Raw genomic sequence first — 72,089 nt, 5'->3', positions numbered from 1 at the left:
CAGCTTCACCCATGAAGCTGTTTTGAAAATAAGTGTTTGACAAAAGAAAAAAAAACCAAACAGGCCATATATATGCATGAGATAATATATGGCCACATTCTGCTGGTTCGCCTTTTCTTTGGGTTGTTGCTTATTATACGCAGGAGGTGTATCATTCATTCCTATCCAAGGTTCGGATCGATGTCAGCTAATTGGTGGCTTCAGTTATATCTGATCGTCCATGCATCGCTTTAACTTATCAGTCGAATCTGCTAGTTATTTATCACGAACAAGACATTATTTAGACCTTTCATAGTTTTCCATGCAAAAATGTTAGGCCTTATTTAGTTCCACCTAAAAACCCATAATTTTTTAAGATTCCTCGTTACATCGAATCTTTAAACGCATGCATATTGTATTAAATATAGACGAAAATAAAAACTAATTGTACAGTTTGGTCGGAATTTACGAGACGAATCTTTGAACCTAGTTAATCTATAGTTGGACAATAATTATCACAAACAAACGAAAGTGCTACAGTGTCGCGAAATTTTTTTGCGGACTTGTTTAGTTCACCCAAAAAACAAAATTTTTTTCAAAATTTCTCGTCACATTGAATCTTGCGGCACATGCATGAAGCACTAAATATAAACAAAAATAAAAACTAATTGCACAGTTTACCTGTAAATCACGAGATGAATCTTTTAAGCCTAGTTACTCTATGATTGGATAATATTTGTCAAATAAAAACGAAAGTGCTACAGTTCCGAAAATCAAAAAGTTTTCGGAACTAAACAAGGCCTATAAGGGCACTCCCAATGTTAGAAACTACGTATAGTTTCTATACCCATTATAAATTTTATAGACACTATATATAGAAACTATGGTTCCAATGGATAGTTTCTATAGAATATTTTTATATCCAATCACATTCATTCTCTCTCCATTCTTAGCCAATCATATCACTTCATGTCTTGGATTTTGTGTAGACATGGTTTCTAACTTAGACCTAGTTTGTTTGATTTTTACTCTCTCTCTTCAATAACTACATTGTCACATCAGCAAAATGCTTAGGTGACACTGTAATTAATGTCTATAGAAACCATGATAGTTTCTGCATTTGCTAAAAACTATATATAGTTTCTATACCTATTAATTTTTATAGACACTATATATAAAAACTATGGTTCCAATGGGTAGTTTCTATAAAATATTTTTTATCCAATCACATTCATTCTCTCTCTATTCTCAGCCAATCATATCACTTCATGTCTTGGATTTCATGTAGACATGGTTTCTAACTTAGACCTAGTTTCTATGATTTTTACTCTATCTCTTCAATAACTATCTTGCCACATCAGCAAAATGCTTAGGTGACACTACAATTAGAGCTTGTTTAGATTGGGGATGAAAATTTTTTGGGTGTCACATCGAATGTGTCGGAAGGATGCCGGGAGGGTTTTTTTAGAAACTAATAGAAAAACAAATTACATAACTCGTCAGGAAACTGCAAGACAAATTTATTAAGCATAATTAATCTGTCATTAGCATATGTGGGTTACTGTAGCACTTAAGGCTAATCATAGAGTAACTAGGCTTAAAAGATTCATCTCGCGATTCTCAACTTAACTGTGTAATTAGTTTATTTTTTTATCTACATTTAATGTTCTATGCATGTGTCCAAAGATTTGATGGGATGAATTAAAAAATTTTGGGTGTGAAACTAAACAGGGCCTTAATATGTATAGATGGTTTCTGTATTGGAAGCGCTTCTGAGTAAGTTGTAGGGGGTCTAGAACACCCAGGCTAGGACGCGCTACTCGGGCTTGTAACGCCGCCGCCGCATAGCATCATAGCATGGCAGGGAAAATGATTGGCTGCTGTGTGCAGCACCAGCTGCAGCTACAGCCCTACGCGCTGGTGATTTGATGGAAAATTTGCAACAATAATCGCGTTGCCAACAGTAAACTTCTCTTTTATTGTCAAACAACTAGATTAACTAGTTTGTTTGTTTTTTTTTAAAAAAAAACATCTGCTGGTGGTTTACACACATTTGGTGGGATGCAGTTTTTTTTTTTTTTTGAAGAAAGCATATACTAGTTCCTAGTATCTTTATGGATAGCTGTAAAAAAGAGAGTATATATGTTTCTGCGGTTAGCTATGCGCCAGCTGTGTTTGCCATTTCTGAATTTTAAACAAGAACTGTAGTATACTGTTTTATTTTCCCCTTATATTTAGATAATTTTCAGGTTTTCTTTACCTATTGCTTGCACTGAAGAAGCATATATATGTGTCCATACATGATACATAGAATTCAAGTTTAGAAAATCTTCACAAGGCTAGTAATTACTTACTGTATTACCGAGCTGATGAGTATGATATAATATCGATCCTATCCTATCATCTCTAGCTAGGAAAGATAAAAGGCAAGCAGAGGCAACAATTACGGCACACGCAGGCACGACTTATAATCCCTGATTACGCCTATCCATAACACATTATCATCATGCATCTCTCTCCATCCAATAATACAATTTTGAACACCATGCGAATCAATCAAAATAAAAACGAAAAATAAATAAAAGCCAACAAATGAAAAAAAGCAGAGAAATGCCTCTGACTGACTGACTGACTGACTGACGAACACAACAGAAACAAAGACAACAATGCAGGGAAAAATTAAAAAGGATCGATTTCACACGAAAACTCTGTCGTCGTCGTCTCCATGCCTCCCTCCCTCCCAATCATCATAGCATGGAATGGAAGGCAGTAACAGAACGGCAATGCAGCAGCTACGGCCGGCGTCTCATCCACATCTGCCCTCCGATCGATCCGGCCGTCTCAGCTCAGATCGTCCCCATCATGACCGCGCCAACCTCCACGCCGCCTCTCCGGCCGCCGGCGGCCGCGGCCACCTGGCACAGCTCCCCCGCTCCTCCTCCTCCTCCTCCTCCGCCGTGCTGTACAGCTAACGCATCAGCCACCCCACCAGCGCCGGCGCCAGCGCCAGCGCTACCACCACCACCTTCCTCGGGCCCGCCGCCGCCGCCGCCGTCCGGGGCTGCAGCGTCAGCGTCGTCGTTGGCGAAGCGCAGGCGGAGGCGTCCGCCGTCGCGGTCGGCGCGGAACACGACGCGGCGCTCGTGCTCGTTGGCGCGCACCTCGGTGAGGATGAGCCGCCCCCCGCGGCGCTCCGCGCGCAGGACCAGTGACCCCGTCGCCCGCGGCATCGCCGGGGGAAAGCCCCCGCGCCGCCTCTTCTCCGGTGCCACCGCCGCCGCCGCATCCTGAAGTCGACGGTGCTCTTCTCGCGCCTCCTCCACCGCTCGGGCACCGGCATCGGCATCGGCGTTGGCTTCGCCGCCGTCGGGACCACCACCACCACCAGCAGCCGGAGCCGGAGCCGGAACCGGCGGCGGGAAGAAGCGGTCGATCTCGGCGGCGTCGCAGCCGACGTCGCCGCTGTCGGAGCCGAGGCTCTCAGTGCACGCGCCGGCGGCCTCCCCGCCGACCCACCATCGGTACCCGGCTCCAACCGACGTCGCTCGCCGAAGCATCGCAATCGCACCCTCCTCCTCCTCCACCACCACCACCACCGTCCACCGGCACGGCCCTGTACTGTGTGTGTGTGTGAACGCAGTGGGAAAGGTGCAATCTGCAATGGAACAGGGCCACTGCCCGAGGAGGCGCTTTATATACACGCCGAGGAGGAGAGCCACGGTAAGGCTTTGTTTAGTTCCAAAATTTTTTGCAAAATCGACACCGTAGCATTTTCGTTTGTATTTGACAAAAATTATCCAATCATAGACTAGCTAGGCTCAAAAGATTCGTCTCGTCAATTTCGACCAAACTGTGCAATTAGTTTTTATTTTCATCTATATTTAATACTTCATGCATGTGTCAAAAATTCGATGTGACGGAGAATCTGAAAAAATTTTGCAAAATTTTTTAAAACTAAACAAGGCCTAATTATCTCCGGAGAAGCGGGGCCACTTCAATCTACCGCCACCCCGCCCCCGCCGGGCGCCGATGCCTATCTATCTCTCCGGCTGACGTGCGGGGCCCTGCCCTGCCGTGACGTGTACCGGCACCGTCAGTTTCCCAAACCGGCCGGCGGGCGGGCGGGCGAGCCAGGCCGTTTCCGAGCTGGCGGGACGGAGAAGCGATCGATCGAACGGACGCCACGCACCCGCGCCTATCGCGTCCGTGTCACTGACGTGCGGGGCAGCGAGAGGGTGCGGGGCCCGCGCGGCGCGGTTGGGTGGGTCGGGAGATGCGTGAGAAGGATTGGATGGGAAAGACGGCTGCTGAGCTGGAGCGCAACGGGGGCGGGGTGGGGCACGGGCCTCCAGGGGTCTCGAGGAATTGAAGGCTGGGACGCGGCGAAATGCCGCTGGCAGCTTGTTGTCCACAAGGAATATTTTTTTATTTTTAGCCTATTTTTAAAACAAATTTCAAATTTAGGCCGTTTAGGAAAAAAATTTCAAAACTAGGCCGTTTGGCCCCGCCACCATGCATGGCGGGGCAAATACACATGACCCCGCCATGCATGGCGGCGGGGTGCACTGGTGACGTGGCGCATGGCTGGCAGAGTACGCTGACGTGTACCCCGCCGTGACTGATGGCGGGTTTGCGCACCCCGCCGTGGATCATGGCGGGGCACGCCCAGAACCACCAAAAGCTCTTTCTCTCCCTCTGTCCTACCCTACCCGCGCCCGCATCTTGTTTAGTTTAAAAAAATTTGGAAAATCGGTACTGTATCACTTTCGTTTGTATTTGACAAATATTGTCCAATTATGGACTAACTAGGGTCAAAAGATTTGTCTCGTCAATTTCGATCAAACTGTACAATTAGTTTTTATTTTTGTTTATATTTAATACTTTATACATATGTCTAAAGATTCGATGTGACGAAAAATCTAAAAAATTTTGCAAAATTTTTTGGAACTAAACAAGGCTGACAAGACTTGGTGGTGTGGTCACGTGAACATGCACGACCGACTCGGGAAAAGTGGCCGAACTGACCACTCAGGCCTTGTTTAGTTATGAAAAAATTTCGGATTTTGCTACTGTAGCACTTTCGTTTTTATTTGACAAATATTATCTAATTATGAACTAACTAGTATCAAAAGATTCATCTCGCGATTTACAAATAAATTGTATAATTAGTTTTTATTTTTGTCTATATTTAATGTATTATGCATATGCCACTATACTCAATGTGACGGGAAATCTAAAAAGTTTTGGGAACTAAACAATGCCTGAACTATGGGCGCAGCTTTATGGACATGACGATGACTACGGCTGCTGCTAGAGCTAGGCTTTGTCCAAAGCGACATGATGACCTTAAAACTCAAAAACTTTTCAAGATTTTTTATAACATTAAATTTTGCAGCACATATATGGAATATTAAATATAGATAAAAACAAAAACTAATTACACAGTTTGCCAGTAAATTGCGAGATGAATCTTTTGAGTCTAGTTACTCTATGATTGGACAATATTTGTCAAATAAAAACGAAAATGTTACAATACCAAAACCAAAAAAATTTGGCAACTTAAACAAGACCCTAGACTAGACTCCATGATGTGCTCAATTCGTACGAGAGGACAAACATGTCCTGTCAGCCTTGTTTAATTTCCAAAAAAATTTGCAAAATTTTTCAGATTCCCCGTCACATCGAATCTTAGACGTATGTATGAAGTATTAAATATAGATAAAAATAAAAACTAATTATACAGTTTAGTCGAAATTAACGAGACGAATCTTTTGACCCTAGTTAGTCCATAATTGGATAATATTTTTCAAATACAAACGAAAGTACTACAGTATCGACTTTTCCAAAATTTTTTGGAACTAAACAAGTCCAGCTCTCTGCCTCGTGTGCATTGCATTGCTTGGTACGTACCCCGCCATGATCCATGGCGGGGTCGCCCTAACCCGCCAGCGATCATGACGGGGTCCAGGTCAGCCACCTCGGCCATGCAGCGCCACGTGGCAGGGTCTACCCCGCCACCATGCATGGCGGGGTGCAGTGTTTTTGCCCCGCCATGCATGGTGGCGGGGCCAAACGGCCTAGATTTGAAAATTTTTTAAGAAGCGGTCTAAATTTGAAATTTGTTTTAAAAATGGACTAAAAATAAAAAAAAATTCTCCACAAGTGGCAGCGTGAGCACGCGCATAGCTCGTGCCCAGCACACGAGTATAGTAAACCCAAGGCTAAAATAGCTTGCTTCAAATTTGAATTACCTTCTTTTTTTTTTATTTTATTACTATGTAGCTGTTTTTCTAGAGCATTACTATATATATAGTTGTTGTGCGTGTTGGCCGCTTTTTTTTTTTACATAGAAAATGGAGATTTGGACAAGATCATCGTTCTAACCAACCATTTGCACGTTGTGTTGATTCCAAAAAAAAAAGAAAAAAAAATACAGGTTGTGTTGGGGTTGTCTACATTGTTGTGTTATATGTCAAGGAACTCGAGATTATTATTGACCAGCTCAGACAAACGGCATTTGGACTCGAGTATACACGTACACACGTTTACATCGAGTGATCCAGCTAATAAATTCAGACGGTTGATGTTAGCCGTCGTAGAATTCAAGTTTTAATGTAGCTAGCCCACGTACAACCAAACAAGCTTTTTCTTAGCTTGTGCTGAACTGATTTTGGTAGTGTACGGAGCGAACGGAATTTGGACTATGTTCTTTCTATTGGTTGTATGGGGGTACGCGTATTACGGAATATATATTGTGCTCTATGAATCGGAAACGTTATACGTATGGAAGGTTCGCCCTTTTAACTACACATCCTTTTTAGCTCATGATATATTCTTTACAGAATATATTGCACGTGAGGTATATGTCTAGACAACATGCAACTAGGTAATATGCTTACAGTATATATATGGTGCTTGCTTAACTTGAAAAGAATGAGATCTCTAGACTCTAGCATAAACGTGCACATAGTGTCATACGTCTAACCAAACCACACAGTTATTATTAACTGTTACGAAAAGATCAGTAGAAACGGAAGTGAAGTTGTAACGGGTAGCTAACAGTATGTCATGAGCTCTTTTTAGCTTGTGCTGAGTTGATCTAGTAGTAACTGGAGAAAAAAAATATCTAGACACGCATGAAGTATATGTCTAGGCAGTTTCTCAACTTGGAAAGAACGGCATCTAGACTCTAGCACAGTGCGAGGATTCTAATGAAACCACACGGTTATTAACTGCTATGAAAAGACTAGCAGAAACGGAAGTAAAGTGGCAACGTGTAGCTAACGACAATCACGAGCTCTTTTTTAGTTTGTGCTGAGTTGATCTGGTAGCAACTGAAGAAAAAATATCTAGGTACGCATGAAGTATATATGTCTAGGCAGTTTCTCAACTTGGAAAGAACGACACCTAGACTCTAGCACAAACGTTCACATAGTGCATGCAAGGATATATACTAATAATGAAATCACACACTTATTAGAAAACGTCATTTGGACTCCAGTACATATATACACGTTTACACCAGGCGATCCAGCTAATAAATTCAGACAATTGTTAGCCATCATAGAATTCAAGTTTGAATGTAGCCATGTATAGTCAAACACGGGTTTCTTTAGCTTGTGCTAAGCTTATTGGTAGTGTGTGGGTGAACGGAATTTGGATCATATGTTCTCTTTATTGGTTGTATGTATGAATACCATAGGATATGTATTGTCCTCTATGAATTGGAAAGAATATAAATATGAAAGATTCATCCGTTTAGCTATGCATCCTTTTAGTTCATGATATATTCCTTATAGAATATGTTGAATGTGAGGTATATGCCTAGATAGAATATGGCTAGGTACACATGAAGTACACATCTAGGAAGTTGCTCAACTCAAAAAGATTGTCATCTAGACTCCAACATAAACGTTCACATAGTGCGAGGCAACTGATGAATTAAACCATACGGTTGTTATCCACTATGAAAATTAAGACTAGTCGAAACGTAAGCGAAGTGGCAACGGTTAGCTAATAGCATATCATGGGCTCTTTTTTAGCTTGTGTCGATTTTATTTGGTAGTAACCGAAGAAATAATATTTAGATACGCATGAAGTATATGTCTCGATGGTTTCATTCTCAACTTAGAAGAATGACATCTAGACTCTAGCACAAATGTTCACATGGTGCGAGGAAGCTAATGAAACCATTTCATACACTTATTAGCTTCTATGAAAAGCTTAGTAGAGACGGAAGTAAAGTGGCAACGACAGGTAAGTAGCATATCATGAGCTCTTTCTTAGCTTGTCTTTAGTTGATTTGGTAGAACCCAAAGGAAAATATTTATGTACAGATGAAGTATAAGTCTAGATAGTTGTTTAGCTTAGAAAGAGTGGCATCTAGACTAGCATAAATGCTCACGCAATGCAAGGTGGCTAATGAAACAATGCCATTGGCCAGTACGAAAAGGACAATAGAAACAGAAGTGAAGTGGCAAACAAGTAGTTAGTGTAACAGAACCGACCAAATTATAAGAGATTAAGCCTAATAGTGACCATTTGCATAGTCGAACTATCACGCTTAAGCCCATATAATCCCGGTAGTCCGTGAAATCTCGAAGGATTTCAAACCACGCCTCGCATAGACAGCCAAGATCGTAATAAGTTTAGCGGTCGCCATCCACAAGCACATCCAGATTACAACATTCATAGAATACATCGGAGTGATTAAAGTTATTACAAACCAAGTTCTTCAAGTAGCGGAAGTTTCATAGTTTGAAATTACAACACACACGATAAGTCTGATACAGTGCCATAGTTCGGTCATTCCCACAAAAGCAAAGGAAGAGGCGGAGTGACCATTGCCCTTGGTCTAGTCATCCCCCATAGCTGGGTACAGACAGAGGATGCAATAACCATAATACATTTGACCATCTGCAAAACAACATGGGAATAGAACCCTGAGTACAAGAAGGTACTCAGCTAGACTTACCCGTCATAAACTTAAAATAAAGACTCATCAAGGATCATGAAGGCTATTTAGTGGGGTAGCTGACAACCATTTTGCAAAGACCGCAAGATTTTATTACCCGAACCTACATAAATCTTTTCTTCTTTTAATATGCTCAAGTTGGAAGTATCATTATCTATTATCTAGGTTTGCTCCTGTGCTATTACAAGCAAGTATGAGACTATGATAGTACCTCATCACAGCAGTCATAAACCCGTTTCATTATAACCCAAGTGTTCCATAGTCCTTACTACGAGGACAGGGCTCATGTCAAGTGCTCACTATCCAGGAGCGATGGCGATTCGAATCGATTTCTGACCAGCTGGCGAGGTATTCCCCACACAAACCACACTCACTGATCAAGTGAGCTACAGATCACCGTATTACACTATCCAGGACCAATTCGCGGGTTCGGCAGGCACCGCCAGTACCCGAGGACCGTTCCGGCGACCGAGGTATCCAAGGTATACCAAGGTTGCGCGCCGCGCCCTCGTCGTTCTCCTCAACCACCACCAATACAGCGCATGGCGGCTCGATTCCCGGCCCGGATAGTGTTCAGGCTTCGCGGTCGGAACGACTTATCCTTCCAGCTAAGTGTGGGGCATGCGTTCAACATGACAAGAGGGCCGTCAACGATCGGTCCTTAATCGACACGGGCAGGGGCACTATGGGCAACCCACCATAAGACCCTGCCCGGTCTCCAATTACATTCCACACTTGGTTATTTCTTTCCCCAAGCAACCACTGCTTAATCAAGCTAGTATCCACCTATATCTCGCAGGTGACAGGACATCACCCGGCTTCTACCGGACTAAGCAAGCTAAGCATAGACTCCGCGCCTACCTACATAGGACAAGGTAGATAACGAGTAGGGATAACAAGGAGTACATATGCAGCAACGGTATCAGGCAACTCCTATCACTTAATATGCAATACAGTAGAATAAGTATAGTACTTTATATAAGTTAGCGAGAATAGGGAGACTTAGAATGCTCCGGGGCTTGCCTTTCTCAAACGTGCTGGGTCGGTGATCCGGACACTCCTGCAGTTCCTCTTCGGGCTCTTGTGTTTCCGGAGGTTCCTGCTCCTGAAGCTCCTCGGGTTCCTCGGTTCCCACCTCGTTCTCCTGTGAGCCTGTATGATGCATATATGCTCATGAGTGGAGTGCGGGATGCCCGAGTGGATGCTTATATGAGAGAGTACCAAAGGAGTCATGTTATGATGCATAGGTAATGCACTTGGTCATGCTTATTACAAGGTAGTCAACATCATCCAAGAATAAACAATTGAATCAAACATCTATTACATTCTCTTCTATAAATATTTTTTTCAAATGACATCAGCAACCTACATGATGCTTCAAAGATACACCCAACCCAACTTAATCCATTCAACCCATATACACAACCATTCACAATTTTCTTTATTCATTTCTAAGCCCATTAAAAATCACATGCAATTCTGTTCATCAATAAATTCCAGAAAAATTACAGGAGACTACTAGTTAATCACAAAGTCCACTGTAAATTTTTCATAATTTTTGGTTACTTATTTTGAACCACAAAAATCACAAGATTAAGTAATGAAGTAAGTATAATCACCCTACTGAGGTATAAGTGTCAAACAACAGATTTCATATTTTTACAATTTGTCTAATATCATAAGAAACATCCACAAAATTTTCCAGATTTATTGCATGACTCAATTAATTATTAAAAATCATAAAGTACTGCCATGCAAGCATTTAAATTACCATAAATTCATTTATACACCAAATAACATGTAACAATATTTTCTCAGTGAGTAAACACACATGCAGAGCCAGCAAAACAAGTTTCACATTTTTCTGAGCCATATTTCATTTACTATGCATTTTCCAAGTTTAACAAAATCATGGATAAAATATATTCACACAGAAAAGTTGCTCCAACATGACATGCAATTACATCAAACTGTAGATCTGGAAATATAGAGCACACCAAAATTTATTTCATTCAATTTGGAGCTGTAGAACTCAAGATATAGATTTTACAAACTTTAAATCAATTTCTGGAAAACACTTTTTCAAGAAAACCGACGAAAAACGCTACGCTCACCCAGATCTACACCCACCGGGGTACCCCTGCGACTGACAGTGGGTCCCCGACCCCACCAGTCAGCGAGACCGAGAGGGAGCTCACCTCCGACGAGCGGATCTCGCCGGCGGTGAGGTCTCCGGCCACGGGGTGAGCACCAACGTGCTCCCCGCAGCAAGACGCACCCAGCGGTACCCTTGGATCGACCAGAGGACGGCCGGAACACCTCCGGCGAGCATGCATGGCGGCACGGCGGCGCTGCTCGCCGTGGCCAGGCTGCTCCGGCGCGGTAGAGCGTGCGCAAACGCCTCTCCGAGCTTCCTCACCTTCCTATCGACCTAGCGCAACAGAGAACGAGCGAAAAGACGCAGGGAAACGCTAGATCCGCCGCGGCGGAGTACTCCAGCGAGCTCGGGGTAACTCCGGCGAGCGATTCATGGCGCTCGATGGACTCTCACCTCGGTAGAACGTTCGCACGAGCTTACCCTAGCGACGGCGAGTGCCCTGGTGCTCTCGGCGTCGAGCTTGATGCTCTGGTGTGGCCGGCGACGAGCGGCGGAGCTCTCTCCGGCAATGGCGCGCGGAGGAGCGGCTGCTGCGGCGCGGTTCGAGCGGAGGAGGAAGGAGAAGGAGGGCGCGGGGGAGGCAGGATGGAGGGAGTGGCCTGGGAGCCTGCGCCGGCGTCCCGACCAGGGGGGGTTGGAGGCCGGCCGCGGCGCGTCCAACGCCGGCGTACGGCCGCCACGTGGCCGGCGCCGGGTGGAGCAAGGCGGGCGCCGCGCGCGCGGGAGAGAGGGGAGGGGGAGCGGGCCGCGCTGCCCAGCTGGGCCAGAAGGGAGGCGGGTCGGCCCAGCAGCGCCTGCCCCCTTTTCCTTTTTTTTTTTGAAATTTCTTTTCTCCAAATTCTTTCTAAATTCATTTGGACCAATTTAAAATCATTTTCACCTCTTGCTCCCAAAAACAAAGTTGTTCCAAAACAAAAACTCTACCACTTTGCTTTAACAAGCAAGACCAAATTCCAAACAGAATTTGAATTACAAGTTAAAACTCAGTTCTAGGTTTTAAATAAATTCTTTTTGGATATTTTTGTATAAATTCCATTTCTCAATTTCCATAGCTCCAAAAATTGCACAAAAATATTCTAAATTCTTCTCACACATAAAGCAACCTAATTTGAATATTTCACTATTTTAGAAACAAGTATCATATTTTTAACATATTTAAACTCATGAAGTGAAGCACATCAAATCATAATTTGACAAGAGTGTCATGCTCATGATGCTTATGCTTGATGGAATGCTTATGCATGGCTTTGGTGAGACTAAGTGCATGCTTAACACCTAGGGTGTTACAGTTAGCATATCATGAGCTCTTTCTTAGCTTGTGCTTAGTTAATCTGATAGTAACAGGAGAAAAATATATAGGTATGAATTGAATGAAAATTGAATTAAATTCCCTTTTCTTGGTTGTACTCGAGTCCGTATCTCAATATGTATCTTGTCCTTTGTAGAATTGGAACAAATATGCCCATGGAAAGTTTGTACTTTTTCATTAATTGTTCATGCGTTGTGTGGAGGTTCTCCACATCTATCATACATCAAGATTATTACTACTTAGCTTAGAAAGGTTGGTGACAAGGCATTAGGTATTACGGAATGTACTACGGTAAAAGATTCTAACTAAAGTCACACCTAGTAGTATAGCATGTTGTGATCAAGCTTATTCTTAGATTACATTAACCTAATTTGGTTGTATCTACAGAAAGATGTGGGTGAAATCAGGATTACAATTGTCACCACAGATATCTCTTGTCATCATAGAACCAAATAGCTATAAGTCATAGTGAAAAACCTACTGGTAGCTATGTAGCAATTAGTAGTAAAGTAGAGCATTATGAGTTCTTTCTTAGTTTGTGCTAAGCTGATTTGATATTGAATGACGAAACATATATGGTGACAAAGAAATTTGAATAAATTCACTTAATCACCTTTTTCTTGTTGTATTGGGTACACATGTCACCTTACATGTCTTGTTCAGTAAGAATTGGAATGGACATGCATTGGTGTTGTTGAAGTCCTCGAACCATAGTTATTACAAGCAGATCAGATATCGAACCAGGGAAGGTCTCGATTCATGATTTAATTGGTTTAACAATTTAACCATTGATTCAATGCGGTTCAAATAGTGTGTGATCTATACCACAGACACAAACATGTGTCCAGCTCAGTGGTGGTGTTTCTCCTCTTTAGCTTTGAGTGGGAGTTTGAAATGAATCTTTTTCCCTACACCTTAAACACCTCACACATTAGTGCACATGTTGTCTTCCATTGTTGGTTCTTTAGGCAGTCTAATTCATGGTTTTTCACTGGTTTGTCAAATTAACTAGTGGTTCAATGGTTTCTAAATGGTTTGATTGCTTATCGGTCTTTTAGGTGGACTGGATCGGCTGATGCCCTAATTTGGTCTTTTATCAATTGGATTGCTGGTCCAATCTAGTCCTAATAACTGTGCCTCAAACATCAACAATACGGTGAGATACAATGAGGAGTAAATAGGGGGTGAAAATATTCAATCACCCTTACGCTTATTTCCCAAGGGCACACTATTTATAGTAATAATATTTACAATATAAAGACCATTTACCATTGCTCTTTGACTTGGATCCATAAAATATTCCTAGGGTTGAAATGGTCTTTACATAACAGAAAACATAACTACATCCCTATGCTACCATGTTGGAAGTATGGCACTTTTGGGGAACACCTCACTGGTGATTCTAAAGGTGACTTTGCCCTGATACTTCCTTGGCATTTCACTAGTCACGCCAAAATCCTTCCCTCATAGGGCAGTGTTAGTACCCTCCTAAAGGTGTCCTTCCAAATATATTGTACAAAATCTTCTATCGAAGACCAAATTTGTTCGGTAGTCAGAAAACTACAATGAGCGGTGGGAGAGATGGGCACTTTAAACCATTGCATCCCCCAACAATTGGTAATAAGTTCATCTTTTTTAATGAATTATCATATGCAACACATCTTGTAAGGCTTGCCTGCATTAGAGTGCATCTAGATTTTACTTAGCTTATTAGAAAGAATGGTGTATAGGCTATATCCATTCACATTGTGCAAGGCAGCTCATAGAACTAAGTAGTTTCAAGTAACTTTTGTGAAAAGCCCACTAGCAACTAATGAATAATTCTTGAAATTAGAATTGTGCAAACTATCTCATAGAAGTACATGATTTTAGCTACATTAATGGCTAGCTCATTAGTAACCAAGGTAGAAACTAATAGCATTATAGCATTCTGTGAGCTCCCTCTTAGCTTGCTTTGAGCTAATCAAGCATTGGCTAGAGAAAAGATGTTTGGATGTATATGAACGTTTAGTTACATCTTATTTTCATGGTCCACATCATGTAGTGATTATTTGCAATGGTGGATCCACAAGAGGGTGTTGGACACCCCCTCCTCAACCCATGGAAGGTCAACACAATGTAGCCCATTAAAACTTTAATGTGATACATATTTGGCCCAAAAAGTATGAAGTTAGCTGAATGACAAGGAGTCCAACACTTTGTTTTTGGGCCGACCTTGTTTGCTTCTAGTTGTTCATAGGGCCGAATAAATGCAACGCACTGAACATTGAAGTATGTAGGTCTTTTTGGTCTTTCCGTATTGACGCAATTAATATTTTGAGCATATTTGGTGTTTGGTGTATGGTTTAGTTTTTGGGATCAATAAGACCAACAATGCTACAATGACATATAAGATTGACTTGCATCTGCACCAAAAAAATCTAGTCCCCACTCTTCCGCTTGTTACCTTGCTCGCTAGGTTGCCAACCATCACTCACTTGATTGTTGATCTCTGTGGAAACATATCAGGTCATCCATGATGTTGATGACCACAACAAGGCTTCTAGATCTTGGCTCAATGGTTCTCTCTAGAAACTCTTGGTGCTAGTCATGATGGCGCAAAGCCCAAGAAGAGGTGCTATTCATGATAGACCTAGGAGATAACATCATGGCTAAAAATGCATCTAGTCCCCCTAATGAGTTTTGGTGGTTGAATGACAAAATAGTTTAAGGACTAATGAATTTGATGAGTTTTTGATAGATTTCATTGCAAATGATCATGCCAAACTCATGCCATATCTCAAACAAAGAAAAGGCAAGAAAATTAGTGAAGTAAAATGAGACAAAGGGAAATGGATATGGTATGGTGTCAATATTGGTTTGATCACATTAATGAGAGGAAATTGATAGTTCATTGGTTTTGATCAATATTGATATATGTGAATATGTGTGATCAAAGTATTAATTAATGAAGAGGTTATATGGAAACATGAAGAAAGCAAATGTCGAAACAACGGTATTGTGAAGAAATGGTAAGCCGATGTGCAAAACTGGAAAGGGACATGGTCATATGCATATCTATGGTTTCATTGTTAATTAAGAGATGCATGGAAAGAACAAGGGGACTAATTGAAGTAAGAAGTCACCCCTCCAGAAGACTTCTTACTTGCATTTAATGAAATTATTTATTTACTTGAGCTAAATTATTCCAAGTTTTTAGGGAGTAGACCGCACAATGGTATATGAGTTGATCAAAATTATGATTTTTTTTAAAATTTCCTAACAAATTGTTCTCAATTACCCTAAGGAGTAATCATTGGTCAGTAGGGACAGATCTTGTATACAAGTAAGGAGTACTAGTTTTGCATGTTGGTACTACGGGCTAATTTGGATCGAGACTCGAGGAATACACCTGGGCTAGGCAACTCCTCTAGGTTGTCGATTTTCCACACCTAGGGTTGGATTGACGTGCCTAGGCCCAACCCCCAGGCGAGGCACCAATCCAAATAGCCTCTACATCCATGGAGAGGAGCTTCTCAGGCCTGAAAATGGTGAAAGCGATGTCATGTAACCGTATTGGGAACAAGTTTATGGTAATGGGTAATTAATTGTACCATTTGCTTTGTTGAGCTAGAGTTTTGTACAACAATCCTAAACAATGTTGTAATGGACCGCTTTCAAAAGATCAGAAATTGTAATCGAAAAATGCTTCCTTGAGTTGTGAATGCCAGTGATTTTTAAATTTATTGTTATGGTTAAATGTAAATATTTGTAAATTTTAACACACATTATTTTCCAGATTGCTTCATAATCCATCTTTGACTTTCCAGTTAGCATTCTTTATTTAGCATCTAGTATTGTTTTGGATTAATCCATTGTTGACTTTCCAAGTTATTAGACACAATTCATTTTTGACTTTGTCGCTTTAGCTATGTCAACAATAGTATAATACAATGGTATTTGTACCTCTTCGTGTGTATTATTAATTTGTTGTACTGATTGTTAGTTGACAAGTTTTAGTGACATCATCAACATGATGAAATCCTAGATCCGCCCTTGTCGATCAACACTATATACTCAATCGCATTAGCCGATCATTTACGAGTCGTGAACTCGTGATTATGAGTGCTTATGTTATATCAACCTAATAAGTTCAAGTTTGGTTCCATCTAGTTCTCGAAAAACTCAAGATCAGGACTCTGCTTACCATTAGGACTAAGGGCCTATTTGATTGAGTGCGGTAAAGTTTTTGTCCGTCACATTTAATGTTTGGACACATGAATGAAGTACTAAATATAGATTATTACGAAACTAAAAACACAGCTACATAGTAATTTGCAAGATGAATCTTTTGAGCCTAATTAATCTATGATTAGACACTTACTACCAAATAAGACGAAAATGCTACAATATCTGTTAAACTTTAACAACCTCAACTAAACACCTCCCAATCACGACTAACCAGCCACATCATATGTGGGCATGATGCATGATATCGGTTTGCATTTTGGCGCCAAGCTGCCAAGTGACAGCTAGCTTTGCATTGGCCGTGGTTGGCTGCTAGTTGCACCGTAGGTAGTTTGTATTCCGATCCTATATACCAGTGCTGCTGCTGGAGATCCCCTCTTATCTTGCGGCCAGTGGCGACCCCATCCCAATGTGGCTACGACACGCGCTACATGCTGCTGGCCGCCCCTGCTGCCTGCGCCATACGTGCTTAAGGCCCTGTTTGGTTTTAAATAATAAAGTTTATAATTTATCACATCAAATATTTAGATATATATATATAGAATACTAAATATAAACTATTTACAAAACTAAAAACACAGCTAGAAAGTAATTTACAAGAAGAATCTTTTAAACCTAATTAATTCATGATTGGACACTAATTGTCAAATAAAATAAAAATACTACAATGCTTGTTAAACTTTAACAACTCCAACCAAACATCCCTAATAAGTGTGCATTGCATGCGTTAGCGTTGCCCCCACATCACACACGAATGATGTACATACCGTCACGTATATACATAGGAGATAGATACACCACACCATACCCTATATATGGATATATACGAATGATCTAGAGTAGAGTCCAACTGGGATCTTGAGGAGCACGACGTTGTTGTCATCAGGGATAGCTAACGTTCGTGTTCAACTAGAAACTGATCGATGCTTTGCCGTGAGTGGCATCGATTCGAGTTTGTGTGCAGTGCACTCCGTCTCGATCGTTTCCGTTTTCGATCGATCCATCGAAACGGCTAGTTTAGCCCCGTACTCCAGCATCTTTATCCTCCGGAAAGTCGCATACCGTGGGCTGGTGATAAGTATTACGACACCATGATAATCCAACATTACGTGCTGCTGAATCTGATTGTGTTTTTAGGTCTTGTTTGACACAACTTAAATCAATAGTAAAGTTGTTCTTTTAGAAAATATTTTTATGAGTAATTTTCTAGATGAAGCTGAGCTGTTTTGAAAAAAGTGTTTGGTAAAATAGCTTCATCAACTACTTCTTACATAGTTGAGAGAAAAATGAGAGAGAGCTACAATAAGTTACTTTTTTTTCACCTTCATCCCAACTCATGTGTTTGTGAGAGAAGAAAAAAAAAATAACTTCACCCGTGAAGCTATTTTAGAAATAAGTGTTTGACAAAAAAAAGAGAAAAGCTCACAACAGCTCATGAAGGTGTTGTGAACTATACTAAACATGCCCTATATATATAAACTGTTGAATTTGATTGCTAATAAATCCGTTTTGAAAACAATCTGAAAAAGGCGCTTAGAAAAATTATACTCAAGAGGTGTTTAGTTTCCTTTTTATAATTTTGAAATTTGGTCCATTATTTTTTATAATAGAACTAAACACCATGCAACAGTTTTTGCAAAATGATTGTTATTCTTCATTTTGGATTTTCGCCTCAAAAGACTAAAAAAGGCCCAAATAAGCCTCAAGAGGCTATAATAAGGATAATAAAATCTATATTTTGATTGAACTAAACATAACTCTAAAATTTTTGGTATTTTTACATTTCATCATTAGCACTTGACATTCTGTAGTTTGTATTCGATGACAAACTAAAAAACACTTGAGAGAGAGAGAGAGAGAGAGACCGACAAAGCGCTTTGATTGTGAGCCCGGCCCATAAATGCTTCCATCAATTTGGCCCACGCAGCAAGTGAAGCCCGAATTGGGCCCCCGAAACCAGCCGAGCCCCGTGCCATTAACATTTTCTTTTATTCCTCTGTCTCTTTTCTCTGGGAAAAAAAAAAGAATTCGTTCGAGCTCTCGCGGCGCGCAGTCACTGACTCCGGCGAGGCGGGCGAGGGACCAAAACCCTAGCTGAACCCTCCCGAGTCCCGACCCGCGCAGCAGCCTGCAGCCGCGTCCATGGAGGTGGACCCCTCGCCTTCGCCGCGCTCGTCCAGGCCGCTGCCGCCTCCGCCGCTGGCACCGACGCCGAGCTACTTCGACCCGGAGTCCTCCGGCCGCCGGGAGGAGTACCGCCGCTACAGGTCAGGCGCTCCCTCTCCTCCTATCCTATCCTATCCTATCCCCCTCCTTCATTCGCGTTCCCAAATGCTGCGCTGCTGTGTATAGGTGATGCGGGCGTGGCGGGTTAGTTGTGATTGGCGACGGTTGAGGTTCGAATGCGTGGGAGGGATGGGGCGGATTGGTTGATTTGCGATGGTCTTGTCTAGATGTGTTCTGGGGGGGTTGCCTGTGCCAATTGGAGGTTCGTTGGTTATAAGATGTATCAGTTCGTTGATACCCTGAGGCATATGCTTTCTTAGTACTAATGTCCTATCACCTTGGTAGCATTTTGGAACGTCCAATTGCTTGGAAAGCATATTAGGCTCAACATTTTTGTGCATAGAAATCAGAACTTGTTGCGCTGGCAACCCAACTAGTTACAAGTGTCCCCAATGCACAGATGAGACATTATGTGATTTGGGAGTGCTTGAATGGCACAAACCAACCTCTGCTGGTTCTCAATGCTCAAACTGGTGTTTTGTGTTCTAGTCCTGGACCAAACCTGTAATCACTGGCCCAGTGCCCTTATTTTTTCCATCTGGTTTTCTCTGTGTATGGTCGAAATGGTTTGACCAGCTTATTTTACCACAGGAGAGTTGCTATATGGTAACCCTATGTATGCGATTTGTGCAGACATTCTATTTTAAAATTTTCTGTCAGTGGTTGCTAATTATGTTTTTCGCGTTGCAATTTACAGAAAGAGATTGTCTTCTTCAAATGTCTCTCCTCTGCCGGGAAGCTCACTCTCCAAGTCCTCTGGACCAAGACTGTTATACGATGGAGAAAGCATCCCAAGGCGGCCTAATGCTGGTTTACTCCTTGAGGATATAAAGCAGGAAGCCGCCGATTATTCCAACATGGAAAGCTTGGATGGATCGATACTGTACAGTTCAGCGAAAAGGACATCTCTTGATGGTGGTTCTGCATCAGCCGCAGCATACAGTTCGGGCAGGCAAGCAGTGAGGCAGGCGCTGAAACCCGTCAAACTGGAGGACGATATCTATGTGCCGCATGAAGGAGAAACGTCTTTTACAATGTTTGCAACTCTCCTTGATTCTGCGAACCAAGGTTAGAGGAGTACAGTGATGCTTTCTGTTCCAAAGCTTTGTTTGTACGTTGTTTTATGTTTGTTGTCAATTAATGTGCTTATAATCACTGTTATTATTTCCCTTTTTGTTTTATTTGATTTTAACCAATAATGAATATTTAATTAAACTTGTTCTTCTGAAATAAATCACACATATTTTCAAGTAGCAAAAGATAGCAGTTTATTACTGGGTGGCTGCAAATTCTATCCTCAATTTTCAACCTTCATCTTGAGCGTTGTAGCACATGTTGTGTGACCATCTGTTAGTTACCAGATGATTAGTAGAAGCTCCAGAAATCTCCAACCTTATTTGTGCAGTGACTGGCAATCCGAATTTAGGAAGTGTAGGTTTTAGCTATGTCTTGAGTTGCATGACATAGCAACACCCTTTACTTCCTTTCCATTTTCCAGTTAATTCTGATTAGATTTTTAAGGACTTAGTTATGTTTTTAATGTCTCTTTTCTGTTTCAGGTTTGATGCCCGTCCCAGATGTAATTCAACAATTTGAGAGGACATGTCGAAATGCTTCTGAGTCAATCAGGTTGTCATTGCAAACTCCATTTCGGCTGTTAGATTTTAGTATTTTACTTCTCCCAAACTGACACTTTGCCTGTTATAACTGTTACCTAGTCAAATTGCTGATTAGATTTTTAAGGACTTAGTTTGCCATTCATTTCTTCACAGCTATCACTGAATGAATGCAGTTCTTTTCCCTATTTGTTTCAACTAAAGCACAAGGCTGCTAAGGTCAACTGATGAGACCTGTATTATAGCTTATATATTAAATTTGGGATATCTGTGTGACACTCTTAAATTTTCAGATCTGCTGCCACTGGAAAGCTTCGGATGGTGGACGATAAACTTATGCAGCAAAAGGCACAACTTTTACTGGACGAAGCTGCTTCCTGGTCACTTCTTTGGCACCTCTATGGCAAAGGTAATAGTTACAATTTTTGGATACTTATAAAAAGATCATTCTTTCTATAAATGATTTTCATTAGCAGTACTATAAACTATAAATGAGTACTTCTGGAGTAACTAATTTATTGTATTTTCTTGACTATTTGATCTGCTTCATGACAGGACATGAGGAGCTTTCTGGAGAGCTGTTGGTGGTAAGACATATTAAGTTATAGCTACCAATGGATTCAAGTATTTTTTTTTCCTTTGAATTATTGTCCTCTGATATGTATATTCACCTAAGTTTTTGCGATGTATACTTGTAAACAGCCGCCAATTACATCCCATCAGGAGGCTTGCCGCTTTGTTGCAGCAGACCTTACAGCGCAACTGTGTCTGCGGATCATACTTTGGCTTGAAGGTCTTGCTTCTGAAGCTCTTGATTTGGAGAAGAAGGTAAGGTATTTTTTAATGACTATTATCCTCTATTTTGTGGGAATTCTGTGGTGTCATGTGATTGACATGGAATGGAGCAACCTTCCACTAATATACTCTCTCGGTGCCAAATACTTGTTGTTTTAAGATATTTATAGGACAGATTAGTGCTCAATAGAAATTACACATGTACCCTTATTTATTGAAGGTGATCCACGCTAATCAAGGAATAAGCCGCTAATTAAAAGAAAGTGTGGAGGCATGTAGGCTGCAATCTCATGTTAATATGGGTCCAACCTAGTGTCTAAAAGCTAAAAATACTTTTTCTGGGACAGAGGAGTAATTTGTAGGATTTCCATGACAAGTGAGTAAAGATAGTAGTAATCTGTAATTCTATATTTACACGTTTGGTAATGTCTTATATAGTGTTAGAAGTTAAGCTAACAAGCTACAACATAACTATGACATATCTATGGCTCATTCATAACAATTTGTCCTGATGTTCTTGATTCAGTTATTTCTTTACCCTTTGGACTGTTTTCTGTTGGTATTAGTCATAGGACAAACTATACAGTAGCTGATCGACTTATATGCCTGAGCAAATTAATAAGATGACACCCTGCTTATTCACTCATGTAGGTGAGAGGACCTCATGTTGGTTCATACCTACCAAGTTCTGGTGTTTGGCACCGTACACAGAGGTACCTAAAAAGAAATAATAATGATTCTACTATAGTGAAGCATGTGGATTTTGATGCTCCAACTCGTGAAGGAGCCCAACTTCTTCCTGATGACAAGGTAGGCTTTTATGGTGCATATAATCTTTTATGCTGATGCTTGAAATGTGCATTGCAGTTGGTTTCATTTGACCTTTGTGGGACCGTTCTTTCACCTATGCGAACTAGTCAACTTTCATGTTCCTATCCCTTGTTTTTCCTGGATGATCTTGCCTTTTTAAATTTATTTCTTCAATGATCTAAAGGAAACAATTGACTAACATCACTATATACAAAACAGTTCTTTCTTCTGAAATCCTTTTCATTTAGTGCGTCAAGTATAGTAATACCATTTTTTTTTGTTTGTCTATAAGCAGAAGCAAGATGAATTGCTTCTAGAAGATATATGGACTCTTTTAAGAGCAGGAAGATTAGAAGAGGCATCTGAGTTGTGCCGTTCTGCTGGCCAGGTAGATCAGTCAGGGTAGATTGTGTTATTCTTATTATCATCTCTATTATTTTCTGACGCTGACTATTCAGTATACTTTCAGGCATGGAGAGCTGCCACTCTTTGTCCTTTTGGTGGCATAGATATGTTCCCTTCCCTGGACGCATTGCACAAGAATGGAAAGTACAGAACACTACAAGCCATTGAATTAGAAAGTGGTGTTGGGCGGCAGTGGCGTCTTTGGAAATGGGCATCGTATTGTGCTTCAGAGGTGAACTCTACTCACGTTCTAGAGTATGCCTCTTTCTGTGTTCTTTAGTAGTGCTGTACTATTGAACAACTGGTCTGTTTCATTCTTTAAGTTTGCTGCTTCTGTACATACTCTAATTGATAGTACCCTTTCAGAAAATTGCTGAGCAAGATGGAGGCCGTTATGAGATGGCTGTATACGCTTTACAGTGCAGTAACTTAAAGCGTATCTTGCCAATCTGTACTGACTGGGAGGTATGTTGTAGATTTGATGTTATTCTTTCCAGTTAGGATTCGACTGCTGGTTTGTGATGCATCTTTTTTCATTCCCTTTTCTAGTCAGCTTGTTGGGCAATGGCAAGATCCTGGCTAGATGTTCAAGTGGATCTAGAATTATCTCAGTACCAAACAAGTAGACCGGATGAAAAGCAGCTTGACGATGACATGAATGGAGCCCAAAGTTCAGTTGGTCCAGAAAGTTGGCCATACCATGTTCTTGATCAGCAACCTCGTGACTTAACTGCTCTTCTGCAGAAACTCCACTCAAGGTATTAAATATTTAGTGCTGCCTATGATCCTATCCATTTTCTAATTACTTATACTATTGTTCACTCATGTGATGTAGTGACCTTGTTCATGAAACTGTGTCTCGAGCATGCCGCGAGCAGCATCGACAAATTCAGGTAATTTTTGTTTCCAAGGATGAACCGCTGAAGGACAACCTCTGTTCTATGAATCACACATTTTGTCTATGTTTTTTTAATGGGATTTACTGAACTGAGTAAATTGCTCTACATGGCAGCACTCGAATTGGGCTAATTTTTATGAGCTGTTCTGATAATATGCCAGTTTTTGTTTTACATTAACCAAGGCCCTTCTAGTAAAAACACCTCTACATATGTGTGGATCCAAAGTTCCAAGCATATGAACATGTCTTTGTTACCTGTTTTCTGTTTTGGAGAGTTGTAGGTTGCAATTCTTTTCTAACTCAGTAACTTTATGTTTTTTTTGTTGGCCCATGTTAACTGGAAGGCACATATGATCAATGTGCTAAAAAACACATTTCATTGAAAGTTCCCTGGAATAAAAATTGATAGGTCATTAGGTCATTAGTCATTACCCATTTGGAGCTGCGATCCCCTAATTGTCTAATTGCAGATGAATCTCATGAGTGGGCATATATCTCATCTTCTTGACCTTCTATGGTCATGGTTATCACCTGCTGAAGAGAACCATAGTAATACTGCAAGGTAAAGTCTTTGTGATTTTGTATGTGACAATCTCAAATACTTAAATCCGTTATCATATCACTTTTCAATAACTTCTGTGTTCATCTAGGCCCCTTGATGACCCTGAGATGATACGCTTCGGGGCACATATTGTTCTTGTGCTGAGGCACCTTTTCAGTGATGAAATGGACGATGAGTTGGATGAAAAACTGGTTACTGTTGGTGATCTCATCATCAACATGTAAGTATTACTTATGAACTAATCTTGCATTGGCATTGAGCCCCAACTTTTCAATGTTTGCTTCTTGGGGCTTAATCAACCAGTATTACTGGTCCTTAATATCAATTTGGGTGATTTTAAATTTCAATTGTATGGTACTACAGCATAACAATTTCCATAATACAGTTACATAAGTAGCATGCATTGTTTCCATGAAATCTATCAAGGGCTTGATCCTTTATTTCTAGTATTATTTTATCCAAACTAAGCATTGCTATTTTATTTTTGTTGATCTTATCTTACATTCTCACCTTAGTCCAGATGCTGTGTATGCCTTCTTGATGTGTCTTATTTATCATCACAAATGAAAATTTAATGACTCCAGGTACGTGAGGTATTTGTTCTCAGAGGATCAAGAGGAGTTGGTTGGAGTATATGCCTCTCAGCTTCAACATGACCTTTGCATTAATTTGTTTGTGGAAATGATGGAACTAAGGTTAAATAGCAGGTATTATTATCATATGCTTATCTAAGTAATTGTTTGCCATTGTGAGTATCTGGGTATATCAGTTTTATTTTTGGTTGTCCATTGATTTTCATAATAATGGAATGGACACAGGTTAATCGGTATTATTTTTGGTTGTTCGTTCTTGCGTGTCCTTTGGTTATTGCCTTGTTTGTAAATCAAAGTGGCTGCACAAAATACAGACAGTGGAGCTAATTCAGTAATTTTAAATGAATTCAATATACATGCTCACACTTCTTTTTCTGGCAACAGTTTGCATACTATGTACAAGCTCTTCCTTTCTGCTGTGGAGTATCTTCCATTCTCATCTGATGATGCATCCAAGGCTTGTTTTGAAGAGATCATTGAGAGGTTAGTTAATCCTGTGAATATGTTGCAATAAATTCACCAAGTTTCAGACTTTTTGTTTATGTTTGTTGATATATTCTAAGAACTTTTGAAATTTAATTCAGAGTGCTTTCAAGATCTCGACAAACAAAACCCAGTAAGTATGATGAGGATTTCTCTGATGTTGCACATCAACATCATCTGCAATCACTTCAAAAGGCAATGGTTATTCAGTGGCTTTGCTTCACACCACCATCCTCGATTCCAGACTTTCAAATGATCACTGGGAAGCTTCTGATACGGGCATTGGTGCATAGGTAAGTAGTTCTCTAATTTGTTCTTGCACAAGAGAAACATGGATTCATATTTTTTTCATGCTATCACTATATTTATTGTTGCAAATTTATGTGGGATGGTTTTATTTCCTTTTCCAAAAAGCTATTATCATGAAACTTATATACTATTTCTTTATCAATCAGCAATACACTGTTCAGGGAGTTTTCCCTGATATCAATGAGGAGAGTCCCTGAGCTACCAGCAGGGCCACACAAGTTGCTTGCCATTTTAGCTGAACCGTTAAAGCAAAAAGAAAATTTAATTTCACTGGAAGATCCGGAGGTATCTGATAACTTACTGGAGTTTGAAGATTGGGTATGGTCTCCGTTGTTAATACCGATGTGCATCTTATCTTTATGCAAATAATTTTGTTATTTTTATGTAATGAATATAATAGTATTCTTAACCACATATTGCTTTTGTATGGGCAAACAGCATGAATATTACTCCCTTGATGCAACTTACCGCAGTTGGCTTAAAATTGAGATGAAGAATGCTGCTGTTTCTCCTGAGATGCTTTCGGCAGAGGAAAAGGATCAAGCTGTTGCTGCAGCGAAAGAAACACTGGACTTGGCATTCTTGTTACTATGCAGTAAGTCATAAATGGTTTTATATGATGCACCTGTGTGAATATATGCTTCTCACTGCTGCAAAATTTTCGATAGTATATGTAAGCATTCAACTTTGTTTTCCTTGTTTTTGATGTTCTTGTCCGTTGCGATCAGGGGATGAAAGACCATGGTTGTATGCTGTCGAGAGCAGTCCATTTGAATCCTCAGAGGTTATTTTCCTTGAGCTGCATGCTTCTGCAATGCTCTGCCTACCTTCTGGAGAATGTATGTTACCAGATGCAACATCATGCACAGCTTTGACAAGTGCACTATATTCAACTGTTAGTGAAGATGATGTGCTGCATCGCCAGTTGAAGGTTTGGTCCTTTTGCTCAAAGATTTTTTGCTTCCAAAATAAATTTGTCTAGTCTGGTTACATGTGAGTCAATCAAAATAGTTATAGCGCCTAGTAAGAACTGTTGACAGCACTTTGAGTTCCAACTTCAATATATTTTAGTAGACTTCTGCAAATTCTAAATGTGTATTATCTATTGAGCAAATGAGCAGGTGGATGTCCAGGTGTCTTCTAGAGATCCATGCTGTATTGAAGTTGCTCTTCGCTGCTTAGCGGCAGAAGGTGATGGATATGGGCTTCATGAAGCCAACAATGGTGGTCTTCTTGCCGCAGTCATGGCTGCTGGCTTTAAAGGTATCTTCACTCTAAAAGGTGACCACTGTTTGAAATATTTTGTGTACCGGTTTTGAATGATTTATTATGGCAGGTGAACTCAGTCGATTCCAACCTGGAGTTTCAATGGCAATTTCACGGCTTGATGCTTGGTATTCTGATGGGAGTGGCTCTGTGGAGAGCACTGCTGCTTACATAATTCGAGGGCTGTGTCGGAGATGCTGCCTTCCTGAAACAATTCTAAGATCTATGCAGGTGATCAAGCAAATCATTTTTACAATTGCATTGTAGTTGTAGTACAAAATACATATAAGTTCTTGCTGTCCCTGTCCAGTGTAGATGATACATTAATCTTTGTTGCTTTTATTTGGCAGGCATGTATTGCACTCTCCGCAGCTGGCGATTCTCTAGATAACTGTGACAAACTAATTGAGTTAGTTGGTTCAGCCGAGTCTGGAATGATGCATTTGTTCAGCCAGCAGCAGTTGCAGGTTACTTCAATGATCTTTCATTTGTTAATCCACCCAGTCCTTATTTCCCCCCCTTGGCACCAACAAAATTGCTCCTCAATGTTTGTCAGGAATTTTTGATTTTCCAGAGGGAATGTTTCATATGTACAATGGAGCTTGAGGAGGATCAGTTACCTTCTGATGGCTAAGCTTTTTGATGTTCTCAGTTGCTGAGTCATCACATTGGCTATTTTGTCCAGTTTGCAGGGAAATTATTAAATTCAGTACATGTATACATGCAAAAGGCTGGCTATAATATGTACGGCACAATGCTGTGTGTGGTTTCAGGGGATTTTAGGATTCAGTCGCCACCTTTTCTTTTGCTTATGAATGCAAATCATTTGCACTAATCCATGAGTCATGACCGGCATACTTCAATCCATTATGACGTCAAGACTGAAGAACCTGCTGTGACTGATGTATTGCCACACCATTTTGTAACGGAAACGGAATGATGAAATTTGGTGTGTATAGGTGTCCACTGTGTAACATTATATGTATTGTAATGTCATATCCCTTTACTGTGGTTCTGCACGATTGTGCACGAGAATGGACCAGCTGGTAACAGCAGCCGAGAATTGGCCCGTTTCAGTCCCCTTGTGTATGTGTACAAGCACAGATACACATGTTGGAAAATCTATATAAGATGCAACTCGAAATCCAAGATTTTGTTCATGATAATCAATGTTCACTGGAGTTTTGGCGAATTTTGTAAAATATACCGTGAAACGATCTGTTCCGACCGAGTGGGCCCGTATACGTATTCAGCCAGTATAAAGGTGAGACACGGTCCACGTCAAAACATGGTAAGAGGAGAACCATATATAATGAAGATGCCAATAATACAATATCTGCTGCAGCTTCACAAAACACACAGTACATTATCTGCAATCAACAAGGTCTTAGTGCCACTTAGATATTCTTTTAAGATGAAGGTTTTTGATTCCGATTGGATATTATTACAGGGCTGAAAGCATCAATAACAGAGAATAAACCAAAAGGAAGGGAACTTGTACAGAACACACAAGCGCGCGACAATTAACGTTGGAATTTAATCCTTCACAGTCGCTTGGTTATTGCCGTTATTTCTGTTAGCAATCCATCTTCGGACACTAAAATTCATGTGCTCCAGCATTTCCTGGCAGCCGTCGTCGATTTGCATTTCTTGCAGAACCATCGCGTTCTTGGCGAAGAACTTGGCCACTTGAATTCCAAGGCAGTTTGGCTCGTCCTTGAAAAATTGCAAGCTCACTCTTTTAAGATGACTCTGTAGGCAACTGAATGAACGCTCACCATTCAGGCCAGGGATACCGAAATCCTCATAGTCGTTTTCATCGTTCTGTCCAGCTAATGACGTTCTTCTGCGATTCCTGAAGCCACTGACAGACTTGTCAAAAGATTTCTCTCCATCCTCACTCCAAGGCGTTTCATATTGGTTGGTAAGCTTAATGCGGAGGTCACCAACCATAGGGCAAGAATAATGGAGCAAGTCTGCCAGCATTACCATTGATGTCTCACCAGGCTTATATTCAGCTTCTAGCTCAAGCTGCTCCACAAGGCTGAACGACGACAAACCACCTAGAAGCTCATCCCGGCTCGCCTCGTCGACGAGGGCGAGGTTATCCATGGTGAAGTAGTCTATTCTAAGCTTCAAGAGCTTCGTGGTGGTGTTGAAATTCTGAATGAATCGCCACAACAATTCGCGAGCGCGAGCTGGTTGGGTTGGGCGGCCATAATAAGCATAAAGACTGCGGCCATGGGTTAAGTGCAAATCCACATGATGAACAAAGTGACACATAGCCAACAAGTTCAGGGGTCACTTTTTTGGATTTGCAAGTTCATGGACCAAAGTGGTACAGACTGACAAGTTAAAGGGCCGCCAGTGTATTTTACTCTATATCTAAATACATGGCAAAAACTATGTATAAAAGAACCAAAACGTCTTATAATTGTAAGTGAATGGAGTAGCTCAATGGAGGCAGACTCTCTATAATCGGTCAACTTCTCTTCAGAGCTAGCTTGGAATTCTCTCATCCTCCTGTTTAGGAGTTGAGTCGGGTGCCACAGATTTTAACTCTCCCAGGTCCCGCAAAAGACGATCATTACTTAGACTAGTCTCAATGGAGTTTCGTTAGAGTTTCATGCACATTAAATATGCTGATGTGGCACTGTATTAATGAAGAAAGAGATGATAAGAGTTTCACGGGAGTAGAGAGAGTTTCATCCCCTTCTACACTGTTTCCAAAATATGGATGCATATGTTGGAAACAGGATCATGAAATCTCCATTAAGGATGGTCTTAGTGTCGACAACTTAATTAGCTCAAGCACTAGCAGGCAGAGTAGGATGCACAAAAACTTATGAAGGTGCAGTGTGTGTTGGGTGGAGGATTGTAATACCCGATTTTAAGGACAAAACCAGATATACACTAAATATGAGTTTTAGAAGTCAAATCTCACATATAGCTACAAATAAGATGTAATATCAAAAGACAATGCATAAATTATATAACGTAAGGTGTGGCGAAATAGCAAGAGTGAGTCCATGTCAAACTCCACAAGTATAGCAACTAGATTGTATAGATACCACAATCTCATGATCAATGTGACATAAATAATATAGAGCATTAAACAATAAACAATGAGTATCATAACACAACAAGAATCATCACCCTTAATGTAGATGTCCCCGAGGCCGCTCGTGACCGTGAGCACGGCTAGTATACCGGTTTAATAAACACTCTGTAGAGGTCGTATATCTTTACCCATAAGTTATGATTTACCCTTTCGTCTGAGGTAGCTAATCTCTTAACCCTCTTGCTAGGGAGGTCGGTAGGGATCACTATGAAGCGTTTCAAAAGTTTGTCTAACAGGTTAGAGCCGCTTGGTTTCATTAATCAGTCCGTGTGATTCTACCACACAGGGATCCATGGTCTGCTATCCTTCAATTGCGCCACACGGATAACCGCTAACGAGCTAGAAAAGTTACTCATACTTGACTAACCATTATAGCCCTCATGGTTGCACTTCAATCCCGGGTGATCACGTACAGATAAATCCTCAAGTTGCTTAAAAGTCATTTTTATCGTTTGTTGCTTAAACATTAATCAAGTCACAAGATCATGGTCACACAAAGAAACCCCAGATGCTATACTTGCCTTGATCCAATTGCTCATACTTTCTCAAACATTAGCATATGGTCAACAACTTCTAATCTCCCGCGCTTGCAGACGGTCTTTTTTTTTACTTGTAGATCGTAGCACACTAAGCACGCTAGCAAACATACAAGCAAACAAATAGAAATAACTAAGAACAATACACCACACAAGAGAAAACAACGTACTAAAAGAGAGAGCTAATTAATATCGTCATGAGAACGCAAGAGATGAAAGCTACAATAGAAAGTACGGCTACCAAAAAGTTTACGTCTTAAAAGGAAAAAATAAAGACTACAACTTGATTTCCTTTAATTAAATATAACCACATGAAAGTTATCAACTCAGATTGGTTAAATTATATTTTAGTTCAAACGCCGAGTAACATGTTTTATCTATAATTATTGCTGAATCTTAATTTAGTCACTGCGGTGACGGGATGTTGGATGCTTACGAGCATCGCGATGATGGTGGTGACAGGGAGAGCGGGTACTGTTGGTGGTCCGGTTGCCGGGCATACCTCTCCGTAAGGACTTAGTCATGGAGCGGCCCCCTGAGACATACAGTGCAGCTCCAAGCTATATGATTCTGGCTTGACTAATTAGCAGGACCTTCACTAGTAGGGTGTTACTTTCTGGGTAGGCATGAGGAAGTAACTTGGGTAATGAATATTAAGTTGTCGGTTGATCGGTATGCCATGGCTATGGGTATCGACTGCCGAGCGCCTCGGCCAAAACTTGCGAGTGGCATCCTATTAGTTGGACCCTGTGAAAGGTCTCGTAGTGAGACCCTGCCTACTCATCTTGGTAGTGTTTTGGACAGTCATGACCCCGGGCAAAGGGGAATCACGACTTGGAGTGAAAGTGCACACCTCTACAGAGTGTAAAACTGATATATCAGTCGTGCTCATGGTCACGAGCGGCCTGATGTGCAAATTAGATTCACATGATACTTGGAGATGGAACTTGCTGAGTTTGCTACCTCGTGCTTTGGCGGAATGGCTATTCCGTGCTGACACGATTGCTATCCTGTGTACTTAATTGGGGTTGATCCCTGGACTACAATAATGATCAGGATAGTCATTTAAAAGATGCTAATTATTACTTACACTAAATAAGGGTTGGGTTTTTGCCACTCACAGTTAGTAATAGGCTGTTCTAATAATAGAGTTATAATTAAAAGTGATCAACTAAAAAGCTATCGCAGTGAAACTATGTCAGCTTTACCTTGTTTTAAGCCTTGCATGTCATTACTTTTCGTCTGTGCTTGTTGAGTTTGACATGAACTCATCCTTGCTATAATCATTAAAGGTTGCTCGGACGATCAAGATTACAATTGTGACTCCCTGAGGACTACCCTGAGTCGCCTGGTTGTTAGGCTCGTGTGATTCTGCCGTCGACCTTCCTGTGGCAAGGTGGTCCTGCTACGTCGGCGTCATTAGTTTCACTTTTTATTATGGAATAATTTAGTTTATGCTTTCCGTTCGTACTTTGATCCTTTGGCTTGTAATAATGGTACATTTATCATTTATGTAATTCGTTTGAACACTGCGTTTTGTACCATTGATGATGTCGATCCATATGTGTGAATTTGAAATCCTGGCGCATATGTAATTTGGCACCCGAATGCTCTTTTGGATGTGACACTATGGGTTTCGGCAAAATGGGAAACGAGTGGGAGAAGTGGAGATTGGGCCGGATGATGGGCACCTGCTGCTTGGGCTGGATGGGTAGATAGGGCGGTTTGGGGATGGGAAAATTTGTGTTATTAGTTAAACATTAGAACTTATTAATTTATTAGAATATAATTCTCTTTGTTTGAACAAGTGACCGTAATATATTATTCTCTACAAAATGCTATTGAAATTCTATACAAATTGCTGCTGAAATTATATATAAATTGCTATTGAAACTATGTAATGTGTTGTCTTCTGAAAATTCGGGTAAATCGGAAATACCCGAACCCAAACCCGAATTATTGGGTACTCAAAATTGCGGGTAGTGTTTTTTTCGAGACTAATATCGGGTAACAATTTTCATTACCCGAATTTTAAATTACCCGAATTACCCGATCCAAAAAAAATCAGGTAACCCAAACGCCCAGGCTTACCAAGAATTTTGGAGAATTAAAGCATCCCAATTTTGACCAAATTTATATGATAAGATAATAATATTTATAATACCAACTAAGTACCATTAGGTTCTTTATTAATTATATTTTCATAGTATATCTATTTGATGACATAAGTCTTTACAATTCTTTCTATAGTTTTGGTCGAACTTGAGATACTTTGACTCTCTAAATTCTTAGAATGATTTATAATTTGGGATAGAGGAAGTACAAAACATAACTAGATAATACTATGAAGTACCTCAGAGAAACTGACGTGGATCTCAAACATCTTGTTGTTAAGGGTTTATCGCCTACCACCGAAAGAATAACACATTTGATCCTAAATATATAAAAAAATGCGAGTATTTGTGTCAAGTTGATGAATTGAGCTAGACGGTCACTAATTGTGTTCAGTTTTGACAAATTGGATTTTTTAGTTGCCCCCCTTATGTATAATTTCTGACTCCGCCATTGCTCATCGATCATCGTCTTCCTCGCCTGTGCCCATGCTGCTGCCATGGTCGCCCGTTGCCTTGCCTGCGTGCCTTAGTGCCCACGCCTCCTCCTCACCGGAGTGCCTTGCCAGTCTGTCGCCTCGTCGCCGGTGTCCGCCGGCGGCCGCTAAGGGTTTCGGCAAAATGGGAAACGAGTGGGAGAAGTGAAGATTGGGCCGGATGATGGGCACCTGCCGCTTGGGCTGGATGGATAGATGGGGCAGTTTGGGGGATGGGAAAATTTGGGCCTCCAGCCATTGGGGCTTGTTGGGTCGTTGGTTAAGGAGGGAGTATTTTAGGCTGAATTTCTGAGTATACCCTGACATTTTGGCCTCTTTTCTTTTCTTTTTTGTTAGTGCACATACAAACACTATGTATATCATTTTTTCGTTAAAAATAATGGGTAATCAACTTATAATATACCAATGAATTGAATTAGTTCTTGTCGGATCTGTCTCTTATGGGCCTTTTTCTGAATTGCATCATGTGTAGCGCGCCGCTAACAACCTTCTCCCTCAGATTCCAATCGCTGACAAAATGATTGATGCAGCTTGGTGCCATCTTTTATCATTTTGTGCTCTGCTAGCTGCTTCTCCACGACCACTCCTGCTACGCACTAAGTGGTTGCGCGGCTTCATGCCTTCATGGCTCAGGAACAGCAACACTGTCAGGGCTCGATGATGCCCTCCCAATGCGCGTGGCGATGCCATCTTCCTCCAGGTAAGTCGTCTACGCAACACCATTACAGATAATCAGAGTTCATGAAACTGGACTGCCGGCCCATCCTGGCATCTTCTCTGCTGCTCAGGTCCCCAGAGAGGTGGCCGTACCGTACGTGGTGCCATGGTGGTCATCTGCGGCCAGGTGTATGTAAGGCTTAAACTATATATGGCAAAAATTGTTTGCCATCCCGTCGTATGTGCCGGAGGGGAGTCCGCCTGAGTCCACGCCCAACGCCGACGTCGGAGTGGACGCTGTATACTGAATGCATGAAAGACATGTGAAGCTTAATCTCCATGCGATTTGAGCCTGGAGATAATAAACGCAGGATGCACATAAGACATATGGAATTGGAATGGAGCTAAACTACAGCTGCGAGCTACAATCATGTATGTCAAATGGAATTGGAATGGATGAGACGGAAAGGAGGAGTACGGGGTGCACTGCTGATCCCTCCTTAGCTGCCTATAGTTTCACCAGCGCATCTACCTGATCTGTAAATACGTACAGGTGGAATGGAATGGTTCGGCTGCTGATAGCACAGGGGACTTATATGGTGGTGGGGTGGGACCTCAGGATGATGTGGCTTCAAAAATCGGCTAGTATAGGATTCTCCTACTTATTAGGTATATAGATGCATGATTTTGGTATATCATTGGCCTAATCTTATTTTGAAAAATAAAGGAAGCCACATCATGATATGAGATATATATAGAAGCATTGTATTCACGGATGAAAATGATACGGATATTTTCCAACCGTATTCGAGAACGAATTCGTTTAGAGGTGTTCAGATCTGTCCGTATCTGAGTCCGAATATTCAACATCCGATACCGTATCCGTATCTGAATACTTAAATCTTATATTTATGATGTCGACATCGAATAATATCTTATCCGACATAGTTGACACAATCCGTATCCGACTAGAAATATGAAAACAAATGTAATATCTTCAAACATGCAGATTAGGTTAACACTAATAATACTAGATTTTTTAACATCCGAAGCTCAGATATAGTAGTGTCTACAGCTATCTAATATCCACGTCAGTCTACATGATTCAAAGGCCTCCTGAGAGATCCATCGCTGCAACATCATAACTATCTCTAACCTTAAAATGATTATTCAATTGGTTAGCAGTAATTTTAGAGTTGCGGGTTTTAGGAGTGAATGTCACCTATAGCTCACGCAGAGAGTATTCTCTGACTAGCTTTGAGAATATTGAAGAGCCAAAATTTTACAACAAATATTATAGCATAAACATTTGTTAAGGACATTCTGAATAGTAGTGATAAATTTATATAAACAAATTCACAAAAGTCAACTACATAGGGAAATAAAGTCAATAATACAAAGAGAATTCTTATCTTGACTTCCTAACAAATATGTATATTATTTTTTAACAAATATATGTAGTAGCATATTATTTTTTAAAGAATAGCAACCTTTATTGAATAATTTTATTATTGATATATGTAAGTACTCCCTCTGTCTGTTGCCACGGTTTGCATGCTGATAAGTTTGGCTAGATTTATAGAACATATTAGCAACATTTGTATCTCTAAATAAATTTATTATGAAAATAGATTCAATGATCTATCTAATGATATTAATTATGTACAACAAGTATTATAGCATAAACATTTATATTAAAAATTATATAAACAAACTAACAAAAGTCAACTGCACAGAGAAATTAAAGAAATAATAGAAAGAGAATTCTTATCTTGACTTTCTAACAAATGTATATAGTAGTATATTATTTTTTAACAAATATACATAGTAGCATATTATTTTCTTAAAAAAAGCAACCTTACTGAATAACAATAATTATTGATATATGTAAGCAAATAACAAGTCATTATAGATTATAAATATTTTTCAAACAAATTATTATCAAATATTTTTTAAGAAATAATTGTGTCGTGTTCTAAAAATACTTGAAATAATGATAGTGTACCACTCTCCAGTTTCTACACCAACTAGTAGTGAAGTTCTTTTTGCTGGTAGTTTCTAATTTGGCGTGGCTGTGAAAGCCGGCCTTAGGCCCTCCAATCCACCGCCAGTTCTTTATTTTACAGATAGAACAGCTATTTTGTGTTAGCAAGTAGTATATGCGTTGTGGTAGTAATAATCTATGGGATTCTTGCATTAATATGCTTAGTGGGTAGCTATAGTAGTACATTTCTTAAAATGAATACATTTCTTAAAATGAATCCCTGATGAAATCTCATGTCAGTAGCTTGGAGTCTGGAAGACTAGAAGATTTAACTAATTTGTGTAATGTTAATTCATTCTTATTGGGTGATTTATATATGTGCCGATGCATGCGATGTCATCATGCATTTTTCTGCTCTTTAATATTCACTCATCTTAATTTTCAGTGTATTGCATATTCTCACACTTAATGTCAGCACTGAACAATGCTTCTTACGGTGCCACACTCGAAGACCAATTTATTTTCTTCATGCCTTTCATATTTCTAGGATTTGTGCAAACCTTGGAGGCTTGGACTATATCATGCTTAGAATATATATATATATATATATATATATATATATATATATATATATATATATATATATAAAATCTCTGTTAACAAAAGATGGATGAGAGCAATCGATGCATACCTCTGCATGGAATTGCAAGTTTTGCGTGAGGGAGATTATCAAATTGAATGGAATCCGTGGTTAGCTTTAGTTTTCTATTCTTGTGTTTGTTCATGATAATAAATATTGCAAATATGGGGACCTAAGAAAAAATAAGCCACAAAATTTTGCAAGCATTGTGCAAAATAGGTATACTTTTCTATGTTTCCCTTTTTTCTAGGGCAATGATCTTGTTTCCTGTACCGTAGGGTAGCATTGTCTAGGATTGATGAACCAACATGACATTGATGTAGCGTACCATTGTTGAACCAGTAGAGAATTGCTTGGTGATATCAGATTGATGTGCTTCTGAAATAACTTCTTTCCATTCCCAAAAAAAAAGTCTTTCCTACAACGATCAGGTTTTGTTGACTATATGGTTCATTTAATGGACTTGCAGTTTAGAAAACAGGTAGCAAAATGTTTGTAAATAGTTGGAGAAGTGATTTTTTTTACAGAGAGTGCAGTAAATATTCTCTCTCTCTCTGCCAGATGTATGGCTTGGATGACCATGAAGACTTCACGCGCTATGTGGTTCGGTTGGCTGCCCCTGTGTCCCACATCTTCAACACGCCCTACTTGTCGTTGACCATGGGCATGAGGAGCATGGTCAACATGACAGACTACCAGTCGCTACACCAGGCTCGAGAGCACCAGGGAGCGTCAATAGAGACCAAAATTTCTGCCATATTTTTTGTCCGTCTCTCGACGCAGGTGCACTCATTGTGGTCCCCTCTGACCAGAGTGTGGCTTTGATGATTGTGATGAGCTCACCTGCTATGTAGTTCGGAGGGCTGCGGCTGTGTCCCACATCTTCAACGTGCCCTACCCTATTGTCGTTGACCATGGGCATGTGAGCATGGTCAACACGACAAACTACCTATCGCTACACCAGGCTCTAGAGCACCAGGGGAGCTAGTCAATAGAGATTTTCGCGCACTAGTGCATGTCTTCTAATATATTTAGCGTGTATAGTTGATGCTGATTTTTTAGTTATATCTTTATTTGAGCGTACCATTTGAGAAAAAAAAATGCTAGGAGATGACGGACTGACGGTGGCCACCTAGTTCGATCGTTGACCCGTTGAATACCTGTGGATAGTTGACAATAGGCCATCACAGTTAGACCTGGTGGCTATATAAGTCAGCGCACAAGGGCAGGTGGCTCCTCCACCGGTTCTTTTCTCATCGCACGCCGCAGCAGCAGCCACAACCAACTGCCCACACCTTTCCTATCCATCCGCAGCAGCAGGCAGCCCTAGCGCTCGGTGGTTGCGCGCGACCGACCGACGATCCTCGCAATCAACGCCGCCATGTTCCCGGCTCCGCCTCCTGTGCCCATGATCCCGGCCCCGATGATGGTGGGTCGCCTCCAGTTTGTGTCCGTGGGCAAGGAGAACATAGCCACGGAGCTGGAAAGAATTAGAGAGCTCCTCCCAAGGTACCGCTATGTTGCCATTGATACCGAATACCCTGGCACAATCCATGGCACGCCGGCAGGGGCCGCACTCACCCCGGCGGCACGCTACTATGCGCTTGTCAAGGCAAATGTCGATGAGATCCCCATCCTACAGCTCGGGCTGACCCTCTGCGATGAGGAAGGCAACCTCCCCATCGTCATGGACAGCGATGGTGGGCCCCTACAGCTTGCCTGGGAGTTTCACTTCTCAGACTTTGACATTGCCCGCCACCCCCACTCTATGGAGTCCGTCTAATTCCTCCAGACCCAAGGCTTTAACTTTGCCCGCGCGCTCATGCATGGCGTCCCCTCCACGGACTTCGCGGCCAGGCTCGCTGAAGTGTTGGCGAAAGTGCCGCAGCCGCTGATGTGGGTGGCATTCGGTGGCGCCTTCGACTTCGCCCACATGGTGAAGATGCTGTCCGGTGGGCAGCCGCTGCCAGAGACCCGTGGAGAGTTCCTGGCCCGGGCAAGGGATCTCCTCCATGGCATGGTGTTCGACGCCAAGTACATGGCAGAACACTGTGGCCGTGCAGAGCTATGCGCAGGCGGTCTCAGGACCGTGGCTTCCATCCTCGGCGTGCCGCAGCTCATCCCGGTGCCGCCAAGCCTTGCGGGTCCCAAAAGCCACACTGCATGCTGCATCTTCAACGTGATGAGGCTGGTCATCCACGGTGGTACCAGCTATGACGGCCTCATCGATGGTATCTACTGAGGAGGATTGCATGCCAATGTACTGGGTCGTGTGAAATAATGACTACTCCTACTAGGTTGTCTGTAGGAGTAAGACTGTGTCGTTATGTTATACATCGTCTACCTGGTTAAACTTGCACCTTGATCGTTATAATGCTACTGCTTTGAAAGTTGCACTTGTGTCCAATGAAATGACTGGTTAAATTTGTTTTGGCATGCATGTAACCAGGTTTTTCGGTTCATAACGTATGTTCCAGTCGGCTTGCTTTGACCATTCTCGCTATTTGTTGTCGCTGCCTTCTCAACGGCAATATCAAATCGCCATCTTCATCTTGGAAACAATAAAATAAATAAAAAAAATGCATGCAGCGTTTCTACAAGATGGCAGAGAGGCTGAGGGAGTCTTCTAGGAGTCCATGAGAGACTAGCGACTTCGGAGGCACTAGCGCGAAGCATACATAAGGGACTACTCCCCCCAGACACCCCCAACATGACGTACATGATCATAAGAGAAAATTACTTAGATTTCTCCAATAGGTCAATTGGCAAAAGAGAAATTCCATAAACTCTCAAGAATGTCCTAATGATCAAAAGACAAGCCTTACTAAAGGGAGCACATAATCATGTGCATATACTCATAATAAAGAAATAACATTATATTAACAGTGTACCCTTTCTTATAAGGGTACAAGGAAACAGACAAAGAATTGATGACTGAATTCATAACATAAACAATAACAAGGATTCATAATGATAATATAAATACCTTAAATTGCGCATATAATCTACCATGATGCCAATCCTGCACTGATTAGATTAGCAACATGTTAAAAGACAGAATTTAATGAATTATGATTAGCATCACCATGACAAAGAAAAGTTAGACCCTCCCACTAATGCCATCTTTAGAAGGCTTAGAAGAGGGTATTAGCTCCACTAATGTAGATTGCTAATTGACATATGAAATAATTATGACAAAAAAGCAATAACATATTTCTTAAGGAAAAGCAATTATACTTAGAGCGAGCATACAGATATAATCAATGTTGACCAGAAGATTCCCGTGTGCCACATCTAAGAATCCCATAAGGACACTAAATCCCTATGCAAGACTTCTCATTAGTTCCATCTCAATTAGACACAACTTAATCACTTGGGAGACATAAGCACAATAGGTGAAGCAATAGACATTAGAGACACATGCTGAACATGATTAGGTTTGGCCAGAAAATATTGAGGCATCCCATAATTAATGGTAAACAACATTATGTCTCTAACAAAGACTTCTCTTTGGTTCCATCCTAAGTTGAGATGACTAAATTACTTAGGAAGCACATAAGGATGATACATGGTTAGGTTCAATGCAACTTAGCTAAGGTGCCATCAACCCAAGAACAACAATATATCTCTAACCAAAATTTCCATTTTGACTAGAGGTTACAAAATCAAAACGTAATCTTAATGCTAGAGACATGCATGGTGACATAATTATTTCATTTAACTTGAGTATCAGTACCACATGATGGCAGGTCGCCACATGTTCGCAGGAGCAACTGACCGCCGGAACAGCCACAGCACGCCGGCAGGGCCACTAAATCGGCCTGGCGCCATCCACGCCAAGCCTCTACGCAGCCGCCAGCAGCACCTGTTCCTTCGCGACCCCATCGCGAGCGTGCTCTTGGCCGCTGCCGCCGCGAGTCACTTCTCACAACCCGCCGCCAGATGAATTCCCGTGCCCTCAGCCCTCACCATGCATCCATACCGCACTGCCTGACGGATGCCGGCCAGCCGCCTGCGCATCCGCCAGCCGCCCGCGTGCGGATTGCACGTCCGGGGCGTCATCTGCCACCAGGTGCGGCTCCTCCTTCAGATCCGCTCCCCCACCTCTCATCTTTTGCAGCGTCTCATCTTTTCCCTTCCCTTTCCATTTTTTTTATATGATTCGATGATTTGATTGCAGACAACATCTCCGCCCCCTTCACCATATGGGGCCTTGAGCCGGATCCACTTGCTTGTTTTTGGTTGAGGAGGATCCCTGGGCGTTGACATCGGCAAGCAAGGGAAGGTCAGGACACAAGGGAGGAAGGTCAGGGAATACATGAAGGCAGCTCCACTTGTTATGTCGAGAGGTACACAAAGGCAGCTTCACTTTGTTATCTTATCATTATTGAACGCATTACAGCAGCCATTCTGTAATTAGATTTCCAATTTCTAGGGAAGGATATAAATTGCTTTCCTATTTGCACCAGATGATTGATAACAATAACTGGAATATGATGAGCACAGCATGTATCTGATGAGCTTGACGCGCATAGGCAACAGGGATGATGTCGTATACCTGGGGCACTATCACACCTCAACTTTGATATTATGGTTAGTGACTTATTGTGTAAATTACACCTCAACTTTATGCTTAGTGACATTTGTGAGACTGAATGCTGCTAGCTGTTTGGTTATTCAACTCTACATCATTTAAGCTATTTTCACCAATATCAACTTGTTGTATTCATGATGGATATGTAAACCTTCATTTTTTCAGGTGGGAGGTAATAGATAGATGTAGTCTGATGGATGCAGCTAGCAAGCGGTTGGATTGAAGTGCTCATGGTGATTGCATTGATTAGCTAGAGATAAAAACTCTTGTAAGGACTTTCTAGTGATGAATCATTTTGTAAAGAGTGCCAACAAACCATATGAGATGTAAGACATGATTATGGTTATAATTAATTGTGAGCTATATGTTCACTTATGTTTCTCATGAGTGTGTATTGTCTAATATGGTTAAGATTGATTGTCTCGTTAATATTGATTGTATGATTAGTTAATGTATGAGTAGATGATATTATGTGGTTATTTTCTGTATGGGTAGCGTTAGATAGTTGGTTGTTATAAATATATAGTCCGATCATTGAAAAGCGTCAAACCATGTGTCGGGATATGTACACAATATTGACTAATAGTTGGTTGGTATACGTGGGTCGGTCGGTATAAGTTTATAGCGACGCCACTATCAGTGATAGACCGGGTCGGTCGGTATAGTTCTATACCTACTGATCGTAGGTCACTGTGTCGATTTGTACCGACCGACATATGACGCTATAGATAGGCTATATTTGGAAATAAAAGCTAGGAGATGGCATACTGACGGTGGCCAGCTAGTTCGGTCGTTGACGTGTTGGAAACCCATGGATAGTAGAAACTAGGTTATTTAGTACCTCGTGCGGGATTGACAGAGGTGACATTGGAAACCTATGGACCCCAAGGTCATGTCCGAGTCAAAGAGCGGATAGTTCACACGTGTCCATGGTTGTGGGACTTGTTGCTTATATAAGTTAGCACACAAGGGCAGGTGGCTCCTCTACCAGCTCTTTCACCGTCGCAGGTTGCAACAGCAGCAACAAGCAACCGCCAACGCCTCTCCTGTACATCCACAGCCACAGGCAGCCCTAGCGCTTCCGTGGATGGTGCGGCCGACCAACGATCTCTACAACCGAAGCCGCAATGTTTCTAGCCCCGCTAGTGGCGCCTGTGATCCCGACCGCAGCAATGATGGCCAACCTCCCGTTTGTGTTCGTGCGCAATGAGAACTTCACTTTGTGGAACTAGAAAGAATTGAAAACCTGGTCCAGAGGTACCGCTACATCGTCATAGACACCAATACCTTGACATAGTCCATAACGTGTCGACGGGGGCCAGACTACCCCCAAAGGCACGGTGCTATGCGCTTGTCAAGGCAAACATCTGTCACACTCTGTTTTAAAGAACAAAACCAGGCGAGCCATATGTGTGCCCAGGAAGTCCAAACATACAACAACAGAAGCAACAATATCAGAAACAATGCTATATAATGGAAATATACTTCTAATTAACACTAACATCAGAGTATCATGGAATGAGAATTAATCTTTAGGCTCAATCTTCATAGAGATGGCTGACTGGGGGCTGCGTCTGGCAAGCACTTCTATCAGTTTTCTAAAAATATCCTTCGTAACTCTATCACTCTTCTGATTAACTCTTTCTAGTAGAATGGAGTAGTAGAAAATAGCAAGAGTGAGCACATATCGTACTCAACAAGTATAACCAGGGGTTCATGAGGCTCAATTAGGGTTTGACTGCATTTAGCTTTTATATGTATATAACATGTTCATCATTGGATAGCAAATGTCAAGGTAGCATATTTAATCCCATAACCACATAATCAATGTATACAAGAATTAAGAATAACACATATAAACAATATAATAAATCATCATTTATCATCATTAATCATGTTTAACAGTGACCATCTATTCTGTTAGTTTTCCGGACCGCCCGTATCCATGGGCACAGCTAGTATACCAGATTTAACACTCTGCAGAGGTTGTACATCTTTACCCATGAGTCATGATTTACCCTTTCGCCCGAGGTAGCTAATCTCTTAACCCCCTTCCAAGGGAGGTCGGCAGGGTTCGCTATAAAGCCTTTCAAAGGTTTGTCTAACATGTTAGGGCCATTAGATTCACTCAGCAGGCAGATATAGAGCCCTCTTCCATGGCACATAACACACAACCTATACACAGGGACAGAGGCTGCACTATACCCAACGTGTCTAGCCATTCTTACACCATTTAAGGTAATCGCTAACAAGCTAGAAAAGATCCTCATACTGAGCTAAAGCCAAAGCCATATAGCCCTCATGGTTATAGAGTTACAGATAAATCTTTATCTACTCACAACACAAAGTCAAGCAATAAACAAGCATCAAGCCCATGAAGTTAATTTGGAACAATTTATAATTTCCTATAACTAAATTTGCACTAACCCAACTAAATATGGCAAATCTTATACAAATATTAAATTCATTTATATTTATTTAGTGTTTTCTATGCACAACTCAAATTTGAAAATTTTGGGGTGTGACAACATCGACGAGATCCCCGCCCTACAACTCAAGCTAACCCTCTGTGATGAGGAAGTCAACCTGCCCGTCGTCTCGAACGTGACAATGCCCTGGCACCCTGCAGCTCGCATTGGAATTCCACTTCTCGGACTTTCACATCGCCCACAACCCCCACTCCTCGGAGTCCATCCACTTCCTCAAGGCCTAGGGCTTCAACTTCGCCCGCGTGCGTTCATTGAAGGAGAATTCTACCTTCCTTTTATTGCATTTATGTCTTCACCATGCAAGCATATTCATTCAATGTTTTTCCTTGGGAATACAAAGAACTCATAATTCTTCATGTAATTTGTTTTTGAGTGTGGGGGTATAAGTAGAGGCCATGGTAGGATTTGGCCAATCTCAAGGACCACCTTGCACACACACACACACACACACACACACACACACACACACACACACAATTTCACACAATATAGTGACTCACAGACACACACACACACAAACCAAGGAAATGTAAATTTACTGCACTCCACGATCACTGGATGAACTGCAAGCGCAGATGGTAGATTACTGTCTATTTTGTTTGCAACGAGATCTGTGCAATTCAGCTAATATAATATAATCCATATATACTCTATTTTATCGAATAATCTATTTATTCTATAGAAGAAACTGAAAGTAAACACATATTGACATATTGTTTTCTTTGACTACCGGGAATACCAGAGACGGCAGCCCAAAATTCTGCAGCGACATCTACTGGCCAGGTTCAAAAGGTGCCAGGTTTTGCCAAGTTTCAGGGTAAAAATTTTATGTACTTTATACAAATTTATTCAGTCATCTTGGAACACAACACTAAAAGCTATACTACTTCATTGCTTCCACAATCTTTACCCTTTTGCATCCGGATGATTGTTTACCCTGGGCATGCAAGTGCTGATGATTGTGGCCATAGCAATTGTGAGAATGCGGTTAAAATCAGCAACGGCATGGAAGGAAAGTTGGTGAAACAAAACAGGAGTTTTCCCGGAGAACTGGATATGCTGTTATATCGCATCAATAATGCTAACCCAGATGAAACACTTGATGGCATTGGTATGTTATCTGTACGTATATACAGTCTTATGCTAGATCCATTTTTGTTCCCTTTTTATACATTCTAGCATACTAATAGAAAGTTTGGAATCACAAATAACTTTATCCACATGGTTTATCCACACATGCAAAATTATTAATCTATTCTTGTGTTCGTTCATGATAATAAATATTGCAAATATGGGAACCGAAGAAAAAATAAGCCACAAAATTTTGCAAGCGTTGTGCAAAATAGGTATACTTTTCTATGTTTCCCTTTTTTTCTAGCTAGGGCAATGATCTTGTTTCCTGTACCTTATGGTAGCATTGTCTAAGGATTGATGAATCAACATGACATTGATGTAGCTTACCATTGTTGAACCAGTAGAGAATTGCTTGATGATATCAGATTGATGTGCTTCTGAAATAACTTGTTTCCATTCCCGAAAAAAACTTCTTTCCTACAACGATCAGGTTTTGTTGACTATATGGTTCATTTAATTGGAGCAGTGATTTTTTTTGCAGAGTGCAGTAAATATATTCTCTCTCTCTCTCTCTCTCTCTCTCTCTCTCTTTATGTACATATATATATATAATATTAAACAGCCAAAAAATTTGCCATATATATTTTTTGGTCCATATCTTGACGCGGGTGCACTCATTGTTGCCCCCTGGCCAGATGTGTGGCTTCGATGATCATGACGACTTCGCGCGCTATGTGGTTCAGATGGCTGCCGCTGTGTCCCACATCATCAACGCGCCCTACCTGTCATTGACCATGGGCATGAGGAGCATGGTTAACATGACAGACTACCTATCGCTACACCAGGCTCGAGAGCATGAGGGAGCGTCAATAGAGGCCAAAATTTCTGCCATATTTTTTGTTCGTCTCTCGACACAGGGGCACTCATTGCATGTGGCCCCCTCTGACCAGATGTGTGGCTTATCGCGATGATCTCACCCGCTATGTGGTTTGGATGGCTGCTGCTGTGTCCCACATCTTCAACACGCCCTAGCTGTTGTTGTTGACCATGGGCATGAGGAGCATGGTCAACACAATAGACTACCTATGGGTACACCAGGCTCGAGAGCACCAGGGAGCCTAGTCACTAGAGATTTTCACGCACTAGTGCATGTTTTCTAATAGATTGAGCGCATATAGTTGATGCTGGTTTTTTAGTTATATCTTTATTTGAGCGTACCATTTGGAAAAAAAGCTAGGAGAAGATGGACTGACGGTGGCCATCTAGTTCGATTGTTGATCCTTTGGAAACCCATGGATAGTTGACACTAGTCCATTGCAGTTGGACCTGGTGCCTATATAAATGAGTGAACAAGGGCAGGTGACTCCTCCACCAGTTCTTTTCTCATTGCAGGCAGTAGCAGCAGCCACAACCAATAACTGCCCACGCCTCTCCTGTCCATCCGCAGCAGTAGGGAGCCCTAGCGCTTCAGTGGTTGGCGTGGCCGACCGACGATCCTCGCAACCGACGCCGCCATGTTCCCGGCTCCACCTCCTGCGCCATGATCCTAGCCCGGGTGATGGTGGGTCGCCTCCAGTTTGTGTCCATGGGAAAGGAGAACATCACCACAGAGCTGCAAAGAATCAAAGAGCTCCTCCCTAGGTACCGCTATGTCGCCATCGATACCGAATACCCTAGCACCGTCCATGAGGTGCCGGTCGGGGGGGCAGGGCGGCTCACCCCGGTGGCATGCTACTATGCGCTTGTCAAGGCAAACATCGATGAGGTCCCCATTCTGCAGGTCGGACTCACCCTTTGCGATGAGGAAGGAAACCTTCCTGTCATCGTGGATGTCGATGGTGGGCCCCTACAACTTGCCTAGGAGTTCCACTTCTCAGACTTTGACATTGCCCACCACCCCTACTATACGGAGTCCGTCCATTTCCTCTAGACCTAGGGCTTCAACTTTGCCCACGCGCTCGTGCACAACGTCCCCTCCACGGACTTCATGGGCAAGCTTGCCGAAGTGTTGGCAAAGGTGCCGCAGCCGCTGATGTGGGTGGTGTTTGGCGGCGCCTTCGACTTTGCCCACATGGTGAAGATGCTATCCGTTGGGCAGCCACTACCCAAGACCCATGGAGAGTTCATGGCCCGAGCAAGGCATCTCCTCCATGGCCTGGCGTTTGACGCCAAGTACATGGGAAAACACTCTGGCCGTGCAGAACTATGCGCTGGCGGGCTCAGGACTATGGCTGCCATCCTCGGCATGCCGCAACTCATCCTGGTATCGCCAAGCCTTGCGGGTCCCAAAAGCCACACTGCATTTTGCATCTTCAATGTGATGAGGCTGGTCGTCCACGGTGGTGCCAGCTATGACGGCCTCATTGATGGCATATACTAAGGAGGATTGCATGCCACCATATTGGGTCGTATGAAATAATGACTACTCCTACCACTACTAGATCCAGGGTCTTTGCCAAGGGCCCGAAACGCTCGGCAAAGAGGGCATTGTCGTTGACAAAGGCTTTGCCGAACATAGCCCTCGGCAAAGGCCTTTCGACAATGCAGTTATCGGCAATGATATCTTTGCCGAGAGCCACAACCCTGGCTCTCGGCAAAGGCTTTGCCAAGAGCCGGACGGCTCTCAGCAAATGCCATCGCCATGACGTCCCCAATCACTATACCATCCCCCAAGTATTGTATAGTCTTTGTCGAGAGCTGCATGTCTGGCGCTTGGCAAAGCAGTTGCCAAGGGCCGGAGGGCTCTTGACAAAGTGCATCGCCGTGACGATCTCAAAAATCTTTGCCGAGAGGGGAGCATCGGAGCTCTTGGCAAAGAGTTTCCAATTTTTTTTAAAAAAATACACTTTGCCGAGTGATCCTCCATAGCTCTCGGCAAAGCTGGTGTTCTGGGTGTTCCAAAATTCCCAGGTTTGACGAGGGCATGGCCATAGCCCTCGGCATAGCAACAAGATTTTTTTTGTTTTTTTAATTTCTAGTCACACGATAAACAGATATATAGCAATGCATAACATATTAACCACATCCACATCACCATAACCACATCCACATCCACATCACATAATTCACATATGCCAACATAAACAAGTGTCCATGTATCACCAACATAAACAAGCGACAACGGAGGCGCCAAACTGCTCACGACGACGGTCCGGGCTGGGAAGAAGGCACCAATCTCAAGGACCCCCTTGCTGACACACACACACACAACACACACACAACACACACACACAACACACACACACACACACAATTTCACACAATATAGTGACTCACAGACACACACACAAAAACCAAGGAAATGTAAATTACTGCACTCCACGATCACTGGATGAACTGCAAGCGCAGATGGTAGATTACTGTCTATTTTGTTTGCAACGAGATCTGTGCAATTCAGCTAATATAATATAATCCATATATACTCTATTTTATCGAATAATCTATTTATTCTATGGAAGAAACTGAAAGTAAACACATATTGACATATTGTTTTCTTTGACTACCGGGAATACCAGAGACGGCAGCCCAAAATTCTGCAGCGACATCTACTGGCCAGGTTCAAAAGGTGCCAGGTTTTGCCAAGTTTCAGGGTAAAAATTTTATGTACTTTATACAAATTTATTCAGTCATCTTGGAACACAACACTAAAAGCTATACTACTTCATTGCTTCCACAATCTTTACCCTTTTGCATCCGGATGATTGTTTACCCTGGGCATGCAAGTGCTGATGATTGTGGCCATAGCAATTGTGAGAATGCGGTTAAAATCAGCAACGGCATGGAAGGAAAGTTGGTGAAACAAAACAGGAGTTTTCCCGGAGAACTGGATATGCTGTTATATCGCATCAATAATGCTAACCCAGATGAAACACTTGATGGCATTGGTATGTTATCTGTACGTATATACAGTCTTATAGATCCATTTTGTTCCCTTTTCGTACATTCTAGCATACTAATAGAAAGTGTGGAATCACAAATAACTTTATCCACATGCAAAATTATTAATCTATTCTTGTGTTTGTTCGTGATAATAACTATTGCAAATATGGGAACCGAAGAAAAAATAAGCCACAAAATTTTGCTAGCATTGTGCAAAATAGGTATACTTTTCTATGTTTCCCTTTTTTTCTAGCTAGGGCAATGATCTTGTTTCCTGTACCTTAGGGTAGCATTGTCTAAGGATTGATGAATCAACATGACATTGATGTAGCTTAGCATTGTTGAACCAGTAGAGAATTGCTAGCTTGTTGATATCAGATTGATGTGCTTCTGAAATAACTTGTTTCCATTCCTGAAAAAAACTTCTTTCCAACAACGATCAGGTTTTGTTGACTATATGGTTCATTTAATTGGAGCAGTGATTTTTTTTGCAGAGTGCAGTAAATATATTCTCTCTCTCTCTCTCTCTATATATATATATATATGTACATATATATATATATATAATATTTAACAGCCAAAAAATTTGCCATATATATTTTTTGGTCCATATCTTGACGCAGGTGCACTCATTGTTGCCCCCTGGCCAGATGTGTGGCTTTGATGATCATGATGACTCCGCGCGCTATGTGGTTCAGACGGCTGCCGCTGTGTCCCACATCATCAACGCGCCCTACCTGTTTTTTACCATGGGCATGAGGAGCATGGTCAACATGACAGACTACCTATCGCTACACCAGGCTCGAGAGCATGAGGGAGCGTCAATAGAGGCCAAAATTTCTGCCATATTTTTTGTTCGTCTCTCGACACAAGGGCACTCATTGCATGTGGCCCCCTCTGACCAGATGTGTGGCTTATCGCGATGACCTCACCCGCTATGTGGTTTGGATGGCTGCTGGTGTGTCCCACATCTTCAACACGCCCTAGCTGTTGTTGTTGACCATGGGCATGAGGAGCATGGTCAACACAACAGACTACCTATGGGTACACCAGGCTCGAGAGCACCAGGGAGCCTAGTCAATAGAGATTTTCACGCACTAGTGCATGTCTTCTAATAGATTTAGCGCATATAGTTGATGCTGGTTTTTTAGTTATATCTTTATTTGAGCGTACCATTTGGAAAAAAAAGCTAGGAGAAGATGGATTGACGGTGGCCAGCTAGTTCGATCGTTGATCCGTTGGAAACCCATGGATAGTTGACACTAGTCCATTGCAGTTGGACCTGGTGCCTATATAAGTGAGTGCACAAGGGTAGGTGGCTCCTCCACCAGTTCTTTTCTCATTGCAGGCAGTAGGAGTAGCCACAACCAATAACTGCCCACGCCTCTCCTTTCCATTCGCAGCAGTAGGGAGCCCTGGCGCTTCGGTGGTTGGCGTGGCCGACCGACGATCCTCACAACCGACGCCGCCATGTTCCCGGCTCCACCTCCTGCGCCCATGATCCCAGCCCGGGTGATGGTGGGTCGCCTCCAGTTTGTGTCCATGGGAAAGGAGAACATCACCACAGAGCTGGAAAGAATCAAAGAGCTCCTCCCAAGGTACTGCTATGTCGCCATCGATACCGAATACCCTGGCACCGTCCATGGGGTGCCGGCGGGGGGGCCGTGCTCACCCCGGCGGCATGCTACTATGCGCTTGTCAAGGCAAGCATCGATGAGGTCCCCATTCTGCAGATCGTGCTCACCCTTTGCGATGAGGAAGGAAACCTTCCTGTCATTGTGGATGTCGATGGTGGGCCCCTACAGCTTGCCTAGGAGTTCCACTTCTCAGACTTTGACATTACCCACCACCCCTACTATACGGAGTCTGTGCATTTCCTCTAGACCTAGGGCTTCAACTTTGCCCACACGCTCGTGCACGATGTCCCCTCCACGGACTTCGTGGGCAAGCTTGCCGAAGTGCTGGCAAAGGTGCCGCAGCCGCTGATGTGGGTGGTGGTTGGCGGCGCCTTCGACTTTGCCCACATGGTGAAGATGTTGTCCGGTGGGCAGCCACTATCCAAGACCCATGGAGAGTTCATGGCCCAAGGGATCTGCTCAGAACTATGCGCTGGCGGGCTTAGGACTGTGGCTGCCATCCTCGGCATGTCGCAGCTCATCCTGTTACCGCCAAGCCTTGCGGGTCCCAAAAGCCACACTGCATGTTGCATCTTCAATGTGATGAGGCTGGTCGTCCACGGTGGTGCCAGCTATGACGGCCTCATTGATGGCATCTACTAAGGAGGATTGCGTGCCACCTTATTGGGTCGTACTCCCTCCGTCCCATGATAGAAGGCGCAATTCCTCAAGCACCAAGACCAAGAAGCAAATTAACTCCTACACGTTAAAGCTACTTTTGTTGTCCATCCAATTTAATGCCACATTGCATGCGTGCATTGAGAAAGGGCGTAGCCAATTAGCTTCCAACATTCGTGCATGCATGCTGCACAAATGCATTGGTGTGGGAGATAATATTGATTATTTAGTCTTGCATTAGATGCTGCATGCGGAAGTTTAAGTCCAGGCGCCTTCTATCATGGGACGGAGGAAAAAACAGTTACGCCTTGTATCTTGAGACGGAGGGAGTATGAAATAATGACTACTCCTACCACTACTAGATCTAGGGTCTTTGCCGAGGGCCCGAAACGCTCGGCAAAGAGGGCATTGCCGTTGACAAAGGCTTTGCCGAACATAGCCCTCGGCAAAGGCCTTTCGACAATGCAGTTATCGACAATGATCTATTTGCCGAGAGCCACAACCCTGGCTCTCGGCAAAGGCTTTGCCAAGAGCCGGACGGCTCCTCAGCAAATGCCATCGCTGTGACGTCCCCAATCACTATACCATCCCCAAGTATTGTATAGTCTTTGCCGAGAGCTGCATGTCTGGCGCTTGGCAAAGGAGTTGCCGAGGGCCGGAGGGCTCTTGATAAAGTGCATCACCGTGACGTTCCTGAAAATCTTTGCCGAGAGCGGAGCATCGGAGTTCTTGGCAAAGAGTTTCCAATTTTTTTAAAAAATACGCTTTGCCGAGAGATCCTCCATAGTTCTCGGCAAAGCTGGTGTTCTGGGTGTTCCAAAATTCCCAGGTTTGCCGAGGGCATGGCCATAGCCCTCGGCAAAGCCACAAGATTTTTTTTGTTTTTTTAATTTCCAGTCACAAGATAAACAGATATATAGCAATGCATAACATATTAACCACATCCACATCCACATCACATAATTCACATATGCCAACATAAACAAGTGTCCATGTATCACCAACATAAACAAGCGACAACGGAGGCGCCAAACTGCTCACGACGACGGTCCGGGCTGGGAAGGAGGCGCCAATCTCAAGGACCCCCTTGCTGACACACACACACACACATCTCTCTCTCACACACACAAAGCCAAGGAAATGTAAAATTATTGCAATCCACGTTCACAAATGGTAGAATATTTCAATTCATTTCTAGTCTAGCGAAAGTCTATGTTTTGATATCGCAATACTATGGGTTGGTATTTAGCACATATAGATGACGCTGGTTTTTTTTTTTTAATTATATCTTTTTGTGAACTTACCATTTGGAAATAAAAGCTAGGAGACAACGAACTAACGGTGGCCAGCTAGTTCGGTAGTTGACATGTTGGAAATAAAAGCTAGTGCCGATAGTTGACACAAGGGCAGGTGGCTCCTCCACTGCCACTGGTTCTTTCCACGGAGCAGGCCGCAACAGCAGCCACGTACAAGCAACGGCCCATGCCTCTCACGTACACATCCGCAGCCACAGGCAGACCTAGGTCATGGTCACGCCGGCTTGGGCCACACTAACGCCGTCGGTGTGCTACTACACGCTTGTCAAGGCAAACATCGACGAGATCCCTAACCTGCAGCTCAGGCTCACCCTCTGCGATTGGGAAGTAAACCTCCCCCTCATCACAGACGTCGACGGTGCCCCGGCCCCCTGCAGCTCTCTCCTGGGAGTTGCACTTCTCGGACTTTGATCTCACCCATGACAGATGACACCCACTCCAAGGAGTCCGTCCACTTCCTCAGGGCCTAGGGCTTCACTTCGCCCGTGTGCGTTGATTCAATGATAATTCTACCTTCCTTTTTGTTCCATGTGTGTCTCTACCATGCAAGCATATTCATTCAATGTCGTTGTTCCTTGGGAGAGGATCCATCATTCTTCATATAATTTATTTTTGAGTGTGGGGGGTATAAGTAGAGGCCATGATCGGTCTTGGCCAATCTCAAGGATCCCCTCGAACACACACAATATAGAGACACACACAAGTGGAATATTGTATATTTTGTTTACAACGATTTGTGCAATTCAGCTAATATAATCCATTTATACTGTATTTTAATGAATAATCTATTTACGCTATAGAAGAAACTGAAAATAAACACATATTCTTTTTTTTACTACCTGGAATACCAGAGACGGCAGCCCAAAATTCTGCAGTGGCATATTGTCCAGGTTCAAAAGGTGCCTGGTTTTGCCAAGTTTCAGGGTGAAAATTTTGTGTACTTTATTCAAACTTATTCAGTCATCTTCAGGCGCAACACTAAAATTAAGCTATACAGTAGTCTTTGATCTCTCTAAATATGAATGGGGAAGCCAACACGTTTCCCGCTGCCATGCATGTTTATTCTGTGACTCTGAACTACCCCAGTTTGCCATTGAAGTCATTGGAAGAAATGGATGCACCATTCGGGGGGTCTCTTATCTCCCGGGTAGTGTCCCTATTAAATTGAATTCTCAGGACCTCATCGAGATTGCTGGCATAAAATTCTACTTTCTCCTACCATATTTGCCACTCTTCCTGCTCGGGATACTACTTCACTGCCTCCATACAATCTTCACCCTGTTGCACCCTGAAAATTACCCTGGGCATCCAAGTGCTGGTGATTGTGGCCTGCAAGGAAAGTTGGTGAAACAAAACTAATGCTGACCCAGATGGAACACTTGATGGATGTGGTATGCTGCCCCCCCCCCCCCCCCCCCAACACACACACACACACACAATATAGACTCTCTCTCTCTCTCACACACACACACACACACAAAACCAGGCAAATGTAAATTTACTGCACTCCACGAACACAGGATGAACTGCATGCACGGACGATGATAGAATATTTCAATTCTGTTCCAGTCTATGTTTTGATATTGCAGTGCTATGGGTTTGTATTTAGCACGAATATATAGTTGACACGGGATTTCTTTTACTTATATCTTTTTGTGAGCATACACAATTTGGAAATAAAAGCTTGGAGATGGCAGACTGACGGTGGCCAGTTCGCTCAGTTCGTTCACCCGTTGGAAACCCGTGGATAGTTGACACTGGGTTATTAAATACATACCTTGCGCGGGACAGACAGAGGTGATGCTGGAAACCCATGGACCCCAAGGTCAACTTGAATAGTTCACACGCGGCAGTCATAGTCGGACCTGGTGCCCTATATAAGGGCCTGTTTAGATTGGAAATAAGAATTTTTTAGATGTCACATCGAATGTGTCGGAAGGATGTCGGGAGAGGGTTTTAGAAATTAATAAAAAACAAATTACATAGCTCGTCAGGAAACTGCAAGACAAATCTATTAAGTATAATTAATCTATCATTAGCACATGTGGGTTACTGTAGCACTTAAGGCTAATCATGGGGTAACTAGGCTTAAAAGATTCGTCTCGCGATTTTCAACCAAACTGTATAATTAGTTTATTTTTTTATGTACATTTAATGTTCTATGCATATGTTTAAAGATTCGATGGGATGGATGAAAAATTTTTGGGTGGAGAACTAAACAGGCCCTAAGTTAAACAAGGGCAGGTGGCTCCACCACTGGTTCTTTCCTTGCAGGCTGCTGCTGCAGCCACAAGGCAACCACCCATATATACCTCTCCCGTACATCTGCAGCCGCAGGCAGCCCTAGCGCTAGCTTCCGGTGGTTGGCACGGCCGACCAATGATCCCTGCAACCGATGCTGCCATGTTCCTAGCTCTGCCTCTGGCACCCATGATCATGGCTCCGACGATGGTGGGCTGCCTCCAGTTCGTGCCCATGGGCAAGGAGAACTTCACTGTAGAGCTGGACAAAATCAAAAAGCTGTTTCTGCGATACCGCTACATCGCCATACAACGAATACCCCGGCACCGTCACAGCGCGCTGGTGGGGGCAACACTGACCCTGGCGGCACGCTACTACGTGCTTGTCAAGGCAAACATCGACGAGGTCCCCACCCTGCAGCTTGCGCTAACCGTCTGCGATGAGGAGGTCGACAGACGTCGACGGTGCCGCGGCCCCTGCAGATCGGCTGGGAGTTCCACTACTCGGACTTCGACGTCACCCACGACCCCCACGCCATGCCTACCGGACTCAGGAGCTTTGCCGTGTGCCTCAGGCACAGGGCAAAATGCCCAAAGCACACGGTAAATACTTTGCCGTGCGCTGCACACGGCAAAGAGTGCACGACACAGTAGCTGACGGTGAAGACCATCTTTGCCGTGTGCTAGCCGCGGGGCACACGACAAAACCTAATGCCGTGTATCTTTTTGGCACTCGGCACACAAAAGCAACGTAACGGCCGCCATCGCAGTAACGGCCAGCTTTGCTGTGCGCCACGTCACAGGGCTCACGTCACCCACGACCCCCACTCCATATGGAGTCCGTCCACTTCCTCTGGGCCTAGGACTTCACTTCAACCGCGCGCGTTCATTCAAGGATAATTCTACTTTTCTTTATTGCATTTGTGTCTTCACCATTCAAGCATATTCATTCAATGTTTTTCCTTGGGAGTACAAAGGACCCACCTCATTCTTCATGTAAATTTCTGAGTGTGGGTGTCACTACATGAAAACTGGACTTTGCCGACTACTAAAATCCTTTGCCACCTGCCAAAGATAGGGCAGTCGGCAAAGATTTTCTTTGCCGACCACATTTAAAAGCAGTCGGCAAAGAATTCTTTGCCGACTGCCCAACTATCCTGGCAGGTGGCAAAGAAAGGCTGGTGGCAAAGGTGGCTGCCTGGCAGGTGGCAAAGAAAAGCTGGTGGCAAAAGTGGCGGGTAACTAACGGCGCCCATCTCCGTCCCCTTTGCCACCTGCCAAGCCGTTAGGCAGTCGGCAAAGATAAAAATTTTTATTTTTGAAATTTGAATTTAGGTTTTAGACATTCAATGTCGTCACTTGCTCCAAACTTCCTCAAACTTTTTTCATAGCCTCCACATGCAATAAGAGTGAACCTTATAAACTTTCGTGATTTTGTGACCCTTTTTGCTATATTTTGTAAATTAATTTCTTTTAATTGTATTTTCCACCGCAGAATCCTACTTTGAACTGCAGGTGCATCAAATAATGAAACTTAGCCATTCGAAAAATGATATTCATGTTAGAGAGTCTATTTTAAGGTTGTTTCCCGAAACTCACCCAAAATTTTGATGTCTTTATCCACGGGACATGACCATCCAGGTGTGTTAGAGGTGATTTTTAATTATATAAAATTCAAACAAAGTCAGAAAATTACGAAACTTGGCGAGGTGTCATGTTATCACATGTGGAAGCTATAAAAAAATTTTGAGAAAGTTTGGAGCAAGTTGCAGTATCAGATGAACAAAACCCAGACATTTCCAATATGATGGTATGTGATCACATGCGGATGAGTTTGGGTTTTGTACATCTAACATCATAACTTGCTCCAATTTTTTTCAAAATTTTATCATAGGCTCCTCATGTGATAACATGACACCTCAACAAGTTTTGTAATTTTTCTTATTTTGTTTGAATTTTATATAATTAAAAATCACTTCTACCACACTTGGATGATCATGTTCCGTGGACAAGGACTTCAAATATTTAGGTCAATTTTTGGATATGGTCTAACAATATATTATTCAACATGAATATCATTTTTCGAATGGCTAAGTTTTACTATTTCATGCACCTATAGTTCATAGTAGGATTATGGAGCGGAAAAATCAATTTAAAGAAATTAATTAATGAAATATAGCAAAAAAAGTCAAAAAATCACAAAAAAATTTTGAGGTTTAATGTTATCACATGTGGACCCTATAGAAAAAATTTGAGAAACTTTGGAGCAAGTTGCAGTATCAGATGAACAAAAACCAGACATTTCCAATATGATGACATGCGATTACATGCGCAAGTGTTTGAGTTTTGTACATCTGACGTCACAACTTGCTCCAAAAATTTTCAAATATTTATCATAGGCTCCTCATGTGATAACATGACACCTCAACAAGTTTCGTAATTTTCCAATTTATTTTGAGTTTTATATAATTAAAAGTCACTTCTACCCCACTTGGATGATCATGTTCCGTGGACAAGGACTTCAAAATTTTGGGTTAGTTTTTGGATATGGTCTAAAAATACAATATTCGACATGAATATCATTTTTCGAATGGCTAAGTTTTACTATTTCATGCACCTATAGTTCATAGTAGGATTATGCAGCGGAAAAATCAATTTAAAGAAATTAATTAATGAAATATAGCAAAAAAAGTCAAAAAATCACAAAACTTTTTGAGGTTTAATGTTATCACATGTGGACCCTATAGAAAAAATTTGAGAAAGTTTGGAGCAAGTTGCAGTATTAGATGAACAAAAACCAGACATTTCCAATATGATCATATGTGATCACATGCGGATAACATGACACGTCAACAAGTTTTCTTAATTTTCCGAATTCGACTGAGTTTTATATAATTAAAAATCACTTCTACCACACGTGGATGATCATGCATGTTCCGTTGACATGGACTTTAAAATTTTAGGTCAATTTTTGAATATGGTCTAAAAATACATTATTCAACATGAATATCATTTTTCGAATGCCTAGGTTTTATTATTTCATGAACCTGCAGTTCAAAGTTGAATTATACTATGGACAATTCAATTAAACAAAATAAATTAACGAAATATAGCCAAAGAGGTAAGAAAATCACGAAACTTTTTTAGGTTTCATTTAATCACATCTGGAGCCTATAATAAAAATTTCAAAAATTTTTGAGCAAGTTGAGGCTGCAAATAAATTGGAAAAAAAATCTTTACCCACTGTTCTAATTCTAGGCAGTCGGCAAAGGGTTTTTTAATTAAAATATACCGTGCCTTTGCCGACTGCCTTTCCCGGTAGCAGTCGGCAAAGGACTTAACCTAAAAGCCCAGCCCATATCCATGCCAACCTTATACTACCAGGCAACGCATAGTAATTTGTAAAAAAAAAAAAGAAACACGCAGCACAGCGCCGGCTCCACCGCACGCAGCACAGCGCGACTCCCGCACGCAGCACGCCGCCGCCGCCGCCGCAGTCCCGTCGTCGATCTGCGCCCTGCGCCCCCGCCTCCCCTGCGCCCTGAGCTCGCACCCGCGCCTCCTCCCCTGCCGTCGACCGCCTGGCCGCCCGGCCGCCCGCCCGCCCCGGCGCCCCGGCTGCTTCGGTCCGGCCGCTCCGGCAGCCCTGCCGCGCCGCGCCCCGTGGGCAAGTCCGCTCCGGCCCCAGGCTCGTCCGAACCCGTGGGCAAGAGGCTCGTCCTCTTCGTTCTTCATCTAGGCCAACGACGACGGCAGGGGGCAGCGCTCCACTCCAGGCGAGAAGCAGCAGGGCAGGGCGCGCTCCACTCCTGGCGGCCACGTTGGGGCGGCGGGGGCCTGCTGGTGGCTTGGGACTCCTTGTGGCTGCCGGATCTACAGGGCAGTGGCCGACCGAGGGAGATCAGGAGGGGCAGCGGCCGGCAGCGGTACCGGCACAACTCCCGAACACCGGTAGTCCACCAGGACGACTGAAGGTGAGGAATTTGATTTCCCGATTTCTCTTTGTATTTTGTTAGAGGCTGCATTTTCCTGGATTCTGATAATTCTCTCTTTAGGCCATTAAATTTTGATTATATTGTCATTTATTAGAGGCTTCATTTTTCTTCAAAGCGGTTTGTAGTTTCATGAGTTTCCTTCTCACTACTACAGAATAGGCATTGGTCGATGCCCAAAATGGCCAAAAACCTCGGCCTTTTTGCGGCCCGGGGTTAAAGGCCCCTTTAACACCGGTTCGTAATACGAACTGGTGCTAAAGGGTCCTGTCCAACGGCTACTGACAGGTGCTGTCGGGGCGGAGACCCTTTAGCACCGGTTCGTGTTACCAACCGGTGCTAGCACCGGCCAGCGCCACAGGCCGAGGCAAAGCCTTTAGCACCGGTTTGTGTTACAAACCGGTGCTAAAGTGTTACCCTTTAGCACCGGTTTTGTTTGTGAACCGGTTCTAAGGGTCCGGTTTATATGCCGGATCACTTCTCCTCTCTGTCCATTTGAAACCGAGAGCACCATTCACCATTGTTGTTCTTGGAGCTTCTTCTTCCTCATTTGTTCTTCGTCTCCGACGCCCATTGTTGATCTTCTTCGACTCCGTCATCGTTTCTTCGTGTTTGGAGGTGACTAACTTTTGTCTTTCTTGTCTTTTTCATGTTGTTTTTGGCTTGTGATGTTCCCATTATTTTTAGCTCAAATCCACGTTGTTATTTAGAATCATTTCACATGAATTAGTATCCATATATATATATATATCATATTTCATGGTTGACCTAGTATTAATGTAGTTTGCAAGAATGAATTATAGTATATTTTTATGATATTAGAAAGTAGGATAGTTCAAATTAATTGGTTTGTTAATATCACTTGATTTATTTTTATTACTACATATAATGTCCATTTTATCATACATGTTTAAATGTGGAATTTATAATTGTTTAAAAATTGAGTATAGATAGTAGATGGCAACCGTGACCGGGTCTTCGGTCTCTCAACGGGTTCAAAAGTGCATTTTAGTTTTGGTTTTTTTAGTGCTAGTTGCGATTGTATTTGTTGTAGCCAAGCTTTCCTAAATTAATCAACTATGTATCTTAGACATGTTGTGCAATAAAATGAGAAACTATAGGTGTGCATAGTTTTCATAATATATATGTTATATTTAATGCAGATGGTAACACGTAATTGGATGTATAATGCCGATCGGCGCTCCGAAGAGTTCATTAATGGTGTGCACTATTTTTTAAGTGTGGCTGAGTCTTAAGAGAGACGGTTTCATGTGCTGTCCATGTGCCGTGTGTAAGAATTTGACGGAATATTCTAACTCAAGAACTCTTCATTCACACTTATTAAAGTCTGGTTTCGTACCAAACTATATTTGTTGGACCAAACATGGAGAAAGCGGGATTATAATGGATGAAGGTGAAGAAGAAGAAGAATTGGACCATGCCAATATTATTGTTCAGTACGGTGGCTTCAATGATGTTGCAATGGGGGAAGATAATGAAGAAGAGGTGGCGGCAGAAGATGATCGGGGCGATGATGCTTTTGGTGATGCCATTCGTGATGCACAAAGAGAATGTGAAAGTGATAAAGAGAAAGCCAAGTTCGAGCGCATGCTAGAGGACCACAGGAAATCGCTATATCCCACCGCTGAAGAGGAGCAAAAAAAGCTGGGTACCACACTAAAATTGCTGCAATGGAAGGCAAAGAATGGTACATCTGACAAGGCATTTGAGCAGTTATTGAAGATCATAAAAAAGATGCTTCCGAAAGGCAACGATTTCTTACGGTCCCAGTGGCCAGGGAAAACATATATTGGTACGGGAAACGATTACTTCAATAAAGCACACTATACAGTTCTCCAGAACTCCTCATTGGTGGAACCATATGTTGAGGTACACAAAGATTTCCTACGGTCCCAGTGGCCCGGGAAGAATGAAGCTTGGATAATGCGTCAGCACATGGAAACTTTTGGCGATTGGTTGCGCAAAAATGTCAAGGTGATGAAAACATTGATGAGCAGCTTTATTTGTTGGCCAGGCAACCATCATGGCATGTCCTCACATACAAAGGGTACGAGATAAATGGTAACACATTTTACACAGTTGGCCAAGATAAAAGTAGCACCAACCAAAATAGTGGTGTACGCGTGGATGCCACAGATCCAAATGGAAACAGACAAACATATTATGGACGCATAGAAGACATATGGGAACTAGTCTATACAGCTAATTTTAAAGTTCCTTTGTTCCGGTGCCAATGGGTGAAGATGACCGGAGGTGGGGTAACAGTCGACAAGGAGTATGGGATGACAACCGTGGACCTTAACAATAGTGGGTTCAAAGACGAACCATTCGTCCTTGCTGCAGACGTGAGTCAGGTGTTCTATGTCAAAGATATGTCTACGAAACCAAAGAGAGGAAAAAATGATGACCACTCAATCATCAATGAGCCAAAGCGCCACATTGTCCTTTCTGGGAAAAGAAACATTGTCGGAATTGAGGACAAGTCAGACATGTCAGGCGATTACGAAAGGGATGATCGAATTCCGCCCTTCATAGTCAACAAAGACCCAAGCATTCTGTTAAACAATGAGGATACTCCATGGTTACGGCAGGATCATAACCAAGGGTCATACGTCAAGAAGAAGTTCACTGTTGTGTCGGCTTGACTTTGTATGAAACTATATTTGAGAATTGTGAATTTTGATGTGTGTAACAAACTTCCCAAAACTTTGTCAAATGCAAAAATGGTCTATAAGTGTCAATTGTGGATTTTCAACTACACCTTCCCAAAATTGTCATGACTACATGTGTCAATTGTGGATTTTCAACTACACCTTCCCATAACTTTGTCAAATGCAAAAATGGTCTATATATGAAATGTAGATTTTGATGAGTGGAACAATATTGGTATTCATGACTTTTCCATTCGAGACCATCTAGGGTTCCGAAACCGCTGCGTGGCTATGAGTTCTATGAAAATTCAAAATTCAGTGGTTCAAACTTTTCCAAATGAAAAGTTGACCATTAGACAAAATGTAGAACTTGATGAGTGTAGCAAACTTTGTATTCATGACTTTTCCATTTGGGACAATCTAGGGTTCGGTCAAAGGGTGTGTTCATCAAGATATATATTTTTATATGATTTTTTATTTGATGAAAATTATATTCAACTAGCATTCCTAATAATAAATAACAAAAATAAAAAGTTTTACGTCAATATGATGTGAAAATAAATTTCCAGTTCATTGGATATAGTTTTTGTAAATTTATTGGAATAATATATTTTTGCATTAACAAAATACTAAACATTTCTTACAAAATCATTGCAAATTATAAAAATACAATAAGATATTTAAGTTTAAAATTTTTCATGTGTACATTAAAACAAATTACAATATATGTCACTATTTAAAAAACATTATGCAAAATATTTAATTTACTATACAATTTATAATATAAACTGTATATATAAAACAATTGAAAAACCCTAAACTAAAAAAATAGGCCTTTAGCACCGGCCCATAGTGGGAACCGGTGCTAAAGGGTCCTGAAAATTTCAGGAGCCCGTCCTAGCGCGCTCTGGACCCTTTAGCACCGGTCCGTGGCTGGAACCGGTGCTGAAGGGTCCCTTTAGCACCGGCTTGAAACACGAGCCGGTGTTAAAGGGTCACCCTTTAACACCGGCTCTTGTTACCAGCCGGTGTTAAAGACCCTTTAGCACCGGTTCCAGCCACAGACCGGTGCTAAAGGGTCCGTCCCTATATAAGCCATAGGCGCCCTGGATCCGGCAGTTCTTTCGTCTTCGTCTTCGTTCCAGCGCCGCTGGGTTCATCGTCTTCGCCGCCGTCGTTTCGTTCTCGACTCCCTCGCCGCCGCGACCACCGTCTCCACCAGCGCCGCCGCGGCTCTCCACCAGCGCCGCCGCGGCCCTCCTCCAACGCCGCCGCCGCGGGCCACGGCCAGATCGAGCGCGCGGGCCACACATCATCCCACGTCGATCTTCTTGATCTCTCCGGGCGGCCTTGCTAAGTATAGATCGAGAACGCCATTGATTAATTATGTATTTATATACACTAGCTAGACCAGAAATATATATACAAAAAATATTACATATATATACATAAAAATATATATAAAAATAATACTACAAATCAAAACACCATATATATATATATGGTGTTTTGATTTGTAGTATTATTTTTTGTATATATTTTTATGTATATATATATATGTATATATGGTGTTTTGATTTGTTGTATTATTTTTTGTATATATTTTTATGTATATATATGTAATATTTTTTGTATGTATGTATATTATTTTTTTTACGTATGTACACATATATATAGTTTGTATGTATGAATTATAATTGTTTGTATGTATGTATGTATTATTTTTGTAATATATTATTCTAGTATATATATATAGTATGTATGTATGTTCTATTTTTTGTATATATGTATTATTTTTTGTATGTATGTATATTATTTTTTGTACATATATATACACACACATATATAGTTTGTATGTATGAATTATAATTGTTTGTATGTATGTATGTATGTATGTATTATTTTTTAATATATATATTATTGTTTGTACTATATTATTCTAGTATTGTTTTTTATTCTAGTGTATTACTTGGCTTAAAAGATTCTAGTATTATTTTTAGAGCACTCCAACACTTTCATTTGTAGTAGTACTAGTAGTAGTATATAAGTCTCTAATATATGTTCTAGTAGTGTTTAGCCACCAAATTTATTCTAGTAGGGTTTTGTATATATTTTTGTTTGTACTATATATTATTCTAGTATTGTTTTTTATTCTAATGTATTACTTGGCTTAAAAGATCCTAGTATTATTTTTAGAGCACTCCAACACTTTCATTTGTAGTAGTATGGACTTATATAGAATATATATATATATATATATATATATATATATATATATATATATATATATGGTTGCAGACATAGAAATGGCTGACCGTCGTCATGATGATCCTGATTATATGGAAGATGCCATTTTAAATATGATCGACGACGGTAGTCAGTACTTTGTTGATTACCACGACATCATGCAAGGCAATCCTACTGAGCAACAAGAGGGCAATGCCCCTGAGCAACAAGAGGGCAATGCCCCTGAGCAACAACTTGTCGTGCAACAAGAAGAAAATACTGGTGTGGTATGTAAATGTAAACATATATAATTAATGCATCTCTTACATTAGGTTCTAGACTTATTACTTGGTTATTAATTTAGTATTTTTGTTTCTATATGTACGTGTAGCCTTCTGGATCGACCTCTACGGGGAGAAGCGTACCTCCACGAGGGCCAAAGAAGCCGTTGGAGGGCCGTTATGTAATCTCTGAGTTTGAGATAGCTACAGGTAGACCACTTGGTGAGCATGCAAACAAATATGTTAGTCACTGTGGATATCTTGTGAGAGATCAAATACCGATCAGTTGTCGTGAATGGAGAGAGAAGCGAGGTGCTCCTGAGATCAGTTTTGTCTCTGATCGTGACAAGGAGTTAGTTTGGAAAGCCGTCACAGACGTTTTCACCTTCGACACCAACGATGAAGAGTTGAAGGTGCGAATTTATGACTGGACTATGAAGAAGATGGCAGTACTCTTCCAGAATTGGAAGAAGTCTTTGTACAATAAATATGTCAAAAAACGAGACTCCAGATTTCAACCTCAAGCAATATGTAAAGCTGAGGGCCTTCTGGGATGACTTTGTGCAGTACAAAACATCAGAAGAGGGCGAGGAACGAGCCAATAGAAACAAAGAGAATGCCAGTAAAAAGACATACCACCATCATATGGGATCAGGTGGTTATAAGAGTGCTGTTCCCAAGTGGGACCGAATGGAACAGGAGATGCTTGCTAGGGGGGTCACACGCGAGACAATAGCAAAGAATTGGAGCGAGCGCTCGAAGCATTGGTTCTACGGTCTTGGGAGAAGCATGGACCCAGACACCGGGGCGCTAGTTTGGGGCCAAGAAATCTCTAGAGCAGCAGAGAGACTAGTCCGTGCACGAGAGGCGGTTCAGTCTGGTGAGTTCAGGCCTAACAGGGAGAAGGATGAACTCACCTATGCGCTTGAAAATCCTGAGCACGGTGGGCGTACAAGAGGCTATGGGGCAGTTCCGTGGCTGCAATCATTCCAAGCCGATCAAGATACCTACAGAAGCCGCCAGAGAAAGAAGGATGAGGAGGCAGAGCGGATCCGCCGCCTGGAAGCTTTTGTTCTGCAGTCATAAGAGCGCGAGAAAGCTCGTGAAGAATGGATGCAGACAGAGATTCAAAGGCAAGTGCAAGCAGCACTTAGTCAAATGACGAAAGGGCAAGGTACATCACAGCCTGAGGTCAATGTTAGCCCCCCAGGCCAGTTGAAAAGCAGCTGCGCATCCACGAAAGTACCAACCATTCAGGATGACACGAAGCTACACTTCCCCGTGGATGATGTCACAGAGGCTTTTACTACCTGTGAGCTGCATGTACCAGATGGGAATGCCACCAAAAAGGTGGCTATCGCTGTTGTCAACCCTATCGACCGAACGAGAACTCCAAGAATCCATAATCGACCAGTACCTGGTGGATATGCTAGCGTCTCGGTTGATAGGGTTGAGAAAGGTTGTGGCAATGTGCCACTAGACATAGAAGGGGGAGACGGAGAGAAGACATTAGGTGAAGCTGAGAAGACATTTATTTGTTGGCGCAAGCGCTTCATAATTATTCCTCAGCATAGGTTTGTGTGTGATTTTACTTCTTATATTATTTATTATGTATTGAAATTAAAAAAAGTTTGCTCACAAAACTTGTAATTGTTTTCTTTGCAGGGACTCCTCCAACCTAAGTCCAGTTCTCTCCCCAGCGCATCATAGTGCTGCGGGCGGTGACAATGCTGGATCTCCACCAACACCAGCGGTGGCCACACCGACCCCGCCACCGCCTCCACCATGGTCTCCACCTCCTCCACCGAGGTCTCCAACTCCTCCACCGAGGTCTCCAACTCCTCCACCGCGTTCTCCAACGCCAAAAAGATCGGCCCCACCACCTCCACCGCCTGCACCGCCCTCTCCAAAGAGTGCACGGTCGGTCCCATCGCCTCCAAAGCGAGGTAGTAAGAAGCGGTCCGCCCAAGAAGGACCGAAGTCATCGGTCCCACCTCCAAAGAAGGCTGCCTCAGCAAAGAGAGCTAAGACGCCAGAAAAATTACCTTACGAAAAGAGTGAAGAGGAGGTAATTGCTACATCCAAAGCTGAGGTCAAGCAATTTTTTGATAAAATAAAGGAGGATAGGAAAAAACGGCTTAACCCAGAAAAGCCGTACTTTTATGTGAAGCCATCGGAACTGAGGCAGAAGGTGGCGGACCATCAAAAGAAGCAACGCGAAGCTCAGAAAAAGCCAGCACTTTCGGACTATGAGCGGTCTCTGGTCAAGTCTTCACAGCCTACTAAGAAGAGAGTAGGAAAGGGGGTCCCACAGCTCGGAGAAGTATCAAAACCGGTGCCCCTTTGATTGTGCCAAATCAATACGGTTCAAATGAAGACTTGATGCCAAAGAAATCCTTAGCGTTGTCTGAGCTAGACTCGCTTGAGCGTTACTTTGGACAGAGCGGTTTAAATATGGAAGAAATTGCCGCCATTCTTGGATGCCAAACATTTGAAAAAGCCGAGGTAGTTGATCAATGGAGGGCAAGATATGAACCGGGCAGGAGTCTATTCGACCCTAAGCGTTTACACGAGCTCGGCACACAAATGTTTGCAACAAACAAATGGTGCATTGAGGCGTCTAAAAGGGGAGATAATTGGATTTCTGTTCGTATTAGACAACATCACTACTTCCGTGGAGATGACCTCATATACGTGCAGTTCGAAGAATTGCACCAATTATGCCACTGTTGATATTTGGGAACGCAATAAGGAATTGATCCGCAAGCGCACGGATATCGGTGAGCACTTCACCCGGGAAATTATCCAGAGTATCGTATTTATTTTTTTACCACTAGGAGAAAGAGTGCATCTGACTAACCGGTCTATTACTACTAACCTTTAGGCACAAAGAATGTCTTTCGATGTGAGTGATAAATAGAGAAGACTGCAACCGTAGTCTCCTTCTAACCTTGGTAAGGATGATCTATTGTTCTAATGGGGAGGCTAACGGAATCTAGACAACACAAAGGATGTTCGACCCGCACCTATAAACCCTATCCTTCCTGCTAACGAGATGTGATCTACAAAGGTAGCTCGGAAATGTCACGTTCCTCACTACTACCACGGTCCAGCTAGTCAGGGAATATCTATGAGTACCCCAGCCTAAACACCACGTTTACGCCAGCAATGATTACTCTAAACTCTACGCGAAGAGATTAAAGTAAACTCATAAACCATAAGAACAATAAAACAAGAACTTACTAGAATTTAGAAGTCGAATTACTGAAGAATCCTAGGAGCAAGCTTCGGGTTAGGAGAACTTGATCCCGCAGGTACAAGCTTGGAGTAGACACCGACAGGCCGGGCTTCCTCCACTCTACACCTCCACTCTATATCTCTCAATCTAGTAGAAACTAGAAGATCTATTTCTACCTTACATTGATTGCTAAGCCTAAAAAGAAATATTAATTAGAGAAGAGGTTTTCCTTCGAGGGCACCCCTCAGTCTCTGATAATTTCTTCATGTCCTCCAGGGGCCAGGGGGGCCTCGCTTATATAGTCCTCCCTTCTATGCGTTTTTGGGTCGATAGCCGAAGTGGTACTATGTTTTTCTTGATCCAATAGGTCGGTGGAATATCCCGAACGAAGGAGTCCTGAATTGGCTCCAGCAGGGGGGCGGGCGCCCAGGCTTCCAGGGCGGGCGCCCTGGGCCTGGCCCAGCTTCGCCTCCGCTTCGGTCTCGTGGTTTCTGGAGTCTTCTAGATGATGTAAAATTGCGCGGTGCGTTGATATCTCTATGTAATCCCGACATGTGGGCCTTTCTTCCTTATTTCCTGATAACCCCCTGCAGAAATAGATAAACAACAAAACTCGTGGAATTCTGTCAGATCAAACCCTAATTCTAGGTGATGGTTGCATATTGGTCCTTTCTCTTGTTTATTTGATAATTAAAATTGATACTTAAGAACCGTCAACAAATACCCCCATACTTAGGCTTTTACTCGTCCTCGAGAAAAGGATGGTTGAGAATAATATCTGGGGTAAACATTTAAAACATTCTCTTTATAATTGCAGGGTGTCAAAAATTCCACTGTGTACCATAGTCATGGAAGTATATGGTTAAGAGTAAAGATCCTTTCTTCTCAATCCTGTCACTTGGAGTTTTTGTATATTTTTGAAAGAAAGTTAGCATACCTTTTCATCCTCATAAGTTCTCTCAGATCACTAATTATATATCTAACTGAGGCTATTTTATTTTGCAAAAATTCTCAAGCATACTTACTTTGCATTTATTGCCTGATCAAAACGGGATCCAAGGAGGGGAATGTCATACTCTTAGATCAAAGACTTTGAAAATTAAAAACTTGTCATCTCTTGCTGGCATATTGCTTATTAGAGGGACCATGGGCTATCATTTTTTTTTCTCTCTTTTTTTAAGTGGATACCGAGGTACCCCTAATTCTACTGCCGGACACTTGTCCATTTTTTCTACGAGGTTGTCGAGCACTTGCTCCTTTTTATTTCCTCGAAATATCTTCTATTTTTGCATAGCCCATGCCTCTAATGCAATAATACTTCGGAAGAGTGAATCTTACTGAAATAGTGTCTTGATCTTGGGAGCATGATAAATCTCTCAACAAGGGTCTAACTCATTCTGAACAAACTCAATACAGAGCAGATAGCTTTTATAATCATAATTAATATTTCCAGTCTTATCAGGCATATAAAACACTGAGGATGGTAGCTAGAATTTTGAATATTTTGAAATAAATTCTCCAAGCAACAATGATATCAAGAATAAGAAACTCATACTCTACCATCACATATTCCATAATGACTTAAGTAACACAGGGTTTTAAAATGACTTTATAATAATTGCAAGTTTTCAGGAAATATCACAGATTGAGATTAATCATGATTAGAAATATTTTACTCTTTTTATTTTATCATGTCGGAAACAGTAATCTGCATAATCCAAAATAAATGTATGTATGAAGTAAAGTGTGCAGAATGTGTACCTGAATCGTGGAGTGGTGTAGTCGGAGTGTGTTTAGCATGTCGAGGGATCTCCCCCATACTTGTTTTCTGCTTTCTTGCACAAAAGTAAAGTAGAGACACACAAGACATAATAATAATAATAATAATAATAATAATAATAATAATAATAATAATAATAATAATAATAATAATAATAATAATAATAATAATAATAATACTCTTTATTGATCTTGAGGCATTTATTACAAAAGACTGATAGCAAACTGATAGCAAACTTATAATAGCAAACTTAAACTGAATTTAAAGATAGATAACTAAGATGCATTGCCTCAAGGTCTAATCTAGATAACTTAGCGGCGCTCTAATTCCTTGATCTCCTTGTTGGCACTGGCAAGATCCTGCCTAAGGCCTAGTATAATGGTGTTGTGGTTAGAGAGCTGCCTAGTGAGGGAATTAATCGAGGACTGGAGGTCTATGATAACTCTATCTAGCCTGCGAACTTCCTCATCAATATCCATTATAGTCTTGCGACGCTTGGGAGGTGTCTCAAAAGCATTGAGAGAGTGCTTTGGGGCTGCCTTTGGAGGGATGAAACGGACTTTGGCTGCTCTAATCCCTTCAAAGTAAGGCCTTTCCTCCTCCGTAGTGTAGCGAACACTGCTGATCTCGCCGCTCCGGTTGGTCTTGACTCCAACGACCCTCTCATTGGGTCTAGGTGGAAGGATCCTTGTGCCGGTTGGCACCTTGATAGTGGTCTTCGTGTTGGATGATGGTCCTTTGAGGAGTAGGGGTTGTGGTGGTGCGGTGAGAACTGGTTGAGCATGGTAAGATTGGGCGGAGCTGCGTTGACGTAATGGCATGGCTTCTAGCTGACGCTCTGTGTTGGCCGGGACGAGAGCACGGGCATCGGGGTCTTCCACTGGCTCCATGTTGAGGTTGAAGGGGACGACTTCCCAATCATCGTGGTATTTCTCGGCCATTGGAGTAGCAAGGAACTAATAAAATTTTAATTGAAAGAGAGCTAATCAAGCTCTAATTGAAGGAGAGAAAGCTTGGTGGCTTGGTGTTTGAAAACTGAGGTCAGGGGTCTGTTTATATAGGGGTCAAAAGGATGCCTCTATGGGTTGTTCGGGTTGCTCCCGTCGACTTGCGTGCGAAACTTTCCATCCGAGGGATTATTCGGATCACCCTAAGTGCATTTTCCATAACAGAGAAAGTCGGGACCGAGAGGGAACAGGGGCTGGGCGCCCGCCCACTTGACTTGGGCGCCCGCCCTGTCTCTGGCCCCTCTGTGGGCCCACTTCTCCGAGCGTGCTTCTAGATGCGAAATTATTTAGAAAAAAAAATATATATATATGACCCAAAACCGTCAGACCAAAAAATATCGGGCTCTAATTCTCCATGGGAAGGTAAAAATGGACTACGTCTATTTCTTCAAATTCCTCATTGGGCTCTAAAAATAATTTAAGACGTTGACCATTTACCTTGAATAATGTATCTTCGCTGTTCTGAAGTGTGATAGCTCCGTGGGATGATGAATTGATTACCTTGAATGGTCCTTCCCATTTGCTCCGGAGTTTTCCATGCCCGAAAAGCTTTACCCTGGAATTAAAAAGTAATACCTTATTTCCGGGTGTGAACTCCTTCTTCTTGATTCTCTTGTCATGCCACCTCTTGACTCTTTCTTTGTAGATCTTTGAATTGTGATATGCCTTCTCTCGCCATTCTTCCAATTCTGATAGTTGCATTCTTCTATAATCTCCAGCAACATCTAGGTCCATATTCCATCTCTTTATGGCCCAGTGTGCTTTGAATTCTAGTTCAACAGGTAGATGGCAAGTCTTCCCGTACACCAATTGGTATGGAGACATCCCAATTGGGGTCTTGTATGCTGTCCGGTATGCCCAGAGTGCATCGGGTAACTTGTCTTTCCACGCCGTTCCCATTTCATTTACTGTCTTCTGAAGAATATTCTTGATTTGTTTGTTGGAAGTCTCTGCTTGGCCACTTGTCTGAGGATGATAGGGGGTAGCGACGTTGTGACGGATTCCATGTCTTGATAGATATTGCTTGAAGCGTTTGTCGATGAAGTGTGCTCCTCCATCACTTATCACTACTCTGGGAACTCCAAATCTTGGAAATATAATTTCTTCAAACATCCTCTTTGTACTGACGTTGTCGGCATGCTTGCAAGGTAATGCCTCTACCCACTTGGAGACATAGTCAACTGCCACCAAGATATACTCACACTTCTTTGATGGAGGAAATGGACCCATGTAGTCTATTCCCCAGACATCAAAGAGCTCAATCTGAAGGTTGTTGGTGAGTGGCATTGCATCCCTTGTATTTATGTTTCCGTGCCTTTGACATGGCCCACATCTTCTAATATATTGCTTCGTGTCCTCATACATTGTAGGCCAATAGAATCCACACTGCCAGATCTTTGAATGTGTACGGAATGCTCCATAGTGACCTCCATATGGTGATGAATGACATCTGTCGATGATCTTCCATCCTTCCTCAGTGGTCACACATCTCCTGAGTAAGCCATCAGAGCATACTCGGAAGAGGTATGGCTCATCCCATATATGTGAACGACTTTCTTGAATAAGCTTCTTCTTGTTTGCTCCTGGTGGTACATACCCTGAAACCATAAAATTAACAATATCTGCATACCAAGGGTCAGACCTGTTAATCCCGTAGAGCATGTCGTCCCGGAGTGAATCATTGATGGGGGTTTCCTGTGGACTCTTAAAATACATTCTAGACAAGTGATCAGCAACAGAATTTTCTACTCCTTTTTTATATTTTATTTCTAAGTCAAATTCTTGGAGTAATAAGATCCATCTAATCAGGCGAGGTTTAGCATCTTTTTTAGTGAGCAAATATTTTAATGCAGCATGATCAGTGTAAACAATTATTTTAGCTCCAACTAAATAAGATCTAAATTTATCAATGGCAAAGACAACAGCCAGAAGCTCTTTTTCAGTGGTTGCATAATTAAGTTGAGCTCCTGTCAAAGTTTTACTGGCATAAGCAATTGCATGATGCTTCTTATCTTTAGTTTGTCCCAATACTGCCCCCACAGCATAATCACTATCATCACACATAATTTCTAAAGGCAACGACCAATCAGGGGGTTGAATGATTGGTGCAGAGATGAGTGCTCTCTTTAATAAATTGAAAGATGTTAGACATGCATCATCAAATTCGAAAGGAGCATCCTTGGCTAGCAAAAGAGTAAGTGGTCTAGCAATAAATGAAAAATCTTTTATGAATCTTCGATAAAAACCAGCATGGCCAAGAAAACTTCGAATTCCTTTTATGTTCACAGGTGGAGGTAGTTGTTCAATTACTTCAATTTTAGCTTTGTCTACCTCAATACCTCTTTCAGACACTAAGTGTCCTAGCACTATTCCTTCCCTAACCATAAAATGACATTTTTCCCAATTAAGGATTAAGTGCTTTTCTTCACATCTTTGCAAAACCTTGTCTAAGTTTTCAAGACAACTATCAAAAGTTTTTCCATAAACAGAGAAATCATCCATGAAAACTTCCATAATCTCTTCAATCATATCAGAAAATATAGACATCATGCATCTTTGAAAAGAAGCTGGTGCATTACATAACCCGAAAGACATTCTACGATAAGCATAAGTTCCATAAGGGCATGTAAAAGTGGTTTTGCTTTGATCATCGGGATGGATCGGGATTTGGTGATATCCTGAATATCCATCTAAGAAACAAAAGAATGAATGGTTTGCTAACCGCTCTAGCATCTCATCTATGAAAGGTAAAGGAAAGTGATCCTTTCTCGTGGCTTTGTTTAGTTTTCTA

The 72,089-nt window shown here is 42.1% G+C and overlaps 5 protein-coding genes across 5 annotated transcripts; 4 read left to right on the top strand and 1 right to left on the bottom strand.

Moving 5' to 3' along the window:
- On the bottom strand, window positions 2,826-6,004 carry LOC8082037 (spidroin-1). Its single transcript, XM_002449871.2, has 2 exons — window positions 5,922-6,004; window positions 2,826-3,597 (listed from the first exon to the last, which is right to left on the bottom strand). Exons 1-2 carry the CDS (start codon window positions 6,002-6,004, stop codon window positions 2,826-2,828), a joined length of 855 nt encoding a protein of 284 aa, XP_002449916.2.
- LOC8068347 (nuclear pore complex protein NUP107) lies at window positions 18,663-27,819 on the top strand. The gene is made up of 24 exons (XM_002451147.2): window positions 18,663-18,914; window positions 19,631-20,001; window positions 20,493-20,562; window positions 20,843-20,958; window positions 21,105-21,136; window positions 21,252-21,377; window positions 21,996-22,154; window positions 22,450-22,542; window positions 22,624-22,791; window positions 22,926-23,024; window positions 23,109-23,317; window positions 23,395-23,452; window positions 23,928-24,019; window positions 24,108-24,239; window positions 24,604-24,726; window positions 24,997-25,095; window positions 25,197-25,388; window positions 25,551-25,722; window positions 25,843-25,999; window positions 26,133-26,335; window positions 26,526-26,667; window positions 26,741-26,901; window positions 27,021-27,137; window positions 27,227-27,819. The coding sequence occupies exons 1-24, from the start codon at window positions 18,790-18,792 to the stop codon at window positions 27,302-27,304; spliced, it is 3,294 nt and encodes a 1,097-aa protein (XP_002451192.1). The 5' UTR covers window positions 18,663-18,789; the 3' UTR covers window positions 27,305-27,819.
- On the top strand, window positions 37,598-37,999 carry LOC8079168 (probable CCR4-associated factor 1 homolog 9). The gene has a single exon (XM_021462166.1). It carries the CDS (start codon window positions 37,598-37,600, stop codon window positions 37,997-37,999), a length of 402 nt encoding a protein of 133 aa, XP_021317841.1.
- LOC110436014 (probable CCR4-associated factor 1 homolog 11) lies at window positions 38,039-40,162 on the top strand. The gene is made up of 2 exons (XM_021462165.1): window positions 38,039-38,447; window positions 39,966-40,162. Exons 1-2 carry the CDS (start codon window positions 38,039-38,041, stop codon window positions 40,160-40,162), a joined length of 606 nt encoding a protein of 201 aa, XP_021317840.1.
- Window positions 45,932-46,753, top strand: LOC110436013 (putative CCR4-associated factor 1 homolog 4). Its single transcript, XM_021462164.1, has 2 exons — window positions 45,932-46,153; window positions 46,310-46,753. The coding sequence occupies exons 1-2, from the start codon at window positions 45,932-45,934 to the stop codon at window positions 46,751-46,753; spliced, it is 666 nt and encodes a 221-aa protein (XP_021317839.1).

Source organism: Sorghum bicolor, chromosome 5 (genome assembly GCF_000003195.3).
Source record: "Sorghum bicolor cultivar BTx623 chromosome 5, Sorghum_bicolor_NCBIv3, whole genome shotgun sequence".
Lineage (NCBI taxonomy): Eukaryota > Viridiplantae > Streptophyta > Magnoliopsida > Poales > Poaceae > Sorghum > Sorghum bicolor.
The sequence above is the reverse complement of the archived record's forward strand: the minus strand, read 5'-3'. Positions and strand labels throughout refer to the sequence as shown.

What these genes read in the sequence shown, in the direction of transcription:
- LOC8079168 (XM_021462166.1), top strand. Translation starts at nt 37,598, where the DNA reads ATGTTCCCGGCTCCGCCTCCTGTGCCCATGATCCCGGCCCCGATGATG.
- LOC110436014 (XM_021462165.1), top strand. Translation starts at nt 38,039, where the DNA reads ATGCATGGCGTCCCCTCCACGGACTTCGCGGCCAGGCTCGCTGAAGTG. An exon ending in CTATGACGGCCTCATCGATG is followed by an intron (nt 38,448 to 39,965) that starts GTATCTACTGAG and finishes ACATGATGGCAG; the next exon opens with GTCGCCACATGTTCGCAGGA.
- LOC8082037 (XM_002449871.2), bottom strand. Translation starts at nt 6,004, where the DNA reads ATGCATGGTGGCGGGGTAGACCCTGCCACGTGGCGCTGCATGGCCGAG. An exon ending in CCCGTCATGATCGCTGGCGG is followed by an intron (nt 3,598 to 5,921) that starts GTTAGGGCGACC and finishes ACACACACACAG; the next exon opens with TACAGGGCCGTGCCGGTGGA.
- LOC110436013 (XM_021462164.1), top strand. Translation starts at nt 45,932, where the DNA reads ATGGTGGGTCGCCTCCAGTTTGTGTCCATGGGAAAGGAGAACATCACC. An exon ending in ATGAGGTCCCCATTCTGCAG is followed by an intron (nt 46,154 to 46,309) that starts GTCGGACTCACC and finishes CTCTAGACCTAG; the next exon opens with GGCTTCAACTTTGCCCACGC.
- LOC8068347 (XM_002451147.2), top strand. Translation starts at nt 18,790, where the DNA reads ATGGAGGTGGACCCCTCGCCTTCGCCGCGCTCGTCCAGGCCGCTGCCG. An exon ending in CCTTGATTCTGCGAACCAAG is followed by an intron (nt 20,002 to 20,492) that starts GTTAGAGGAGTA and finishes TTTCTGTTTCAG; the next exon opens with GTTTGATGCCCGTCCCAGAT. An exon ending in TTGGCACCTCTATGGCAAAG is followed by an intron (nt 20,959 to 21,104) that starts GTAATAGTTACA and finishes GCTTCATGACAG; the next exon opens with GACATGAGGAGCTTTCTGGA.